General features: G+C 42.1%; 1 long non-coding RNA gene across 1 annotated transcript; it reads left to right on the top strand.

The window, feature by feature from the left end:
- Nucleotides 1-4,380: 4,380 nt before the first annotated feature.
- LOC140578487 (uncharacterized) lies at nucleotides 4,381-38,765 on the top strand. Its single transcript, XR_011982676.1, has 3 exons — nucleotides 4,381-4,506; nucleotides 38,018-38,126; nucleotides 38,677-38,765. It is a non-coding gene; the product is annotated as an uncharacterized lncRNA (long non-coding RNA).
- The last annotated feature ends 26,191 nt before the right edge of the window (nucleotides 38,766-64,956 follow it).

Here is a 64,956-nt window from a genome sequence, read left to right as displayed (position 1 = left end):
CTCAGGGAGCAGTACATACATGATATTTGGACATATGTAGATATGGTTATTTTGCTTCTCCGATAGACTGGTGTCTTGTTCAGGGTGTATCCCGATCCCTGTGCTGCCTATCATGATATATCTCCATCTGTCCTGTCCTGTTTCCGTTTGGCCAGCAGGGGTCTCTGCTGGCCATCCTGTCTCCGCCTCTATTGTTCTGAATTACTCTCACCTGTTCCCCACTACATGGGTTCCCTAGTGTACAGTATAGTCAGTTGTTATGGCCTGCAGCCATCCCTCATATAGCCCTTGTTATTAGTATATATATGTGCTTTATCCCTTAGTTTGGTCATTGCAGATGTGAGTGTGTCTTGTGCTAGTTCGTAGTACTGGTGTACTCGCAGCATTTAGGTTCACTCCAGTTCCTCTTGGTTATTCCTCCCTGCTTCTGATTTGACCCCTTTTGTTTCTGTTAGTGTATTTTGATTCAACAATAAACCCCGTTCAGTCAACCTGAAAGCTGCGTGTGGATTGTCCCTTCTTTCCTTTGTAATACTACCTGGGATGGGCTTCAGGCTCCGCCCTTCCACCCTGACCAGTTAAAAGATAAATGGAAGGATGGCTAGGTTTTTAAGTGTGAAGATATAGGAATGGTACATGCACAGACATATATATATAATGATAGTGGGTTTCGACAAACAGATGAGCAGGAGCACGGAGCAGACAGGAATTGGAATATGCTGGAATTCCTGGATGAGAGTATATGCTGAAGCTGGGGGTCTGTCTGTAGTGCAGTGAGGTAGCTGTCCAATGGCAAGCGTGGAGGTGCTGTAAAAGGCTTATTGTCCTCATAGCAACTGGTCAAGGATCTGTTCACAAAAACTGGGGGTTTTTGTCAGCAGGGATGTGAAGGCGCTGGAGGGAATCAGCTAGTCTTGGTACGTCTGCTGGTGCCTTGGATGCAGATGTATTCCGCATGTAAGATGATGTCTGCAGAGTTTGCTCAACTATAAACATGGAATTTAAAGTGAAATATAAAGGAATTTCTTCCTTTTATAGAAATAGGTCCCATCTCCTTGCCTCTTGGCATTAGAGTCTGAAGAGTGTCACTGTCTCAAGATAAGCGCATTGTACACCTGCTTAGCTGTGTAACGGCACGTTGAGAGGTGGTGTCATGCATCGCTGAGTCGCACTGCGGTGACACCGCGGGGACAGTGTCCTCCCGCACTCCCTCTCGCGGCCCTGACAGCCCGCCTCGTAGCCCCCGTCAGGGATGCAGCACCGCTGCCATCTTTATGTCCAAGGCTCGGGGGCGAGGAGCTGAGGCGGGGGCGTGACGGAGATTAATCACATCAGAAAGGAGGGGGTCCTGCCAGGGCCAGGGATAATGCCACAAAGAATATCACCCCCTTCACCCAAATACATTTTTGATGTTTTCACAGTCTTGCCAAAGAAATGTACGCTTTCAAAAAGCTTGAGCGGAGAAAAAAAAAACAGAATAAGCCCCTTAAGACCTCAGCTCAGTTGATGGGACCTTTCACTCTTTTTTTTATTAGTAGTGCTATTATTATTTTTAACATTATTATTTTTGGTTATGCAGAGCTTTTTGGAATCCTTGCAAAGCGTGAAATGTGTTTTGAAAACAACTCCTCTTTGCATCAGGATAGTGAGCATTACGTGTTATTCTGAGCACGAGTTGCTCTGGAGGGTGTGATGCCCGGGGGGGGGGGGGGGGGAGGTCATTCTGTTATTTACTGGTTTTAGCCCCAGACACACTCAGACAAACGCTCACCTGATCCAAAAAGTGTAGTTTTGGCTGCATCTCTGGTCTAATGATGACCCCTCCTCTTTTTTTGGAGGGGAGGGGGGAGCAAATGCATGACTTCTTAAGCGAGTACATCATGATGGAATGTCCAGGCGTGAGCCGTCCACGTGTCCCTGTCCGCTAACGCCGACTCCCAGCAGTCAGTAAAACCCTGCTGAGAAGACTCCGGAAAGATATTGCTGGAGCCCCAGCTTTGACAGCAATATGAAAGGCTCCTCCCACACAAGCAGGCTCAGTCCACACACTCCCTGCCTGGTAAAAGCTTTCCCTTTGTCAGAGCTGAAAGAGGTCAGCCTCATTGATATGGGCTTCTCCTCTCGGATGGTATAAATCATGTTATCACGCGGGAAACACGCGACTCCCCCATTCACACGCACCCAGGCGAGCGGCCACCTCATTTCAGCGGAAATAAAAGTGCACTTTTTTTTTTTTTTTCCCCCCCCTTACCGCCATACTGGATTCCTGCCTCCAGCGGGGCATTAACATGTCCATGGCATGGCGCTGGATTGAGAGCATTTTCACCCTCTCTTTGTGAAGGAGACCCGCTTTAGTGGCCGATACTCGTGTAAATTCACACTGCAGACAGGCAGCGTGTAAGAGCTGGACGAGTGCTCACTCCGCCTGACTTTCCCAAGCACGTGTGTGTACAGACCGATTACTCGAAATGCATGTGTAAAACGAGTAAGTGGATATTGCTAATATGCATTAGCGACACATTCTCTGTGGTATTCAAACGGTACCATTAGCATAAATATGATATGATTTTATACATTATAAATGGCTTACATAATGCAGAGTGATTCAGCATGGCATAGTTTAGACTACTTAAGGGTAATATAGATCAAAGCAGAGGGTTGCAGGTCTGGCACGGCATGCCAGGCGCCCACACGGACGCCTCCGAATTCCCAGGCACCGGCATGCAGGAATGCGTCACCCCTCTGCGGGGACCCTGTCACATGACCTACAGTGTGTAAAGGAAACAGTGCACATGGCGGACAGCAAGTAGAGCCCAATCATTAGCCTGCCTATAGGGGGGATTTAGGCAAGTAAAGAAGGTGCAAAAAAAACCATACCAGAACAGTAAAACCCTTAGACTAGTTAGTGTTCCTCACTGAATTTTAGACGAGGGCCACGCTTTCCAGTGTAGCGGAGGGTAGGGGGGCACCGTTTACTTTTTAAGGCTGGCTAGCTGAAAGGTATCTTGATGCTGCTTCACTTGATTGTTAGTTTACTACATAGCTGCACATTCCTGGGGAAGTTGTGTTGTGTCTAGATTTAAATAAATCTAAAAATAGAAGAATAATAATTTAAAATAATAATGAATCTGATGGTCGGGGTAATTTGCTTGTTTTTTTATTCAGTCACGAGCAGCCACACTGGCCTCTAGGGGCCGCCAGTGGCAGTGGGCCGCGCAGTGAAGACCACTGTGTTAGAAGTTTGCTTAGTGTTTTGACCCTGTTTACACTTGGTTTTAAAATGCTTCTTGGGTGATCAGATCATTAGTAGCCAGCACTAAATACAGGTGTAAACTTCCACCAAGACGCATCGTGATCCAATCACTCGACCCACATGCAGAGGTGGTCTAGGATGCACCTGACCACATATGCTTTGTTGTGTAAATGCTAATGCATTCTGATGCATCCCCGACAAGGACATTACAATAATTGTGCGCGGGGCAGTAATGAAATCGGAACACAAGTGCTCAGCTGGATCCATTGGGAAGGCATGATAGATGTAGATGTAAATGCCCATGTATCTCTGCTGTCTGCTTATGATCTGATCACCCAGCGTTTTAAAACCAGGTGTAAACAGGGCCTCTCTCATATTTGATTATCGCCCATTTTGTGTGATTATAACAAATGTGTCAAATGTGTGTCATATATTTCTGCTGTGTTCCCATTTATTTTTATCAGTGGTGGACAGGGTTTCGCTAATCCCCTAACCGCTAATTAGCAAAGCTAACTTTTCCGTTAGCGGCTTATCATTTCCGCTAACTTTGAAACCGGCTAGCTTCCACAAATTTTGTTTCCCTAACTATAAAACCTACTAACTTATTTGCAGGTAAAGTGAATAAGGTTTAATGTTCAAAAATTCTAAAATCATACATATTTGTTCCTGTCTGTTGTGAGCATGTCTGCAGCAGTGTATCTGACACACTGTTAGCTGACTACATGTAAACAACGTGATTGGTTGATACCTTGTTGGATTTAAGGTAGTCTGGGCTAAATGTAAGTGAACGAAGATAAAACCTAAAAACTGGGATACCCTGAATTAAGCAGAGGTCCGTATCACAAGGTTGGACTTCTTACTTAGCCAGATTACTTGTTGGATCTAAGGTACCCTATTTTAAATTTACATTATCTTCATTCACTTACATTTTGTCCAGACTACCTTAAATCCAACAAGTTATCCAGCTAAGCAAGAAATTCTGCTTCATGATACTCGGCCCTGCATGGTTGTATTTCCCGGGTTCTGACTGACAGAGCTATAGACTAATAAAGAGCTGAGAACTTCCTTTCTAGTTCCCGGTAAACAACACCATGCTTGTAGTCCCCAAGCGGCTTAGCTGAGGCTTAGCATGGGCCAGTCGTGAAATAGGGCTTCTCCGACAAAAATGCTTACCCAAACAGAATATCACAGAAAGGAAATTTTAATGCATAATTATTCCGGAGCCTGTACAGAATCAGACAGTTCCCAATTGGGTAAGTCCTGTTAATCATTCTAGTCTGACAGATAGGATTTCAGTATTAAACAAGTTAAGCATTTTAGTTCTCTAGGTATGTTTTAAGCATTTCAGAGCCAAAAACCAAACCAAACCTAAATTTATATAATAAAAATTAGTGGTTATTATTAGCTTCTGCTTAATTTTTGAGTGGTTTATTAGTTTAACGTTATCGAATTAAGCTTTGGAGTTAGTGGATTACCGGTTATCGAAGTTAACTTTTCAATTAGCTGTACCCACCACTAATATTTCTATGTTTATAAGTTCATGTCACCGCGCATGGCCTTGTTAGTTGTGTGTAGCCTTTTAACCTTTCCAGTGCTCTAGTACCTAAGCGCAGACTTAAGACTGGCTTACAGTGTCTCAAAGTCCTGGATGAGTTACGATGCAAGGGGGAGGGGCTCAAATTGCTGCTTGTAACCTTGATTTTCATCATTGGGGGCATATTTAAGTACACAGTCTAGCAGTCTTTATAAATATCCGAAAGCCGTATTGTGCCTGTGTCTTACATCTAAAATAAAATGCAGTGTGTCTGAATCAGCGAGTGCTTTGCTGGCCTTTGTGAGTAACAGACCCTCAGATTGCTAATTCCATTGTGGGTTGCCAATGCAAGCATCTGTCCCCTGCTGTCTCTCCTCTCTCCCTGCCTGCTTCCGTCACCCACGTTCTCTCCCACCCCATCCTTGCCATAATTCTGCCGCTTTTTTTTGCAGCCACTGTCTGCACTGTGCATGTAGCTCCTCTATTAGATTATATACCGTGTCTTTTTAGAAAGAGAGATTTATCCATTTCATTATCGGGAGAAAGCATTTAATCAATAGTGGTGGGGGGTGGGGTACTTATTGTGTCACATCCTATTTAAAATCTTTGAGAGGTTTGATTTACAGTGATGGGGCAGCAGGGGTGGTAGTCTGGACAGGGCCTCCTCGATGGTCAGTGACACGCCGTGTTGATTGCCTATTGCAGTACAGTGTTTGGTTGGCCTGTACCTCTATCTCAAGGGTCCGAGGAGGAGCAGCAAACCTCACGCTTCTGCCAGGATATGCAGAATTTTTCCATTCCTCCTTTCCGTTCCATTGTGAGGTATTCAAAAGCCTTTTGGGCGTGCGCGCCTGCGTGGAGGGTGTTGGGTGGCATGCGCGCCTGCGTGGAGGGCGTTGGGTGGCATGCGAGCCTGCGTGGAGGGTCGTTGGGTGGCATGCGCGCCTGCGTGGAGGGCGTTGGGTGGCATGCGTGCCTGCGTGGAGGGTCGTTGGGTGGCATGCGCGCCTGCGTGGAGGGCGTTGGGTGGCATGCGAGCCTGCGTGGAGGGTCGTTGGGTGGCATGCGCGCCTGCGTGGAGGGCGTTGGGTGGTAGGCGAGCCTGCGTGGAGGGCTTTGGGTGGCATGCGCGCCTGCGTGGAGGGCGTTGGGTGGCATGCGAGCCTGCGTGGAGGGCGTTGGGTGGCATGCGCGCCTGCGTGGAGGGTGTTGGGTGGCATGCGCGCCTGCGTAGAGGGCGTTGGGTGGCATGCGAGCCTGCGTGGAGGGCGTTGGGTGGCATGCGCGCCTGCGTGGAGGGCGTTGGGTGGCATGCGCGCCTGCGTGGATGGCGTTGGGTGGCATGCGCCTGCGTGGAGGGCATTGGGTGGCATGCGCGCCTGCGTGGATGGCGTTGGGTGGCATGCGCGCCTGCGTGGAGGGCGTTGGGTGGCATGCGTGCCTGCGTGGAGGGCGTTGGGTGGCGTATACGCCTGCGTGGAGGGCGTTGGGTGGCATGCGTGCCTACGTGGATGGCGTTGGGTGGCATGCGTGCCTACGTGGATGGCGTTGGGTGGCGTGCGTGCCTGCGTGGAGGGCGTTGGGTGGCATGCGTGCCTGCGTGGAGGGCGTTGGGTGGCATGCGTGCCTGCGTGGAGGGCGTTGGGTGGCATGCGTACCTACGTGGATGGCGTTGGGTGGCATGCGTGCCTACGTGGATGGCGTTGGGTGGCGTGCGTGCCTGCGTGGAGGGCGTTGGGTGGCATACGTGCCTACGTGGATGGCGTTGGGTGGCATGCGTGCCTGCGTGGAGGGCGTTGGGTGGCGTGCGTGCCTACGTGGATGGCGTTGGGTGGCGTGCGTGCCTGCGTGGATGGCGTTGGGTGGCGTGCGTGCCTGCGTGGAGGGCGTTGGGTGGCGTACGCGCCTGCGTGGAGGGCGTTGGGTGGCATGCATGCCTGTGTGGATGGTGTTCTTCCAACCATATCGGAACCTATTCCTTTCCCTTTCCACATTCCCTTTGAGTTATTTCCCCCAAGCTCCACCATGTGTGACCTGCTATCTGGACCACGCTTGGCTAAACCCCGCTAACATTTCTCTCCGACACTCTGTCCGGCACCCCACCCCCCCATCCCCGAAATAAATAAATAAAAATATAAGCCTAAGAGGCTTATAGCTCCTGGAAGCTGTCATTTGGCTAAGGCCTGTGTTCTGCTGTGGAATTAAGTCGCTGTGCCCCCCCCCCACCCACCCCCAGCCCCCTGCATGCTTTCAAGCTGCAAATCGCCACCACTTCTTTGCACGGTCGCTTTTGGCCGCAATGCTCCACTGACCAGCCTCATCCTGAACTCGTCCGAAGAGAATGCAGTGTCTTCTAATTAAAAGATGCCTATCTGGATTTATTTTTCCTTGAGTTGTGCACAGTCTTACATTGAGATTCCCAGCTATTTTTTTCCGCTCCCCCCGCCCCCTCCATCGTCATTAAGTTATCCAAGTCAGCTCTGACAGTCTCCCCCTCTCTTCTACGTGGGCTCGGAGGTGAGCTGGGAATTGGTGACAGCAGTGTGACCTCGCACAAGGTGGTACCGTTCCTCAGGCCACCTTCGAGTGGCGCTATGTAGACTGTAGGAATGTGTAAGAAATATCTCAAGTGGGTCTTGCTGGGTGAATTCATATCCATCCCTGAAAACATTTATTATGCTTTAGTGTTAGGATCACCAGTGACTCCTCCCATCCAGTCCATAAACTGTACAGACTTCCAGCCCTCAGGATCACCAGTGACTCCTCCCACCCAGCCCATAAACTGTACAGACTGCTGAGGTCATTGAAGCCTATGTAGCCTCAAAGCCTGGACTGAACGCTTCAGAAGAAGCTTTTATCCACAAGCAGTAAGACTTCTCAACAACAGCACCTAATGGAAAATGTACTGCTGCACGATTACCCCTAATTCTGTCTCTCCTTGTATATCTCCCCTTCCCTCTTTACCCCCAATAGAGAGGACAGATATCTCAGTACTAATTTTGTGCAAAATTTCTTACAAGATTCCTTACAGTATTTCATCATTTAGCTTGATTGGCAACTATAATAGACTGCCCCCCTCAGTGGGCTACATCCTATATCCTCATTGCTCTACCGAGGTGATGGAATTTCTCGCTTCCATTGGGACACAAGCATTTTTCCTACTCCGGGGTTTATTATGAAATGTTCAAGACCTTTGAAATACTACTGCTGCCAGCCCCCCCCAAGTTGGGTGTGGGTGTGGAGATATGTAGTGAAGGGGGTCACATTGCGTCACATTTATGCCGATTCCGTGAGGACTGGATCCAGGACTCGTGGTGTGGGGACAGGGGCAATGCGTGGAGGACAGTGATTATATGGCATCAGTCAGATCTGGCGGGAACTCAGTCCCCAAAGAGCAACAGCTACCTGTTAATAGTGAACTTAAGCAGGGCAGGTCTGTCAGAGAAGCAGACGTGATGGTGAGGACGCCTGGAGCCGGGGGGGGGGGCTTTCCTGGCACTTTGTGGACCTTCCCCAGCTTCTCTTTAAATGTCAACTAGTGACCTTTTCAGGTAATTTCTTTGCAATGGAACCCCAATTCAGCATGGGGTTTAATATATTTCTTTCATTGCTGTAGCATCTCCCGCCAGAGCGATTGTTCGAGCTGCACCATCGCTCCCTGTCATGCACACTTCTACACCAAAAATAACGCCGCGCAAAATAACAGTTTTTCTATATAATTTCATAACTGTATCTTTTGATATCTGAAATGTAGCTACAAATTGCAAAGAAAGTCGTCTACCTTGATTCAAATTGTAGACAAAACTTTCGGAAGCTGAAAGACTATCGTTGATATTTTCCCGTTCCGCCTAATGTGAGACATCCTGGAAGAAGTCCATCATTTTCCAGCACATTTGCTCTCTGCAGGTGTACGGCAGCGGGATCTCCTGATGGAAGGTGAAACGGTGTCACGTTTTGGCAGTGCATATGATTATCATGAAAATTTTATTTGGTTGACTGGCTTTGGGGACGGGGGGGGGGGGGGGGGACGGGGGGGGGTTAGCTGTCTTTCTCAATCCGCTAAATGCAGAGTTTTACTTAGATGGAATGTGATGTGTTGGAATTTATTAATTCCAGACAAAGAAGTTTCATGGACAGCCATGGATGTTCTCCCTGTCCATCACGTTGTGACGCCTGCATCACCCATCGCATCCTTTGCTTACCCAGTGATTATTGCATCGTGATGCATAAGCACCTCCACTATCAAAACATCATTTAAGGATCCTGAAATTGGCCTACCCGTGGCCCTGCTCAGGATAAATTGGTCAAGGATGTATGAAAATTTGGCTTTGATCATCAAAGCATCATACTAAGGTAAAAAGCAGCTTAATCTCAGTCCTCAGGACTGATAATAAACGCAGCATTATTACTGGACACAGAGATAGTAAAATGTGAAAGGATAAAGACGATATATATACAGTCACAGAAAAAAATCAAGAGACCACTGTACATTTTTAAACAAATCTGTTTTTAATTTTAGTTTAATGCTGGTTCTGCTGGCTGAAGGCACAGCAGTACACAAGAATGAGGTAAAGCAGGAGACACTGGGAATGACCAAAACCCAGCCGGGTAAATGGCGGAAGAGACTTTCTTAATGGCAGAGATGACCGTTAACTTATCCGACAGTATCTCATGTATCGGAGGATGACATCAAGTGACCTTGAAAAGGAACGGGAAACATCAAGTTGTGTGAAGTGCACTGCTAGGACAGTGTGTATCAGGCTCCTAGAAGCAGGACTGAAGTCCCATAAAGTAAGGAAGTCCTTCATTAATGAGAAACAGAGAGGAACCAGGCTGCAGTTTGCAAAAATACATATATATTATTCACAGACACACACTCAGAAATTGAGAATTGAATGAAACAAAAAATTGTCCTGTGGTCTCAATTTTTTCCGTGGGTGTTTATATAAAACTGACTGTTCAGTGCAGCAGAGGCTCTCTTGTCCTGTTCTGAATTCTTATTATGCATGGAAATTCCACATTTCTGTCATAATGCCTGAATGGCAAGTTTCAGGGGTCACTTCTCTCTTTCCAACATTAGCCTTTGATTATGATAAAACCGTTAAAAATTTTAATTGCAACAACAACAATATTACTACTAGAACTGATACTACTACTACTACTACTACTACAGTACTACTAATAATAATAATAATAGAGAAACTGGGGGATTTCAGTTGTTCTGCCACATAACAGTAGAGGGCAGTGTGTGCTTTATATTTTTGTATAAAAAGTGGACAGATGAGGTAATGAGAGAATGGCCTTCACTGAATTACGTCCAAATTTGCAGGCTTATACCTCTAATCTTCATATTCCCCCAAATGTAACACTTACTCATCCTGCCCTTTTCTCTTCCTGTTTTTTCCCAGTACTGGCAGAGCAAGTCCGCTGGCCTTTCCAGCGATTACTTCTTTATCCAATGAAAATTCCTTGTTTTTCTTCAGTTACTATTGGTTACCATAAGATGTACACAGCCAGATGATATTCACCATAACAACATGCTTGATGACCTACTGTCAGTGGGTTTTATGTTTTTGGCTTATGGTTCTTATTCTTGAGAAATATGAAGGATCCTGAACTTGGTTGTGGGATAAATAGCAAATATTTTTGAAAGAGGCATTGTAAAAAACACCTGTAGCTTTTTCTAAAATCTTGTACGGTTTTGGTCTTTGATGCAGTCAGCTTTAGTACCTTTCTTCATTTTGCCCACACATGTGCTTCCCCCAGCAGCCGTAAACACCTGACTGGTCGCTCCGCAGTGTGAAGGATATTGTGGCTGATGTTTTGAACAAGCATCTTCACATCTTGGTAATACCTACAGAAGTCCATGACGGCCGGTTTGCGGCAGTGGGAAGCAGAGAGACAAAGACTGGAAATGTCGGTAACACTTTCAATGAATGCCATGTCTATAAGAACCTATGAACACATTCATAACACATTATAATGCATTCATAAAGCATTATAAACATGCCTATGACTATTTAATTAATGGAACAACACATCATAGCCATGTTTATTATGCATTATGAATGTTTTATTAAGCTCTCATCTATAATACACTGTAGATTACTTCATAATGCAGTACAAAGCATCCTTCATTCTTATACCAACTATTGTAATGCATTACAAAGGTATCTATAGTGCATTATAGATGAGAGCTTTGTTGAAGCTTACGAACTATAACAGGCACTATAATGCCTTATGACTGTCAATAGATGATACACTAATGCTTTATTAATTCTTATACCGACCATTACAATGCATTATGAAAGTATCTGTAATGCACCATAGATGACAGCTTCAAGTAAAGTGTTACTGGAATTTCAATAACATTTTCTATGATTGCCATGTCTATAAGAACCTATGAACACATTCATGACACATTATAATGAATTCGTAAAACATTATAAACATGGCTGTAAATATTTATGAAATGGCACACATTTCAATCATGTTTATTATGCATTATGAATGCTTTATGAAGCTTTAATCTATAATGCACTATAGATACCTTCATAATGCAGTACAAAGCATCCTTAATGCTTATACTGACCATTATAATGCATTATGAAGGTATCTGAATACCAACAGACACATTGTAAATTTTACAGTACAGCTGAACGACAGAGATGAACCTGCTAGTGACCTGGGCCCTGTGGGAAGATGCATTTATTTCAGCTAAATTAAACCATACATTTTTAGCACACAAAAATGGGCAAAATAATTTAAGGTTAAATGCCGAGTACAAAACAGAAATGTATTCAGGCTTTTAAATTTGCCCTTAATTTCATCTGTCTGCATCAAGGGTACGCAGACTTGCCATTTGCAAGGCAATGTTGAAAGTTTATTGCAGTTATGTAATTATGAATATCGTCTGCCGTGGCTGGAGAGGACATCTGCGGCGTGTGTCCGTCTCTTATGTAAATGCGAGCCTGCTTCAACACAATCTACTCTGGAAGTGGATTCACAGCCGAAGAAAGAATAGAGGGAAGGGACAGAGGAGGCCAGGCGCCGTTGTTCAGGCCTGTGTTCTTCATATAGCAATATATATGACAAATGCTATTCTCTGCAGGGCGTAATGCAAGAGCAGCATAATGGTGACGCCTTTGCTTGTACTTGACTTCCTCCCGCGGTCTCCTGTCTCAGCACTGTGTGAGATTGAACAAGGAGTAAGTGCTGCACTGAGTTCTTTATTATTATCCAGAACATTCTATTATTTACAATCAATACCCAATTACTTTGCAGGCAGGCTAAATATTTATGTCTTATAATTTTGCTGTAATGGTTTTGCTTTGTCCACCTCAGAGTCATGAAAGGAATGTTGGGGGCGTGATGGAAAGCTCTCGTACCTGCAATGGAGGGGGGGGGGGGGTTCCTGCAATCAAGCATGGACTCACAGGGCTAAATGTTGTGAGAATGGCGAAGGGGGGCACTCACTTGGTGGCCTGCTGGGTGTCACGGTGGCCTTACACCTCTTCTTGTGCTTCTGTTGATCCCTTCATCACTGTCATTTTAATAATAATAAATTCCTCTAGACGGCAATGGCTCCCAAACCTTTTGTCTGGAGACCCCACACTGGTAAAGTTTTGCGACTCTTCCGATGGCAGAGGGAGGGGGCTTCCTCCACAATAAATTTTACAACCAGATGATAAAACTATTGCTACTGATAAAATTTGCTGGGGGGAGGTGATGAAGAAAATAAAAATGCTATCATACTCCGAAAATCATCTCACGGCCCCTCCAAACTATATAACCGCTCCACATATTGAATCCAGTTTATATATCAGGACTGTTATTTTACCATTTTATTTTATGTATCTGAGAGCATGCTACCATAGCAGAGAATGCTAATGTAAGTATTGTTAACATTTAGTGAATCAGCTGAGCCAAGTGTCATCAATGGCAGTATTTTAGCAAATGCCCTGGACTTCTGTGCAGCGTTTTGTGGAGAATCAGTACAGATCGGCACCACTTACGATACGTTGAACTGATGGTCAGATATCAGATATTGCCGAATACATTTTAAAATGCAAACACTGGACCTGCACCTGATCGGATCCATAGTGCTAATAATTAATTTCACTTATAGCCTGCTTGCTCTGAAATAACGCATGAAATTCTCATTTTGCCCATAATTAATTAAGAGTTGTTTAAGGGGGGGGGGGGGGTGTCACATTTTCAGTTAGCAGTGTTCAAACAAAACAACAAAACTGTTTGGCAACAGAGCAATAGGAAATATAATGAAGACGAACACTTTCAGCGCTGGCTGCTTTTGATGCTGCTTCAGTTGTATGGAAGAGGAAGGTGAAGACGTTGGTTTGTTCTGTGTTGTTCAGAGAGTGGTAGGTGGAGCCTGAACCCTCCAAATGTTCCGTCTACATTCTTGCCGGAGCTCAATTAGCACCAACTCCAGACTTCACTGTCTCTGACTCACTCGACAAACATGAGTGAAGTCTTGACTGACACAAGCACACAAGGGTGCCGGTTAAGATAATCTTGTTTCCTGGAAGAGATATATTGGCACTCTGTTAGACCTGCTTTTTTGATGTTGTGGTTAGTTAGTAGTTTGTTCAAAAGTACTTTGTTGAAAGTAGGCAGATACAAGGGCAAGCAAGTCAACTCTGATGCAGAGCTGGACAAATTAAGTCCAGAAAGTAAAAATCCAAACCAGGATTTAGTTTCAACCCACCAGTTGAATACAACAACAACAACAACAAATTTATTTTTGTTTAGCGCATTATCACAACATTACATTGTCCCAAAGCGCTTTACAGCATCCCCACCCAAAGCCCCCAGTGAGTAAGCCATAGGCGACAGTGGCAAGGAAAAACTCCCCAGAAGGAAGAAACCATGGGAGGGACCAGACTCAAAGGGGGAGCCCATCCTCCAGGGGCCGGCAGGGAGAGTCAAATACAGTTAAATCTGAAACACAAACGGGGAGCAGGGGGGAGATGACAAGCCGGTGCCACCACTCCCTCCAATCGCCAGGCAACCAGAAGGCAGGGAGCGGGTCATACAAGGAAGACGACACAGGCAGAACGGCGAGCTGGATGCACGGACGTCATTGGTAGTGCCGACGTCACATGTTGCAGGGTGTGCTGGACATCTTGATAGATTGAGGGCTCCAGGCAGCACCCCCCAGGAGAAGGTGGTGGAAATAAATGCAATTAGTCAAAGTAAGACTATAGGCAGTGCTAAAAGGTAGATGAGTGCAATATGAAGTGCAATGCTCCGGCAGATATGGCTATGGCAGCATAAGTAGGAGGGAGAGGCAGGTGGGAATGCAGGCATGGGGAGTCCCTGAAATGTCAGCACTCCAATCCCACAAGCAATTGTGAAGCTAGAGTGACAGCACTGTCAATTCAGTTTATCCAAAGCCAATGGCACCGATCCCCACTCAGCTCTACACCTCACACTATAGGTCTATCTGGGAGTGAGAAGCTAGCTAGAGCTAGAACTAGTGTCCCTATAAGCTAAACTCTATAAATGTGACTCTTTATGCTCAGCTGGTTGGTTGCAACAAAATCCTGGTTTGGATTTTTACTTTCTGAACCTGAAATGTCCACCGCTGCTCTGATGAGCTCATTCTAATGTCCTTGGAGGATGTTAAGTAATACTTTCATAGATCCACTCTATGAGTTGATTTATTTGTTGTTATCAAGTCACTTGGTAATTTAAGACTTAAGTATATAAACATACTAGATTTTTTTTCTTAAGCTTTTACATAAATTGTAAATAATATAAATATTTACAACAGGGCACATACAAACATTTTAGTAGAACCCACACAATTGCAAGATAGTTATAAGCAGCTCCTGTACGAGGCAGATTTCCATACCTGCGTGTTCTGACATGTGTCATGACCTGCGTACATGTATGTGCATCTAGGATTGCTCGCCCACACAGTTACACCCCCGCTCAGTCCCACCACAGCAAATCATTTTTGTGAATATAATTATGTTGTCAGGAAAGCAGCTCAATTCTGAAGATTATTGACATCAGGGAGGCACAGTTCATGTTTTATATTCATGTATTAAAGTTATGCTTGCTGAGCCTGAGACTCTCCTTTTGATCTTTGTCTGGAAGTAGTTTAGGATCCAGTGTTTCCCGTCAATCATCTCAAAACGTGTTACTGACTTTAGCATTATTTTTTTTACCCTAAAGCCAAGGAGAACTTACACAATCATGTGTTCCACTAATGAGGCAAGAGTTAAACAAGAACATACAAAAACAACTTCAATTACTACAAACACCCTTCTGCTGTTACTGCTGACGTTACATGAAGTACGCGAACGGGATGGCGTAACACAAGTCATGATGCTCTGTTGAAGCTTTCCGTTTAGTTAAAAATTTCCGACCTCAGGATTTTTTTTAAACACGTCAACCGTGCTTTTCACAGTAGCTTCTTGGTGCATTTCCTCTCTTTCAGTGGTGTTTGAACCTTTAAAGTTGAAATCTTAATCACCCTGATTACTGTAATGTGAACTGTAGGGGGAAAAAAACTCACACAAGTTTTACCTGATATTGTCGACTTGATTGTCTCATCTTTGATTTTTGTCACCAACATGATGCAGCCCTGCTGTCTTTGCCTGTGTTCAGCAGGATCAAGCAAAGATTATACTCATTTTAAAAATATTTATTTACAGTGGAGAATTTCTCAAGAGCACGAAAAGTAATAGAAACTCAGTCAAAAGGGTAACACTTAAAAGGGCAAAAATAATGTAGTATTATGCCATTACTTATGTACTAAGGCTAGTTACATACTGATATCATGTTCATTAATGATGCATTTATCTCAAGCTGTTACTATATCTGTAAACCTTTGGAACTACTGAAGGAACAAATAAAGAATAACACAAGTGAAATGCTGATCTCATGTTTGTTCATTATTAATGAATCATTATGCATCTTTTATCATAAGTAGCGACTATATTTGTTCACGATTTGCACTTTGGTAGTAAGTGAGTTGTTACTATGTATTTGTGCCCCATAAAGTAAAGTTTTACCATCAAAAGCTTCAGTCCTCCCAATCTGTGTGAACGAAGATAATACATAAGTAGATCTCATTCAGGGAGTTTGACCGAAGGCGGCTTGGTGAATTCTACATAGTTCTGTTGTTCCTCTACTCTTCATGATTGTCCATTATTTGAATCCCATTATATCAGACTGTGGAACGCAGCAGCTTGAAGCTACCATCAGGCTATTGTGTCAGTAAGATTGCTGATTAAAATATGAACATACATCTTCCATAACTGCAATAGAGGGTCTCAGAAAGAACAGGGCACAAGGCAGGGCACACTGGACGGAATGCCAGTCCATGGCAGGGCACACCTTACGGGCAATTTAGAGGGGCACACTGGACGGAATGCCAGTCCATGGCAGGGCACACCTTACGGGCAATTTAGAGGGGCACACTGGACGGAATGCCAGTCCATGGCAGGGCACACCTTACGGGCAATTTAGAGGGGCACACTGGACGGAATGCCAGTCAATGGCAGGGCACACCTTACGGGCAATTTAGAGGGGCACACTGCACGGAATGCCAGTCCCTGGCAGGGCACACCTTACGTCAGGACGATTCCAAGGGCACTGAGAAATTTGGAAAATAACTGGATTGGTCTAGACTGGGGGGCCCAAAATATTTTGCACTGCCCCTGGTGGTGAGTACAGGAATAAAAATCTCTGAAATGCCATAAAGATTTCTTATGCATTATGAGAATATTTTTTTGATATAGTAGTATTGCATACTGACATACTAATATTTAATAATACTATAATACTTAAATTCATTCATTCTTTTATTTATTTTCAATACCCACTTATCCTGTGCAGGGGTCGGTACAGTGGTGCAGTGCTAGGCACTGTTGCTCCACACCACTGGAACCTGGGTTTCTCTGCAAGGGTTCCATGTGTGCGGTTCTCCTCGTGTTGCCATGGGGTTTCCTCCGGGTACTCCAGTTTCCCCCCATGGTCCAAAAACATGCTGAGGCTAATTGGGGTTGCCAGATTGCCCATAGTGCCCTGCGATGGGTTGGTGCCCCATCCTGGGTTGTTTCATGCCTTGTGCCCACAGCCTCCAGGACCCCCCGTGGGGTCATTGAAACAAGGCAGGAAATACCCCAGGACAGGGTGCCATCCTGTTTCTGCCACCAGTCCCTGATTAGTAAACCAGGTATCTGTGCCTGTTCTGGGCTGCTGCCAGTTACAGCCCATTGCTCTGGGAGCAGAGGGTTCAGTTGGTTCTCTGTCACAGATTTGTTTTATAGGAACTAGAGTAGGTCTATTTTCTCTGTGCCTGTCAGTTGTCAGCAGGTACTGGCTTGGTGCTTTGGGTGACTTGGGGCTAATGGTTCCTGTTGAGTGGCATTTTGCTTTCAGGCTGCTGTTAGCCAGTTTCTGGTTTAGTAGCTGGCCATCCACAGCTGGTCTGCTATTCTGCTGGTGTCCTGTCCAGTGGAGGAAAAAGTACTCAATTTTCATACTTAAGTAAAATTACAAATACTACCCAAAAACTTAAAGTATCAAAAGTAAAAAGTACTATACATTGAGCTCTATCGATCTTACAAAAAGCAACTTATCCTTTTAAATTTAGTCAAGACATATTTGAATAGAGTATTTCAAGTTACAGTGCAAAGACTGATTTGAAGGAGGTTAAGGGGGTATTTTCTTTTTATTTAGAAAAAGTGGCGCAGGTTAGTGAAATTATTTTTCTATTCTGTGGAAAATGAAAGAGCGATCTGTGGGCTAGATTTTATAATGAATTATAAGCATTTCCAGGGCCAGTACTTTTAGACCTCTTGTAAGTGGTAAATGAACCAGCAAAAACCCTCGTCCTCCACTCCGGAAAATGGCTGATCCTACAATCACCACCATTATTTCTGTAGCAGCTCTAGTGGTGATAACTTTGAATGTTGATAAAGATTAAATATCGGACATTTTTTGTATGTTAACCGACATATCGTGCATCTCTACATATTGTTTGTTCCACCTTCACGAAGACAGAATGTAATACAGCATAATAATTATAATGAATTGTGAAAGAAAATCGTGATCTTGATTCTGAGTGATAATTATCGTGATTCATATTTTACCCAGAATCATGCAGTCCTCATCAGATGTGCAGCATTGCAATAGTATGTAACCTATAGCCTAAACGTTTCTTAATTCCAGTAGCGTTGGGACTGTTGGTCACAGACGTCAGAAGACCTGGAATGATGGACGGGCACAAAGAAAAACGTGTCATTAAAATCATTTATATAAATCTTCAATTGCTTTTGCAATAAATGGCTATTTGGCCTAATAAGTGAATAGATGAACACTAATTGTAACATTAATTGTAAGGAGCTAAATATTTAGAAATCTGTATTTGTATTTTGCCGTACAACGGAATGGTCTCCCATTCAGGCTGTTCTCTTACTTTGTGCTTCTTAAAACAAGCTCCAAGCTTGCGATGACCTTGTCCCTGATGAGATGGACAGATGGATGGATGTTTTACGCATATTTTTATCATTACAAATATTCCTAGCACTATTTCAATTTAATATTATTGGAAAAACAGTACATCATCAGGTCTGCGAGGCCTGGAAATGCCCAGCGTACGATGTAAGGCCTAAAAATGATGTTCTGAGCCGGCGTTGACATTTTCCATGGTGTTTTGAGGCTGGCAGCGTGTTAGCGTGGACGCGATGCCTGGTGTGGAAGCTGGCATCCGGGTGATGCAGCGGGGGGGTGCCAGCCAGCTAGTCTGTCACGGCGTGAGTGACTCTTCCTCGGGAGGGCGGCTTGCCTGCTGTAGCTGTAGTGTTGGGTAGCACAGCCTGTGTGGAGGAGGGCTGTGTGTGATCACTGTCAGGAAAGTCACGATGGACCAGAGGAAGCCTCTTTGGAAATGAGACAATGATATCATGGTTTCAGGACCGAGGACGTTACCTAAACGAACAGTGCCGATGCTGTTCTTCGAGGGTTTTAAAATGTCATGATTTTAAAATGAATTATCATATTAATCTGGTACCGTCTTCAGTTGCATTATAGGTATGCAGATCATAGTGTTCCATGTTTACCAGTTTTAATATGTTTCATCTTATAATCATCATCCATCCATCCATTTTCTCTACCCGTTTGTCCTATGCTGGGTTGTGGGGTCCACAGCCTATCCTGGTCCTATGGACGTAAGGTAGGGAAAATCCCAGGATCATTATTTGTATTACACTGTATTCTTAGAGCCTTAGATTTTTACTCCTTTGGATGAAGAAAAACAAAATGAAGTAATTCAGCAGCAGCTAATGACATTCAAAGCCAAGATCCACCCATCCTTCCAGCGGCCGTCTGATCATCTAGCCAGCAAATCTTTATAAGTATCGACTCGCCTTTGCTGTACTTCTAATGGAAATGTTAATGCTGTGTTGCATTAGTGCTGTTTATTTATGGTCTGTGAGGAGGTTTAGGTTTTCCCCGGGTTCAGTCTCTGCTTGCTGGCTTGTGGACACAGTGACTTAACTGTTGCTATGCTGTGATTACAGAAAAAAAAATCACAATCTGTAACCCGGCACCTGGTCTGATTTGTGGGCCCTTAAATCAGTCAGTACAGGCGTTCTTAGTTTTTTATCATAGAGAATAAGGAAGACAGTTTTTGCGTCTCAGGCTTAGGCATTACAACATAAGGCCATATGCTAAGTTGAGTAGAAGAACAAACAAACCTTATAGGGCAATTTCCAGGGTTAAGTCTGTTCCGAGTTCTAGTGGGGGTTCTCTGCTGGAACCCAGAGTAGCTGCATGTAGTAAATAAAGGACAGAAACAGAGAACTTGGCTGGCAGGCATTCAGCTGTAGAGCCGCCGAGCTGTAAGAGAACCGGCTTTTAAGGTCAGCTGACGCTCATTATTATTCTGGAGGCGTTAATAACAATGAGGTGGACTGGCTAATTTTCTGTAATGTCCCATTCTTGCCTGCAGAGGGGGACACTGGTCCATCCCAGAAGCAGTCCATCATCAGTGTTCTGCCTCAGACATTGTTTTTTGAAGCATGATAACTCATTCCATATATTATTCTTAGATATTAATTTTAATCTTCCTTCTATCCCCCTTCAACTTCACGCACCACTATTCCGCTGTACATGCCACGTCGGATTAAACATCAGGCAATAGGCTTCTTTTACCATGTGATGCTACCTCTCACTCCCTTTGATCTCAGATATCCAGTTACTTTTTTCCTGTAGTGTCTGTCAGCACTCATGAGAGAGTCTGTTGTCTGATTATCAAGGGGTTTTGGTTCTGTTCATAAATTGCCGACCGTGATAATTCACACAGCAGATTAAGGCCACCGTCTTTCGAAGATGGACTGTGCTTGACACAGTGAAGTGTTTATTAGTGAGAAAATAGTATGACTCAGTGTGCTGTTCTCTTGGCTTTTGGATTGAGAAATATCTACCAGATTTCATCCATGAGACCCATGCTCTTCTATACAATTTGTTTTAGTCCTAATAAATAGATTGCCCTTGGCTAAACACCCTTTTACAACATTATGATGCAATGGTCTGACACGCATTCACATCAACACTAGACTTATATAAAAAAGCTGAACAGGTCTGTGGTGAAATGGTGTATTATCTCTGCTCTGAAACAACAGTTTTTTGTGTCCCACCCCTAGAACCTGGTTATATTTCACTCTCCATTAAGCTCCTCTATAGGAAAAAGACAAAACATCTTGCCTTGACTTACTTACTCATGCTTAGTAATAATGATGGAGAGAAGAACCTTTTGGCACCACACATAGCTATTAGCCACCAATTATCCCATTCAAATGACTCAAATTTCACATGGCTCATGTTGTTTTAATTGAGTTACTTAAGGATTCCACTATGGTGTACTGCTTGCTCTTGGGAGTTTTACTCACGTAAATTTGTTCTTAGGGCAGAACAAAAAATACTTGGTTCAGAGAGATAACCAATCAGATGGTAGAGGACATATGGTTAGTTGGTCTAGCCTCCTCTACAGTATATGCTTGGACCCACCTCCTCTATAATCTTATTGGTTATTTCTCTGAACCAATCATTTTTCTTGTTCTGCCCTCAGAACAACTTTGGATGAGTAAAACTCCCATGAGCTCACTGCTCTGCCTGGCACTGCCTGGTAATAAATCATGGCTATTCCACAATGGGAAATTGTCTAGCATGGGTTCAAAGAAATAAACCTTTGAACTGTCATCTGTACATTTCTATCATACTTTTACATACAGTACCATTTGACATTAATGAACTTTGATCGAAACAGACACAACTGGAATGGTATATCTATGAAGACTCATAACTGCATGTCTTTTCTGTTATTTAACGACCTCGTTCGGCTTGAGACCCGGATGCATGGGTGCGATTCATCAGCCGCTGCCCACTTTGTCAGATAGACCTTCTTTTCTTAGAGCTGTGATTGTTGGCCCTCATTTCACAGCATTTCATTGTATCACTGCGCTATTTTACATGGCATATTTACACTTTACATTTCTCTTAATAAAACAATAGAATGTCTTATGCTTTATGTCAAAATATCAAAACAGGTTTATCTGGATGAATCGAGTAACACTACTCCTCATTTACATGATGTCAAACATTTTTTGATTGTTGCTTTATTTTATATTATTTTAAATAAGTTGAAGAGCTGCTAGAAGCACGTGATGTAAATCATTTATTATGTGTAAAATTAAGTTTGACAGCAGTAGTGATAGTTTTACTGCCTCTGGTGTGGTTTTATGTGGGTGCAAGTTTGAGCATGAAACCGAAGGTAGCTAATCGGAACCCGTCGACCCTTCATCATCGTCCCAGCTTTGTCTGTCAAAATGTGTTCATTTGTTGACTTGTTGATTTATTTCATGTCAGCTTTTCTGAAGGTAAATATGCAGCAAATTCATTTCCTGTCATCATTTCACTGAAAACATAATTACATGCATTATCAAAGCTCGCCTCCCTGAGATAAACAGTACTATGTATTCTCTGCACATAATCTTTAATTTTCAAAATGTTTTCTCGTTACTCTCTGTTGACAGCAACGTGAAACTTGCAGTCGTTTGGGAAAAATGAGATTTATGGTGCAGTGTGAGTGTCCCCTATCCACGGGACGCCGGGCTGGCTGGGGTAAGAGCTAGAACTCCAGGCCCTCTGAAACCATATACTGGATAAATGGCTAAGGGATGCTTCAGAGCGTGAGTTCAGAAGGTCATTCCCAGATTTTTTATTTTTCTCAATCCCATTTAAGTGCAGGGAGAGCAGAAGTCATAAAAGCACCTGTGCAGCATTTTAATCAGCAACTTTGATCGTGTACCCTCCCCCTGTTAATCGCGGGACCGAGTGCGGATATTATTGAAGCTAATCTTTACGGGGCTAGAGAAGTTATCAGGTCTGGGAAACAATGTCAGCGCTTGGGAAACTTGGAACCTTATGTTGAATACCAAAGAAGGTTCCATTGGTCGAAGTCAAAGCAGGCAGAGAGTAGACTTCACTGACTTTTCAGACGGCAATAGGAACGCACATGTCCACATTTTTATTCTCTAACATTTGTAAAAGTAACAGCAGTTGTAAAAGTCTTTTTTGATGTCACAAGGCTGATGAACTACATCACATGGTACCATGATGACTACAGTGTTAATTGTTTTATTTGTAAGAATAAAACTCATGCAAATGTCTGATCATGAAAGAATAAATGCAAAAGAATAGGAGGATGTCGGGTTGACTTTCTTCTATTGTAATAACCTCAATATCTTTGAAACTTTTCAGTGTTTCTGTGCAATAAAATATTTTGGTTTTTCTGTTGGGGAAGATTTAGCGAATGTCCAAGTGACCTTTATGTTTCATGTAGACGGCTATTGAGTTTTGTAGGATTTTTTCTGGTATAAATTATGGACTTGCTGTCTGTGTTCTGTGCGAGGTTCATTCCCTACCTCAATATCTTGCTATGAATTACAACTGCAGTACTTTTTGCCAAACGGCTTACTCAGTTCTGAAAATAGGCCTCCTGACTTTAAATTTCAAACCTGTGTTGTAGCCTTAAAAACATTACTACACGTGCATCGCAAGTCCTAACAACAGCGGCACTACTTGAAAGCTATCATTTCTTTATAGCTGCACATTTTCAATGCATGTGCCTGCATGTGAGGTTTAGATGTACGTGTTAAAACAAATAACTTGAAATATTCTTGAAAGTAAACAACTTGAAAGTAAATATTTTGAGATATTCTTCATCAGTTGATTCATGCCCAGATTGAGAAGCATTTCATGAAGACAAAAACACTAATAATTACTGTCACAACACAATGTCAGTCTCATTTTAGATCACTAGCCATATGTCTTGCTTTTTAAATCTGTCTTCGTTATTTAATAATTTCATCTGTCTGAATGGCAGGTGGGGAAATGCAAAGTACCTAATTGCCTTTACTTTCTATTGTAAGATAGAAAAATACAATTTTAGCACTTTATTCTATCCTTCGGTTTAAAAATAAGATGCTATGGGCGAGATCTGAAGTGTGAAAGTATTAACTATATGCAGAACAAACCCTGATGAGTGCTAATTATTACCTATTAAGATCACGCTTAATGGGACTTTTCTGAGAAAAATCGAGTCACCTGTTTCTTTAAATCAGTGTTTATTAACCCAGTCCTCAGGGACCTCCAGTCAGTCCTCATTTCCTCCCTCCCAGCTCCCAAAAATACCTGTATCAGGTATTCAGTGTTCTTCATTGTTTAGTTCAGGTACGTTGGATGCTGGGCCGGGATTACATCATAAGCCCAATTCATTGCAGCACAGCATTGTTAGGCCATCAGTTTGTCTGCTCTGACTTCGATCACCGAGGCTCTCCGCAGCCGGTTAGCTATATCGAGAGAGCCGGCTCTGCAGATCGCCACTTGTATACGACAATCAAGCTGTTTTTGAGGTTCTTACAGCAAAATAGTCTCTATTGAAGAGGGGCGTTAACTGCTACTTCTGTGCTGTCCCTAGGCTTATTAAATATGTGCATAATTATAATTCATTTCTTAAGGCAGTGACTGACAATGATTAAAATTGATGTGACTGTATTTAGCCTAAAAAGCTACTTATTAGTTTTCGTTTAGCTAGTTAGATAACAGCTTGAGCATTTCGGTTGTTGACAGCCCATATTTAATGGCCGATTGATTTAGACGGAGATTCAATCAAACTGCCACACCGTTTGTTTTGTGTTTAGTTTTCTAATGATTTCAAACCAACAGGCGTTACCATTTTCAGAACTAAATATACTTCTCTTTCAGCGTGTAAGATTAATCGGGTTGTATATTTTTTTTTCTTAATTGAATCAGGCCCTTAATTTCTTTTTAAGAATTTGTCAAAATGTTGACTTTATGTTTTCCCGTCTAAATTGGGACGACATGAAGCTAGAAAATATAAATTCGTAAAAAATTGAATATTTAGCCTCCATGTGATTTCCATGTCAGGGTACGTTGGCGTTACATGTGATTTGTCTCGTCCCCTGGCTTCTGTGCAGTATTAATCTTATTTTGAGGAGATTTTATTCTAGCATATTTTTTTTTCCACAAACTCATTGGAGCATCGATGCACGTATTTGCACGTATTTGCACGTATTCGCTCGTGAACTGAAGCTGACTGACAGCTTAGTACTGTTTGATCTGGGAATGGCGTGAACTTTAAAGAAAGCCTCATACCTTTTCCGTCTTATTTGATCATCCTTCACTCGTGATCTTCTTTTCTTATTTTCTCACATGCAAGTGAGTGTCTGAAAACACTTGATCGCTAGTAAATGTTAGGGGGACCATTAATTATGAAGGCCTGTCTATGTATTACATTGCGCAGATCTGTAATTCTGCAGGCTATCAAGCAGAAACTACTGGAAGTGGGTAATGTTTAGTTTTTTGCAAATTATTAATCTACCATTTAAGTTAATTGGGCAACACCATCTTTTTAATTTAGAGGAATAACAGGTTTCTCATCTGCCATAACTTTTAGATCTCTATATTTATTAAACAATATAACTTGAAATGAAGAAAACACTTATCTCCTTTGTCTGTATATTAATTCTAACTAGCAATCACACTTAGTACAACATATAATTAAAAATTCTTTAAATTTATTACAGAAATCTGATTATTTGTTTTAATTGCTTTCTTTTTAATTGAAAGTAACTGACTGGGACATTTTTAAAATGATTCTTTAAATTTATACTTTAATTATGCAAATGTAAAATTGTCAAATAATACCCACCCACCTCGTACGTTTGAATGAACTATGAAATCAAAGTACATCAATGGGTATAATTGATACGATTTCTGGGTCACAGCTGATAGCCGCTGGCATTGTGCTGGATATAATGAATCATTCTCTGTTGGTCTAAACGAGACAGAGAAACACAGACTCCAATGTAGGAAGAGAGCTGTAGTGAAAAGACATTTAAATAAACAAGTCTGGAGTGGCCTTTGAGAAAAGAGTGCTTGGAATGATAAGCTATTCAACTCAATTAGGAGATATCGACGTTATTGTCCAAATCATCATCTCCTAGCAACACGGGGAATGTGGGCTTTTAGACAGCATCAATGGATTTTGCGCTTCACTACCCTTAGCAGTACCACAGAAAGGAAGTGTAATGGAAGTTTTTCTGAGTAAATGTTTCTCCAACATGAAATAGTGCCAATAAGCAGATATGAAAGCAATAAGAAACAGACAAGTGGAAGATTATTATAAAAGGATATTTTAATATGAGGCAGCTGCACAAGATTTTGGTGCATATGACACACATTTCATTCTAAGTTTAACAGACCAGTGCTAAAGTAATGCCAAACGGTGACGTTTGGTTTCATGACTATGGCATAAGTACTAAAGTGGTGAAATAGAATGTCTAAAGTCTTTTTTTCTCAACCCCCACCCTATTGAGTGCAAAAATTCATCCATTTATGTCTGCAAGATTCTCTTGGTATCTGATCAAAGCAACTCTTCACATTGATGATTTTTTGCATAGAGTTTCCAGGGACTTATTGTGAACGTTCGTCTTCTGATTTTTTTCCGCTTTCTCCCGTGTTTCCACGCTCCCTTTCCCTTTGGTACAGTAGTGCATAGTAACTACTTCAGCTTGATATAAATACATAATGGAACATATACTGCTCACAAAAAGTGTTGGGAGGCTTTGCTTAATTCAGTAATAATGTTGCAAAATTTACTGGTTTCATAACAAAAGTCCGTTGACAAGCAATGTGTAACTGCACATATCATCCAGTACAGACGTTTTCTTTTTAAGTGTCATAATTTTTTGAGTGACTCATTCAGTTGAGCTCTTGCCGGTTTGCTATTCATTGCAAGTGCAGTCATTGGCTCCCAAAGGGAAAATAAAGGCCAGTGTTGAATGTTTTTATAAAGCATCTAATGATGCTTGTCAATTAACTTAACTTAGAAAAGCCCTTTTAAAACTATAATTTGGGTTTCACTTTATTAGTACTTGAAATGATTGTTGGTTTTACTTTAAAACTTCTGTTTTTTTTTCTAATGTGATATATGTATTTTTGTAAATGAATGAAGTAATGATTGTTGTGATAAAAGCAACAAATCTGCCATATTTTTGCTGAATTAAGCAAGCATCCTGCTCATCATACTTCATCTCTTAACAGAATCAAAGTTATGCTTCTTGACCAAGGGGCAAGGGCAAGTGCGGCACCAAAGTGAAGGACGGACCTAACTGCTTGGATTCAGCAGTAGATGGTCCCAGAGGTTCTGCACTGATGTGATGCCTCAGTTGTTGCTCCCAGCTTTCTTAGAAGGCGAGATCAGTCCTCTTTGCTGTTCACTGATACTGGCCATCAGTCGTCTCCCCGTCTTGCAGACCTTTTCCTGCTATGAGAGAGTGTCTTGCACAGACAGCAAGTGGACATCCAGAGCAAGCTGGTAATATCCACCATGTTCCAAAGCCTTATTAGCCACTGGATCTGAACCCAGTCAAGCATTTATGGCGTATTCAGAACAAACATCTCTCAATGTGCTAAAAGCCATTCCGCTCGACTTGTTTGACTGAATGTTAAATAACTAAAACAAATAGTTAAAAATGTCGGTATGATTACCTCTAATTTTCATTTTAAATTATTTCAGAATTAGTGCTACCCCTACATCACTCAGAGTGTAATTATGCAAATTTCCTGCAATTGTTCACTTTTGTTCTGAGATTATTTGGCACATTTTTGTGTGTGATCAAGTTTTACTGAACGAGTAGCTACTAAAATATTAAAATGTCTCTTCCAGTTCCTATCATGTTGTCTCATTTGGAACAATTTTAACATTGTGCATGATGTACATACCATCTCAATGCAGATATGCACACTAAACAAAGCGCTCCATTCCATTCCACTCCATTCCATTGTCTGTAACAGGACATAAACATGTTCGATAAAAAGTAGCCAGTTACTGATTATTATAAGGATTGCCCTTTGGAAAATAAGCTCCTCTTTGAGACAGCGAGCGAAAGCGCGTGCAAGCATCTTGTGTAACTCTGACTGTAACATCCCTTCGGGGGAAAAGCTTCTCACATGTTTAAATGTGTGTGTGTGTTTGTGAACCTGAGCCAAGGACTGTGAATTCCTCACCGAGTCAGCAGTGTGGGAAGGACCCTCCGCTAGCAGCAAGACCAGCCTTAGAAGCCTTAGGCTGACACAGGCACAGTCAATAGACCTTTACAAGAGATGCAGGCACAATGCTAATCCCTCTCCAATTGATGCATTATATAAATCTAATTTTATTCCTGCCAAGACAAAAACCATTTCCGCAAATGTGCTTTGTGTTTTTTTGTCATTCCCAAATAGAAACACTTTTGTTGCTTTGAAAAACAGAAAATTATAATGTATTTCTTATTCTGAACTTAGAACGTTTACACAGAATATTATTATAACTTTTTTTTTATTGAAAGTGACATATGGATTGTAATGCATTTATAATGAAGAATATTTATTATTTCCAGGGCTCCTTACGGTACAAGAACCTGAGACATGTTTTTCAAAAAGAAAACTAGGAAATTGTTTTTATTCTGCCCTTTAATAGGAACGCTGTAGATGTGAGGGATCTGTGGCTTTACTGGATTACAGGTCACTTCCAAAACGATGGAAAAATAACATAACAACAGAACTGCCAGTGATGCTTTAATGCACCTTGGCACAGACTGTACAGTTGTCTGAAAGTATTTTGGAAGTATGGCACACCAATCACTCGTAAGGGATGGCAGTATTTGTTTTGTTGATGGGGTAGGTGGTGTTAGAGAAGAATATCTTGTGTGCAGTCTCAAAAGTTTCTCCAAGTGCCCCTTCACCACCATAGCTAAAATATGGTGAGAGTACTGGTGCAGATATGACTGCTGTCGCATCATCTGGGTGGGGGGCTACACAGTGGTGATTGAAGTGGCTCCCTGTTGGTTTTGTTAAGTGCTTTGGGTGTCTTGAAAAGGTCCGTATAAATGTAAGATCCATTCATTCATTCATTAATTCATTCATTCAGTACAGTTGACATCCGGGTAACTAGGATGGCCATAGTCATGTGTACAAGGTGTTTATGTGTGCTAAACATTCAGTGATCTCTTAATCTATGGATGGAACACATTTTTCTCTGGAACATAAATGATTATTTATGATATCTGGATATAAATGATTAAATATAAAGTTTACACAATCACTCAGAGTGGCTTAGTATTTAATTGGACTTTGCCTTGTCTTCTAACGCTGTGAGTGCAGTAAATCCCGCCCGGAAAGTGCCCCCATTCCAAAATATAGCTGCCAGAATCCTTCAGCATGGGAAACGGGAACTCAGTTCTTCCTTTGGCACGTGACCCACAAATAAGCTTGTATTTCAGTAGACCAGGGGTCTCCAACTCCGGTCCTGGAGAGCTACCATCCAGTAGGTTTTCTATCCTTGGCTTATGATGAGCCACACCTGTTCCTGGTATTTACCTGAGAACAGGTGTGGCTCATCAGAAGCCGGGTAGGATAGAAAACCTACTGGACGGTAGCTCTCCAGGACCGGAGTTGGAGACCCCTGCAGTATACTAATGGGTGACTCGACACATGGCCCAGGATTCCTGATATGCTGCGCTTGAGAAACTCCCTGCTTGCAACTAAATTAACAAAATAACATAATTGCTGACAGCTAATTCAGAAAAGTTCTGGTTTGCAAATTGAACCAATGCATGTTTCCCCTAGATCAGTGTTTTCCAATCTGTCTTCGGTGAGCCATAGACAGTCCGTCTTCTTGTTCCCTCCCAGCCACCAAAAATGTGGACTGTCTGGCAGGGAGCAAATACCTGGACTGTCTCTGTTTGTCCCTGAGGACCGGGTTGGGAACACTGTCCTAAATGATGTCTTTGTAAATGTCAGCATCACTTTGGAAGACGTTCCTCAAGAAACTAGCAGTGTTCAATACTGAAGCCTTTGTCAAGGATACTCAAACACAAACTCATCTCTGAAATCTTGTCATTTAAATCATGGTATGAAAAATAATGAGTGAACCTACAGAATGAGTTAATTGCTTAACTCCTGGTTTCAGCAGATCCATTTTAATATTTAGTATTGTGGCAGATTTGACCATCTTTCATTTCATTGCAAGTTATAGTCTCACTGTATACCTTGCATGTGACAAATAAAACCCTCAAATCCTTGGTAGGTACCAATATTTGAGAGCTGGGGTATATCCAAGGCAAGTGGAAGTTTAGTTTGTACTTTTAAAACTTGCTTAGCTTGCTTTTGAGAAACATGCTGTTTTATCAGAACTGTTTCAGAGCTTTACTGTTCAACTACGCATTGTCCTGTAGATATAATATATCAACCTAATGCATCAGCATGTACTGAGGAGTATAGGTTGAGTGCAAAAGTACCTTTTGTGGAGATATTGTGTAATGAAAACTCTGTGATTGCTTTTTAGTGGTTCTGAAGACTAAGACTCATTTGCACGAATTTGTAAATATTCTTAATGGTTTTCATAAAATCCTAAGGTGTAATTTAACCAAAACATTGGGGAAATAACTCAGAATTCAATTACTATGTAACCTGATTTGTTCATTTTTAGATTGTGTGCTAAAAGGGCAAATGGGCTTTAAAAATGCTTGATTCTGCAAATTCAGTCACAGTTCAGCTTTGGGAATTTATTTCTTGGATCTTACGATCAATGGGTCGGCTCAGTCGTGGTGATTTAGTTTGTTTTATACTTCCATTGATCTCCCCACCAAGCCTGATAAACGCATGCCTTCATAATCCGTGAATTCCTCGTCCTAGTAGTCAGCTTTAAGCATTTTAAATGACTGAACCATTGTCTTGATACATTAAGAAACCATCATTAATGCATCAACTTTGCTCCACAGACTAGACACATTATTCCTAAATAATAATAATAATAATAATAATAATAATAACAATAATAGGAGGAGGAAGAGGTGCGACAAATGGGAGCCTCTTCTTTTACAGTGTCAATTCGTAAAGCTCAGTGTAAAATCAGGTCCTTCTAAATTGTATATTACCAGATATAATGCTAAATGCTAGCAGGCTCCTTTGGAAGCATGTTCTTATGCCACACTTCTGGGCCTTGAATAGTCTTATTATAGGTTCTGCCGTCGTTGTGTAGCTCCTGCCCCAATCCTGCTGACACTTGGACATTCACTGGCAGCTCAGCCTAGCTGCACTTCTGCCTATTTGACTTCTTGGCAGCAGGTATGTTTGTAATGTGCTATTTGCTTCAGTTGTTCGTTCCCTTGGGAAAAAAAAACATCTGCTAAATGTATAAAATGTAAGTGTGAAATGAAGGCTGAGGCACAATGAATCCCATACACTGTAGTGAAGATGCAGACAGTTGTCTCTTTGTGTCTTTATATCTTTCTGCGTCTGTTTCAAATGAACTGGAGGACTGACTAATCCAGCCAGCAAAAGTACGAGAGTTTCTGTACCTCAAGGCTAATGTCTTTCAAATCTCCTAATCAGTAATACCTTTGTTGTGCAGAGAAACGGACCCGTTCTATTGTAATTGTCATTGTTGTAACCCTGGAATAGTGAAAAGGAGAAACATTCACCTTTTCTCTTTCCATGTTAGTACCTAAAAACAGATGAATATTTCACAGCCACTGCTGGAGGACAGGAATGAATAGCAGCTGTGATGCTGGGACCTTTTATAATAGATGGATATGAAAGGCTGGACCTGCATCATTGAGTGTAAGGAATGGCTTTTTAGGAATCCCTCTCTTCTGCGTTATGGGTCTCCTGGACAGTCGGTATTTATAGCCTTGGTATGATGCCGCCGTTCCAGTGGTTTGCCAGTGACTGATGGCCTTTTTTCGGCCTGAAAACCCATGCAGACCTGAGAACGTTTATAGCTTTCAGGGAGAGCGGCAGTGGCACTTCAAACCTGAAATTCTTGGAAATGTTGATACTGAAGTAATCCACATTAATAATCTAGATTGATAATTGAGATTTATAATCTAGATTGATAATCCAGATTTATAATCCAGATTGATAAACCAGATTTATGATCCAGATTTTGCTACTCATGTACCTACTTGTGCAGGGAGTCGCCTGCAACTTCTCTTGTTCATTTTCTCAGCCTGGGGAGTGTTTCCCAAAATCTCCCGTTAGCATCTTATATAGCTGGACCCCTTCAGTTGCATGGTTCCAACTATGTAAACTGCTAACGTAGTTAGTAGCTATGCTTTTGGGAGACGCACCCCGGAGCACTGATGTCAGTTTAAAATGTTTTCTCCATATTGGTGTGAAAGGATGGCCTTCAGCCTAAAGGTGATGCATTTTAGATGTGTGCTTCACTAGCTGGAGGCCAGGTGCTCTTTGCTGTCATGAAGGACAGAGCAAACTCAGGGATTACAGACAAACTTAATTTTAATTCATTAATCTCCATTAATTAATTACGTGATTAATGGCCATGGAAAGAAGTGGAAAAATTGAAAGTCATTGGATGCTATGTGGTAAGTCTTAATAGAGAAAATATTTTCATTTGGGGGGGAGTGAAAAAAACTCATTTGATGTCCGAGTTGGTTGAGTTAGGAGACATTCCACTTCCAAGGTTCTATTGTTGTATTATTATTATTATTATTATTATTATTAACTATTATTATTAGGAGGAAGAGGAGGTGTGACAAATGGGAGCCTTTAAACATTTATATTTGTAACTGGTCAGGAATGAGGGACAGTGTTTGCTATTTATTGAGCCCTGCTATCTAATCATGAAAAGCCGTGTTATGAATGAATTCCAAGTTTTCACTTCTGTGATATTTTGCAAGGGTCAAAGTTGCTGAGCCTGTGAGAGAAGTGCAATATGAGACAAAGTATTGCTGCAGGCCTTCTATTCCAGAATTATATCTGTACTTATCAAAAGAATCTGGCGGTAAGAAACTGCACCATCTGCTTATGAAAGGAGACACTTAAAAGCATGTTTACACCTGGCCTTTCTGAGTGCTGTCATCACATGACACAAACAGTCTCAATTTGTCCTTACTTTCCTCCCTATTAGTTGTGGTTGCTTCTCATTGGACCAGGTGAAAATAGAAACTGAAGAATGATGCATTCTATCAGAGTAAAAAGGCTTTCCACTTTGCCTGAGGACATTCTGAAACATGAACTGGCTATGAAGTGATTAGTTATCAGGTTGTGTTACAGTGTATTTGCTGCATGCTTACAATATAATTTAAATGTAAACCATTTTAAGGTGTATCTAGTATAATCCACGCAGTACGGGCCACATTTATGTGTGCAGCACCCTTCAAAGTCAAAAGACAATCAGGAGGTCCTGTAATTAGACAATTTAGTGAGGATGTAGCAAAGGAGACTTACTGCAGATAACCAGCGTCTGACTGATATGCCACCGACGGCATTGTCTGAAGTACTGATCACCACCCAGGAGATTGCTTTGATGGCCGGGGCACAGCAAGGGGAGCCAAGTGGATGAAAATCAGCCTTTCTTTTGATTCTGCTTGTAGGTATTGATTTCGTCTGGAAACCTGTTGAGAGAGATGTGTTTGTGTCTGGGCTGTGGAAGGAGGGAGGGCTGGCAGGAAAACTCCCAGTTTGGGATTGATCAGTGCTGGAACATAGATGCGGGATGCTTAACTCCCCCCAAGATGCATGCCACAGGTACGGGGGCAGTCGTATGCTTTGTGGCTATTTCTAATACACTGGATTTGTCATGAACTCAGTGACCTTGTTTATTTAAAAGAAAGATGATGTGGCAAGTCAAATAGTCTTTGATTAGTATAAGGCTTACCCATCTTAATTCTTACTAGTAAATATAACCTTCTCACTAATAAAAATGCAATTTCTACTAGTAAGAATATGAATTCAAGATATCTACAATGGTCATTTTAGTAGTCCTTCATTTAGTCCTTGGTTGCCTTCTTTATAACCCATGCCGATTGGGGTAAGTAACCCTTTAGTAACCCATGATGAAATGGGGTAAGTAACCCTTTAGTAACCCATGCCGAATGGGGTAAGTAACCCTTTAGTAACCCATGCCGATTGGGGTAAGTAACCCTTTGGTAACCCATGCTGATTGGGGTAAGTAATCCTTTAGTAACCCATGCCGAATGTGAGGTAAAACATGGAAACCAAGGGACTGACCAAGCCGACAGGCTGGCTTAGTATCAGCTGGGCTCAGGTGCTACACACCTGAACTTTAATCACATTTTTACCTGTCTGGTATAATGGCCCTGAGGGGCTCGTATGAATTAGATCTTCTTTGTCATGCTTTGCTGTGAACTCACGTGTGCCTTGACAGAATTTTAATGAGAACTAATTTGTTTACTCATAATTGATTTGTGTGTGTGTTTTATTGGGCTGTAAAATTAATTAATTTAGTGCCATTTCATACAATAGCTATAAACAAATTTCTTTGTATTATATCTAGTTTAATAGTTATATTAGTATAGTATATTGTGCGTATTGTATAGTTATAATTGTGTGGTTAGTGTCTATGCCTATTATAATTATAAGGCTAAATAAATCATACATTTGAGTTTTTCTATAGTGCATGGAGTCTTCGTTAGCTAGCATCACAGATAATCAATTATTATTTTTGTCTTCTAAGGGTTTCCATCATGAGTATTATTAATTGATAAAAGATTTAGCAATAAAGGTAAAACCCTCCAAAAAATGTGTATCAGCAACATATTGAGCTGAGTTGATACTGTGTGCTATAATGTAGAGTAAATAAGTCCAACTATGCGAAAAAACTTTTTGGAAATCATCAGGTTTGTTAAACAGATACAGGCTGTAATTACGGAAGTGACACTGGAGAAAAAGGAGATGATGAAATAATGAAATTTGATTGTGGTTTGGTGTGATTAATAAGGCGACAAATTTGGATTTATTTTTGTTTTTGAGATATTTAATTTAGTTGTCACTTGTACACCTGTTTTAATCTGTATATTTCTCATCATTGTTTGACTAGCTCTCAAAACGGTTAGTAAATTACCTACTCTGGTTATTTGTCATGTTGAATGTGAGGAAGTGTTATCCAGCAACATAAGAGATGTTTATGAACATAAAAAGCACATAAAATTAACTAATTTTACACTGTCATGTGACCTTTTAAAGCCATCTGTTGACACATGACAATATTAATCTTTCATGTTTAGTTTCAAATTTAACACTGAAACAATGCAGGTTTTAGCCTGATGATCAACATGAAAAGAGCTGATACTGTAGCATAAATACTGCATGTTCTAAGAAATCCTCCTCAGATAAAAATCCCAGTTTCAGCCATTTATAACTAGGAATAATGCATGTGAAGCTGCTTTATTTGAAGTCTTTCTGCACCCACAACAACTCATCCTCTCTCGAAGGTTCTAGTGGTGAAGTGGCTTTTATCTGGCACTAGCTATGTGCACTTTGTAAAGTGGCCACTGGGGGCGCATAATTTATTACCCTATGATCTTGTTTGAAACAGTACTGTATTCAATAGTGATGATGAGTACAGAATTTGGAATTCGTGTTTACAGTACAGTGGCCTTTCTTTATCAATACAGTACATTTTTTGTCTTTTCCCCCTTTTGTAGTGTAGCTGGCACCTTTGAAAAACAAAAATAAATATATAAATAGTCACTCATGACATGGCAGGAAGAAAGTGTTCGTGCCAATGAGGCCAAATGGGACACTGTGAAAATACTGAAGCTCTGTGGGATGGAATCTTAATTGACGGTCATATTTTGCTGGGGAAGGTTGGTTCTGAGACAAAAACACTCTTGTTTGATTAATGTCTTTTGGCTTCAAGATTTTCTGTAAGGTACGTGAAAATAAAAATCACAAAAAGGGGACAAATATGAATGAAATCTTTGCATCTTTTATTATTCACCTGATATGTCTTCAAGTACATACAGTACTGCACATAAAATAAGGGTGAATATAATGTTTTTAATGGTAAAATATTCAGAAAAAATATTGATAAATGAGTTATATGTAAAAATTCTTAAAAATCTTTTTAAATAAAATCCTGACGGCACACAAAGTAATATTATTAGTGACATGGCGAGATTTATTAGAAATTTGTTTTCTAGTTGAGTGGTGCTTGTTTTAAACATTTATTTTACTCTGTGCTCTTAATTGATATTAATGGTGTTACCTGTGTAACTTAATCATTGAATAATGACCTTTCACAAACAGTTAACAGAAAGGTTTATTAATGGTGATTCTAAGGAACTTCTTATGTCTATTGGATTTTATTTAACACTGACCGTGTAATTACTAGAGGTTAATTAAGTCGGTTTTATCACGGCCGCCCCCACAGATTTCTGTACACTTTTAGTCTCTTGGCATCTGGTTTTATGAAAATAAAAAGAATAAAGTTTCCTCATCTTCTTCGTGAAATTATTTGCAATTTAAATCTGGGAGCTCAGGGTGAAATAATATTTCTGAATAATCTCTCAAGTGATTCTTACTGTCAGCCTGCTGGAAGGACTCGCCGGAAGCGTAACAGCCGTTCTTGCCATTCTGAAAGTTTAATTGGTAAAATGTCCCTTTAAATCGGCGTGTTATTAAACATGGTCCCATTCCCGCCTTTGCTGTTTCTGCAGACTGCAGGGACCGACATGTCTAATTGACTGGAATCGCCTGTGCTGTGTAGAGTAGAATGTTGCTGAGTCAGAGCACGAGCGGCTCACACAGTCAGGAATCGCACCGTTCCACTTCTCCCGTGGCTTAGGTGCGAGTCTGGGGCAGGGTGCCCACAGTGAATAAAAATGACAGGTTTTTGGCACCACGTCCCCACGTCCCACCCAGTGGCCCCCCCATATAAGCTCCCATTTGGCCAGGAAAATTAAAAGCAGACGTGCAATTAAGCAACATCTTAATCAAAAATAGCCGTATCCCATCATGCTCTCCTTTCGAGACATACACACACATATATATACACATTTGAAAGCGACGCTATGGGGTCAGCTGTTAATCTGGAGCCCCCGGGCTTAGCTCAAAGGTCTAATGCACATGATTATTTAAGAAAGTCATTCAAAACATTTACTTACCCCAATCCTGCGAATGAATGTTGTGAGAGGGGACCTGATGTTGACCAGTGACTATGATGGTAATACTCCCTCTAACTGAATTCAGGTTAGACGGTGCCTGGTCCCCCGGCTCATCAAACAAGCACAGTTTTCCTCCTTCCATGTTTTCTCTTTTTGATTGGAAACTGACCTTCAAAATACAATAATATTGATCCCAAACAGATCCTTGACCCCCCCCATAGTAATTTTCTCCAGAGTGCAAGGAGAAGCACATGCCCTGACAATAACGGGAGAATCCAAATGTAATCTGACGTGCTGCTGCCAGAGACACAGACTATGGAAGGCCAGCTCTTCGAACAGCTACTGATGAATGAAAGCAGCACTGAGACACGCGCGACACTGCGCACCGACACCAGCCTAACTCCCGCTGAGTGTTGCTGGTCTAGGGCCCCTAACCTTTCGCAGCCTTTTTGCCACGCTGTGCCCACGGTGTGCCCACGGTGTGCCCGTTTGTCGAGTTTTACTGTGGCAGAAGTGTGACTCCACTCAGATGATAAATACCCAAAGCACGCTGCTCCTCCTTGAAATTAAGTGGCAGAAAATACAGCTCCGTCCTCACGCTAAAAGCCTGTCTTAACCTCAACACAGGCGATAAGTAGGTGGTTGACTTTGGTGTGTATTGTGCTCCTCGGGGAAATTCATGCCACAAAGTGAATTCCTCAGATATGAGGCTCGCTAGTCTTTTGATACAGGCCTGTGTAGGTGAGTTCATTTGTAAGAATGTGTGTCATGGTTTTGTATGTGTGCCATGGTCTTGTGAGTGTGTGTATGAGTATAAATCTTACCTTTTCTTTCCAGGCAGAATCTCAAAGAAAAAGTCAGAGCTGGAAATAAATGAGTTCATCCTCCAAAGGAAATGAAAAAAATGAATAGGACTGGAAAGTAAAATTACATATTAACTGGGCAAAATTATTCTAAACGCAGTTGTTGACAATTGATAATTATAAGATTTGTTAATGTCGTGCATGATTAAAACCACTGTGGGCATTTAATATGAAAATTCAGCATGCAAATTGCTTTCTGCCTCTGCTATTCTTCCAGTTTAAAATACAATTTACTGTTATCATAATATTAAAGAGCTGTCACTTTCTCAGTAATGAAATGCACAATGCAAATGATTTGCATTTTTTACAGACTATCTTGTTTATCCCAGAATTAGCAATTACTGGTTTAGTATTACTTCCTGAGAAAGAAAATAGAATTGCAGTTATGGCAAGAAAGCCTGCATTTGAATGTACGCCTTTGTACCGTATATGTGCACGTGAGCACACACATGTATGTTTATAGATGCGTGTGTTGGGCTTTTTCCCAGCCTGTGGTTAGTCTGATTAAATATTGGGATGCTGCCTCATGCCGCATCCAGTGACTCAGCAATGCACTGCAAAAGCTGTAGCTCTTTGCCTGATGATTCAGCTGTGCTAACACACCTTCTTTCCTGTTTATCTCTTTTCCCCATCCTGTGTCATATTCTACGCATCCTGCATAATATTAGAATCATGTTATCCAGTGACAAACATGCCAAAGCCATGATTTGAGAAAATGAGAATGATGCGATGATCTTTTTCGAGGCGTCTGTCGCACATCGTGTCACGTGACTAAATCTGAGTCTCTTCTGCTGTGTTGCTTTTCCTGATGATGCTATTCACGTGTCTGCAGTGACCGCGATGGCATGGTTGGGCCCGGCTGGTCCTGACTCCACCCAGATGGAACCCGGGCCAAATCGGCTTAGACAGCCAGCGATACAGTATGATACAGTGACTAGCAGGTATGTGTGTGCGTGGCTAGATCAACCATAGGGAACGTGCTTTTGAGAAGCAAATAGATTTGTCTTCGTCTTTGATCAGTTGCTCTTAATGATACCCCATGTCATTTAAAAACTAATATGTGTGTATGCATATATATCATATACATACATCATATATATGTGTGTGTGTGTGTAGTTGAATCTGTAGTGTGATTTTATCGGCAAGCGAATTGCTATGGGATTGGCCCACTTGATTACTGTCAGCCCGCCCACGGCATGATTTCTGGCTCCGCTATTGGTTTGAGGGCTGGTGACGAGGGGTATGAAATAATTCAATGTTAATGCTACAGCAGGGGTATTGAACAGGCAGAAATACAATTTAATCCAGACTGCCTCCGCCGCACTTTTATCGTCTATAAATTTTACTATGGAAATTAGCATCATTCCGGAGATGGTCATAGGAGGTCCAGCACATAGGCCTTCCGTCTGATGCCTTAAAAACTAAAACACAGATTTTTTCAGTCTGTGGGGGCATTTTTTTTTTTTTAACCAGTCAAACATTTTCTCACAGCAGGTGCAAGGTGCCGTGGTGCCTCTGGCCCTTTCTGGCGGCGCCGCATGGGAGAGAACGAAAACGAGGGAGTGTAGGCGAGAGGAAAGGAATGTAAGAGGGTGTCAGCCAAAGGGGGGGGGGGGGGGGGGGGGCAATCGCCAGGAAGAAATGTCCCATATGGTGCTGGATATTTAAAGTAGCAGGATCAGAAGAAAGAAAGGCGAGCGACAGCTTGGCCATTTATCCTTTCTGTCGTCTGTTCAGATACCGGCGGCCGTCGCCGCAGAACCGGGCGTCTCGTCACAGGCTGCCCGTGACGGGGAATCAGGCCGCCTACCTGCAGAACGCGCAGCTGATGAACTTCAAAACTGGAAATGGGTTTTTATTGCGTTTTTCCCTCCTCCCCTTCCGCTGTCTGTGGCAGATGCTGGCCTAATAATAAGTAATAAGTAATAAACCGATAGCAAAAAACTGTGGATGTGAGAATAGGGTCACGGTGGGATCTCCCTCAGTTTGAGTTCGGACGGAAAAATAGTTATTACTTGTATATTATTGTGTCTTTTTCCAGATGCTTCACACAAAATATTGTAAGTGGATTTTTTTTTTGTTACTGCAAGAAGATTCTACAGTTATAGTAAAATAATCATGCATTCCCTATTAAGGGTCCCCTTCCTGCAGATTTCTTTTTGTTTGGACTTAATATTTTCAAAGCATTTCTTTATTTCATCAGTGCTACAGTTGGTGGTGAGATGTTAAAAAAAAAGACCCTTGGCGTTTGCACAGGGACCAGTGATGGCTTTTACCGTAGGACACTTGCTTGAGCTGAGAGCTGTATCTCAGCCTGTATATCAGGAACTGAGGCAGAAATGAAAAAGAGGAGAAAATGTCATATCGGAGCTCAGCTGCCTTGAGAGATGTTCTGGGTTTTGGTTTAGTGTGAACCAGAAAGACCAATAAGGAATCCTTTGCATAGTTCAACAGTGCAAACAACAACAAAAATATCTCAGCATCTGCAGGCATATTTTCTCATCTCTCTGTCACCTGCAGTGGGGCTTCTTTGATTGTATTTTTGTGCCAATCAGCACTTGCACAAGTGCCGTTCAGTGTGGTGGCTTTAGCTGGGTCCAGGTTTCTGTCTACGGCCCTGAATCTAAAAACATCACACATATCTAACAGCTTTTCCAAAAGAAGCGTGATTGGGAGACAGCTGGAAGAAAAGCAGAGCCTTCGGGAACAGATTTTAAAAATTAAACCCTTTAATGGTGAACAGAGTGCCACCTGTCAGTGCATGACCTTGTCCTACTTTCCGGGCTGAAGTCAGGTGGGAGTTTAAATCGTTTCTAAAACAATGGCCTTCCTCAGTCAGGAATACATAGAGAAGTGAAAAAGTCATGCTTCCTTAGAATTTAATGGCAGCCTTAAATAATTTTCTGATCTCAAATTCATGTGGCTGAAAACAATTAAAGTCAGACAGGTTAGTGTGAAGAGTTTCTGCTCTTTGTTGGGGCTAAATTGGCGAGGGCAATATCGCTGATTGGAAGATTAATTGTCTCATTAATTCTTTGGACTGGGAGCGCAGGGGAGAGGCTGGGTGAGGGCCCAGTTCAAAGTGAAAGATTGTAATCACTCAGCTAAATTTGGGGCAGAAGAGGGAGCGATTTGTAGAATAAACTGTGAACACACCTATTTTATCACAGGTAGGGCACAGGTACAGATTCCCAGCTGCTAAACCTTTCAATAATATATCACTGTTGCTGCAATCAATTGCGGCTGAAAAGATGACTTTGTGCGCATTTTTCGAGAATATGGAACGAATGGAAATGTTGGCTTTCGTTCATCATTACCGAAAGGCACCTGACACCGTACCTGGGAGGCCCTTTGCAGGCATGCTGGCTCCTCTAATGCTGCTGTTCGCCATTTGGAACATTCTAGCAAAGAGGAGCAGTGACAAGGTCGCAAGGAGCGACGGAAAAGGCAAACATCAGATCCATGGGCGTGAAGCAGCTACTGTACGCTCACTCGGCTGCTGCTCGGGGATTACACCATCTGTCTTCTCCCGTCCATAATTCCAGTGGCCTGGACGCAACAGTGCAGCTCTTGGCACAGTGCAGTATATATTGGTCAGGTGAGAATTCAGCCAGTCAGACTCCTGTAACTAACTAGGATCGCTGAGCCTCGATAAAAAGTCCTTTTCACTCAGGACTACAGTCTGCCAGGAAAAAGTGTATTCCTATCCATCTGTCATGCAACCATTTGTCCTGGTCACAGTCACCGGGGGGGATATATCCCAAGTGTCAGGCTGCTGGCCACATAGGACTCTGTGACCCTGGATTTCTTTGGGCCTGTGCTACATCTCACCTGGGGGGGAACTGTCACTTCGGTTCCGGAGTTGCTGAGCGAAGGCCATCAGACCAACCTACCAGTGACCTATCAGTGACCTATCAGTAACCTATCAGTGACCTATCAGTGACCTATCAGTGACCTAGCAGTGACCTATCAGTAACCTAGCAGTGACCTATCAGTGACCTCACCTCAGAAAGTGCCCACAGGCAGACACTCTGATCGTAAACCAGGTCCCATATGGTCACACAGAAAGCCAAAATGGGAGGAGCATTGTCTGATGTTAATGTGATACTCATGCTCATACTCATGATGGTCTCATCCGAATGGTCTCAGTGTGATGGATATACTGTAATAGTCTTGAGTCTTGAACCAATGCATCATAATATGAAGATTCAGAGAATTAGCAACATCTTGCCTTGTTGGAAGGTTCCGCCGACTCAACAAAAGGCCCTAATGACCCCACCATTAACATTCTGACTGACCAATGGCTTAAGAACTTACCTGTCCAGTGACTTAACAGTATAACCTGAAGGGGATCACAAAGATATCACAACCCTGCTGTACAAGCAATATCTGGAAGTAAACAATATCTATAACATCTGGGCAGGGATTGGTGGATCACCATCTTCAAAGTAAACCCATTGCTTTGTTTGGTATTTAACGAAGGGTCCACAAGACAGTTGGTGGGGGGGGGGGGGGGGGCATTCTGTAGCCAGAACTCCTACATGGTAGGTGTGATTAGCTTACTCAACATGTGTAGCCCTTACCTAGGACACACTCTGTAATCAGAGCTCCCACATAGTGCTGCCTGAGTTTGCATCTGTAGCCAGATCCTTCCCACAGTGCAGCCACAGCTGAGCTACGTACCTTAATGACTGTATAATGTTTGTGACTCAATAAGACATAATATAGAAGTTTGTGGCTTCAAGATAGATTTAGCTTAGGTGAGTTTGTATGTTTTGTTGAATGTATGTCTTCTTGTATTAAATCTGAATAAATGTTGTTTTGATTAATTCTTGGTTGTCTGACTTTGCTAACTTCAGCATGTTCTCAGTAGATGGGGTGCAGTCCCCCGGCCAGGGTTAGGAGTAAGCCAGACTGCGGAGTAAGGGATAAGCACTCTCCTGAACAAATCTAGGTGTTTGGATTGTCGTTTGGCTTGGATAAGTTGAGATCAGTTCGTTATGGGTAAAACTTATCGTGCAGCCTCTGAGTCAACCACTCTCCTCAACCTCTTGTGAATGCGCAACCTGAGTTACGGTAAAATACTGCCTGGAGCCTCTTAGGCGTGGATCACTGCGCTCGAATGGCCGCCTAAACTAACATTGTGATAGCTGTAAGGATCCCTCAACCTCTGAACTGAGACCAGATGTAGCAGATCTGCGAATTGCCTTACCGGCCAAAGTGAATTCGGTGCGACTCCACCACCCAGAATAAATTAAAGTTAAGCATTAGTAAGGAAAGCCCAGAAGCGCTCTGAATGACAGAAATGTCATGGCTAAAAGGTTCTAAATAAGTCTTTTAAGATTTGGTTAGATTTGACTTACAGGGTAAGTGATTTTCCAGGGGTGTTTGGAAGGACCTATACACATTCAGAGCCTTTGGCTGCCCAATAGGATTCTGTCGTTGGGTCAGTGGGCGGCTCCCTACCCGGGGGACACAGGACACGAAGCAGGGGTACAGCCTGGGCCGGGGGGCCAGGGGCCAGGGGGCCGGGGGCCGGGGGCCGGTCCAGCTCACGGTACACACTTACAATCCAACTCTATGGTCAATTTCGAGACTCCCTTTAACCTAACGACTATGGTAGAAATCCATGGACTCAGAGGAATCCAGGCTTTCGCGGTGTAATATCTGACCTACACACATGCTGAGCTCAACACTCAACCCAGCCATAGATAATAGTTTTATTTCATATGTCATTTATTATACATTATTCAGCAATTTCATATTATTCAATATTTCATTGACATTATAGAAATGTCTGTTTCTGTTAGCAATAACGTGTCAGTGGAGACCCCTATGCTGGGAGTCTTGGTGTGAACCTCTCTGTGCACAAAGACCCATAGTCACATGTGGTTTTGGTTGGAAGAAGTGAGTTAGATGGAGGTTTTTGACTGAACTAGTGGAGATTGTGAACTCTCTCTTTTTTTATTTTAAGATTCTGTAAAGTGTATTTTACTTACATTTATAGGTAATGATTTGTTTGTTGCGTTTTACTGCTTTGCAGGTGTCCTCCTTCCCTCGAGCGCTTTTTGGAACGGCACACATACTGGATCTGTCGCCGTAACACCAGCATCTGTGGTACTTGTTACTTTTGATGCCCCATTGTTCCCATTCTATGTTATATCTGTGTCCATTTCAGCCCATAAATTTTATAGGAAATTTCAATAACTCTCATCCAGCGCGGAGTGTTTCTTAATTATTTACAATGGAACATCTGTGGCGTTGTGTGCGACCTGGTTACTTATACATATTTCTTTCTCCATTCTCTGGTTTTCCCTTTTCTCTGGACGTATTTAAACTCCCACATGGACACCGGAATGACTCATCTAGCAATTACCTCCTCTTATCCAGAGCAGACTCAACCCAAAGCTTTGGACAACTGTAATTGGTGGCACATTCTGTTTGCCCTCTTATTTCAGCAGTTGTGATGTGATTTCCACCCTTCTTCTTTTTTGAGTGTCAGGCCAGATTGTTTTTTTTTTTCCTGCAGAGAAATAAAAATTCCAAACAATTCTGAAAATGATTGTGGTGTGCAAGAGGCAGGGGTCTGCCTCATAAGGTTCTAATTTTAGGGTATTGCTCTTTTAAAAAAAAAAAATCAGGAAAGAAAGGAATATGCTGATAAAAACTTGTCAGGGAGTCTGTCGTGCACAATGAGAGTCTCCAAGGAGTTTGCCGTAACAACCTGGCATGGACTGAGATCAGGAATCCATCACATGGACCCATCTGTGAAAGAGGAGAAAGCTTAAATCAAAGCCTTTGACTGTAAGAACATGGATCACGCTATTGTGAGAATCTTTTTATCACATATATACAACGGCCCCCTACTGTCGGGCATCCTGCAGACAGACACAAGCACCCTCATTGTTTCAGAAATACTGCATCATGTTGTTTTTTTCGTTTCTTCTATGAGACAGTATCCTCAGCATGGGCTGATGTTCTCATTTGGAGCCCATTATTCCCTCTTCTGTGGCTCATGGCCTGTTAGCATGATCCTCAGCTCATCCTAGGGGCCATCTGTAACATGCCCATCACATCCATCCATCCAGGCACAGTGCTGCGAGTGCTAGTGTCAGTCATGTGGTCTGGTGTCTCCTATCACAGCTCGTTCATTCCAGTTCTTGATCTATCACCATAGTTATGAAGCCATTGGTTATGTAGTAGGGTGACATGGTGGCTCAGTGGGGGGCATCGTTGCCTCACACCCCCAGAGAAGGGGGCTGGGGGTTTGGGCTTCTGCTCAGTGTGTGTGGAGTTTGCTCGTGGGAGTTTTACTTACAAAAAAGTTTTCTGAGGGCAGAAGGAAAAATGATTAGTTCAGAGAGACAACCAATCAGATTGTACAGGAGTGGTCCATGTACCTACAAGAGGCGGGACCAAGACATCTGATTGACTGGTAATGTAGAGGAGGTGGGTCCAAGCAACTAGAGGAAACGGGCCTCCTCTAGGTACTTGGACCCACCTCCTCTGCAATTTGATTGGTTATCTCTCTGAACCAATCATTTTTCATTCTGCCCTCAAAATATTTTTGTGGAAATAAAACTCCCATGAACGTGGAGTTTGCTTGTTATCCCTGTATTGTGTTCAAAGACATTCAGATTCATGATTCAAAGTATGATCCTTGTGCTCTTGATATTGAGAAATATTCATGGTGCCTCATAATGTTGAGGCTAACTATTTCTGCCCACATTAGCGCTTCTTCTGTACTGCTTCAGCTAACGCTACTAGCAATCTAGCAAAATTCAACCAGGATACCAGAAAGTAACTTTTTTGCCAGTCTGGCATTTTATTATATGCACTGGAGTTATTGAGGTGGATGCTGAACTATGTTTTTTTATATGTTGTATTTCATATTTTAATATTAACATTACCTCTTTTTTTCCTTTCTTTCTGTCTCTCTTCTGTGAGGGATGGTGATGATATTCACCTGCACGGAGCCAAGGGTGTGATTTTCCTGGATAATGGGAAGTAAAGTTGGCATAGCTAGTCAATTTCATTTGCCTGGTAATTGTACATTTTTCTTAAAAATGGAAGAAAGATTGTCTGGAGGGCTGGCTTGCCGGAGGACCTTTCTGACTGTGAGGAGAACATTAGTCACAGAATACTAGAACTGAGGTCTGGTAGCAGGAGACACAAAGATCCTCAACGTTTTTCTTTAATCTGGGTTGAATAAGCGCCTATGGCGGATTGAAATTTTGCCATACTTTCATAGTGATAATGCGCTTACAGGGATTGATATTATTAAGGGAGCCTTTTCCATGTGGTTAGATTTATTGTGATATTATGAATAGCTTTATGGCTCTTTTTATTTACTATCTGAATTACTTAAATGTTGAATTAATTGTGGTTGAACGTTCTGTACTGTACTGGATGTTACTGAACGTTTTGCGCCTGATGCGCCGGTATGAGTGAAAAAACCATCGACGGTCTCTGGTTACTTACCGATGGATTTCTGAGCACTTTAGCATGATAACTGGCCTCTCACTTTCATGAGGATGGTATAGTCCTATTAGCTAATAGGATTCTTCAGAGGCAAGGGATGAAATAACAAAAAGACAGAATGTAAAGATCATTCCTTTATTCCCTGCTTGAACTAATACTAGATAAGAGATATAAAGCGGTGTTTCTCTGCCAAGCCCCATTTGAACAGTGGGTACTTTAATCAGCTCACGTGTACGTAAACAACAGTTGTCGGGGGGCTAATTTGCATGCACTCGGCCTGAGGTCTTTTATAAAGATTGAGGGAATCATAAACTCCATCAAGTAAAAATGCATTTTAGCCAAAAACTTTGTTCCCTTTGCCAGTGAGCTGGAGCTTAGCCACAAAGGAACCTTCCAGAAAGACGATGATCCCAAAGGTGTATCTGTATATACATTTCTATGAAGTGCTTCTGCTCAATAAATCTACAGCCAGACTTTGAGTAATAATCCTCAAAGCCATCCATCCCTGAATTAATCTCAGGCATATTTTTAAGGAAGTGGTTTATTAAAAATGAATAGTTGCAAAATAGACTCATACATTTTGCTATGGGACAGCATGCCGGCTCAGTGGGTATCTCTGTCGCTTCATCTCCTAAGGGATTGGGAGCCTCTGGGTACCCCGGTTTGCTCCCATGACTCAACGATGTACAGTTATGCTAAGTTGTGTCTCTGAATTGTGTATATGCCCTGTACTGCGTGGTGTAGGCTTCAACCAACCCCCCCCCCCCACCCCCCCCACCACTCTGACCAGGATAAGTGGTTAGAAAATGGATAGATGTTCCACTGAAAATAAAATGACAAAATCGGGTATCTATGTTTCAGCTTGACAAGAAAATGTGCTTAACTTACTGAGAATCAAGAAGAACTCCTGCAAAAGACGTCAGTGTCAAGAATAGCTAATGTCCTACTGACTCTGCACTGGATTTATCAGGCAGGTACCAGGGACAGTCAGCACTGGAATTTGCAAAGAACGGCTCCAGAGCCGCACTGCATTTCCTGGAAGATGAGGAATGTAAATGTTACATTAAAACCCCATCGTGAAATAGTAAGTAACTGTGGGTTGCTTATCTTTCAAATTTGCCTTTTCATTTTCTCAGCCCAGCTGATTTCATGGCGGGTCATGGAGCTACTCCCAGAATGCACTGCACACAAGGCAGTATAAACTCTGGATGGAGGGCTAGTTTATCTCAGGGCAGAAAACACAAATACCGGTGGGCGTTTTTGACACAGGATAACATTTGGTGAGACCTGAGCCTTGGGAGACTCATCGCCACATGGAGGGCACACAACCCGGCAAGACAGGGCCCAACGATACCCAGCAGGCAGTCAGTTATTACAGCCAGCTGAAGACAACCGGCCTGCCTTTCCCTGGATCTGTATAGAGGCCTCCCACACTAAGGTAGCAGGAATTACCTGCTATAACCAACTGTGTGGACAATCTCTCCAAAGCCTGACTCAGACTAACAGCTTCTGGACCCAACTGTTGCCCTCCTGCCTGGCATCCCCCAGGAGACCCTCCCTGGGGACGGCACAGCCCCCCATGACTGCCGCTGAGGGCGCAAATCGGCGCAACAGGCTGCACCTTTTCACCCAGCACCCTCACTTCACCGCCCCCCCTGTGAATAAACACAGCCCTCTGGGGGCTAAGTGGCAGCTCCGGCCTCCGGGTGCGTTCTGCATGTGGCGCATATGTTTAACACCATGAGGGATTCATACAAGGGATAGAAAAGCAGGGATATTTGGAAAAAGAGCAGGTAAGTAGCAGAGATATTATCTGCTCTGCTGTCTGAACCCAATGGGTTATTTTTTTAGAAACATCCTTTCTAGAAGTTCATTTCTATCTCCAGAGGCAGTTATTACCAAACTAGTCTGAATGAAAGGACTTGCGTGTCCGGGGTTTACTGCGGGGTTTACTGTCGTCGCCTGGGACATTCTCAAATCCCTGCTCCATATACAGAAAGTCTTGTTGGTCCTAGAGCTCAAGGAATCAGTGGTCCCATCTCGGATGTCAGTGTTTGTAGTTTCTGTTTGTTTTATTTTTTATCTCACCATCTTTCGTACCACTGTGTCCTGCTGGATTTGCTTTCTGCCAGCCGTCCACTCTTGAGTCTTCCTCGCTTCGCGAATACCCGCCCATTCAGTGGTCCCAACGCCGCTCGGTACCTGTTTCCTGCGGGTTTCTCACAAGGATTTAGAGGTTCCTTTTTCTCAGGGGATTATTTAAATACTTTCTATCTTTGAAACCAATGCTGACCTTGAATCCACATGGTCTGTCACAATTAAACGGATTTCTTAAATGCATGTACAAATATTTTGTAACCTTGCCTAAGAATACACATTCTTTGCGCTTGTAATTCATAAAGTTCTCACGGCTGATATTCTATTCAGGTGACATGTCATTTCTTTAATGTGAAAGTGACCATTCGCGTGTCATACCTCTTAGGATATGTAGCGTTACCGTTCAGCCTGAAATGCGTGACGTGAGAATCCATACAAACAAAGAAGCAGAATTAAACGCACAACCAGAGCACAAGCTGGCAGAGTTAATATTACAGTAACTGCTAGACAAATATGCCTCTCTGCCAAAGGGTTAGTATTAACAATTTATTTTATTTTTGCTTATGATGAAAGAAAAATATAACTATAGGGCAAAGCATATAATTACAAATAATTGTGAAAAAAGTCTCGGCGGAATCCTCTAGTCATGTGTCCAAAGACTTCGGATCCATGGGGGCTATAAGCGAGTCCACACGCCCCCCCCCCAGCTGCTGTTACATATCTCAGTGCTACCAATTATTTTAATAAGATTCCAGGTGAGAGGCTGAAGGGGGCTTGCCCAGTGTAATTACTGGTAGGCCGCTAAAGATAAAAGGCACCATTACCCTCAGCAAAGTAAATGTGATTCATGCGATTAAAAGCCTAAGCTGATTTATGTTCATCGGTACAATGTGTACCAGCGTTATAAGAAAATATCTAAATACTCAGAGCTGCAGCACACACTGTACAACCCAGGCTATGTTTAATGCCAGTCCATGCAGCACATTCAGCTGGTGTCCGTGAAAGACAGCAATCCACACTTTGTCTGTTCCTGAGAGGCTGTTATTGAGTCTATCAGACTTTGACATTATTATAAAAGCAAACAGCGTTTCCAAATTACAAATGCTAACACAGATCCTTGTTTTGTCCATGATAATTAATCAGAAAATGTATCATTTCTTATAGTGAGTTACAAAGTATTTGACCTTTAATTTAGTGCAGGTAAATTATGGCACTGTTTTATAAATTTAGGACCTATTACATGCATGTTAACAATACAACATGTATAAGTATGTGTAAGAAAGGGCACATTAAGGACAAAGGCTTATGACTTTCTGTTGTGCCTTTAATCTGAATTGCTCCAAGAAGATATCAACTGACAACTTCATTCATTTTCCATTTGACTTTTGCCAGTTGATGTTTGTGGTGATCAACTGCTTATCTCAGGGATAAAGGAACATAAAGTTGGGTACATTTTGGATTGTAATTGGAGGGCACACACCCATCTAATGCAAAGTACACACAAAGAAACCCAACAAAGACAATGACGACATAGAATGATCTCATAGAAAAAGCGCAATGCTAACAAGTACTGCCTTGCTTATTATATTTTAATTTTTCATGTGTCTTGGGACGACCTCATTTCATTGTGCCTGTGAACAACGACGGTAAAGTTGACTTTAACTACAACTGATTGATTTTGTTTGCTATTCCCTTTAAACCAAAGGATGTGTTTTTTGAAACTTCACGTCCTTATCCATTTTGAAAGAACTGTGTCTTTCAAGAAGTACAACTTCTTGAAATTGTTTTTTTTATTTAGATTTGGTACTTATCCCAATGTTTTTCAACCTGCAGGGCAGGGAAGAGTTTAGGATGGGGTACGAACCCAACACGGAACGCACTGATTCACTCACACAGGCACATCTACGGGAGATTCATTAGCTCCAATTAGCCGCAGCATGTTTTTGGACTGTGGGCGTGGGAAACTGGGGCACCGGGAGGAAGCCCCACGACGACACGGAGAGAACATGCAAACTCCACACACGTGGAGCCACGGTGGAGACTCACCCCCAGGTCCCGTAGGTGTGAGGCAACAGTGGTATCACCCACTGCTTTATAAACTGTAAAAAATACAGTATTAACTTGACCTAGTTTAAGGTTGAATTGATGCGTTAGGAGTGCTCAGTTCATTCACCGATTCCTGGTTTCATTTTAATCATCGATTCATGACATCCTCATGTCACAGGGTTGTGACTTCGATATACAGTAGAGCTTCACTCTCTGCAGCTTTGTCATTTCCACACTAGGGTGCCAGCTTTGTGTCTTCATGTACCAAAAATATGAGCACTGGAAAGTAAAGAGGATGCATTGTTTTTTTGACATGATTGTCAGCCACATGCCCTGCGGTTTCTTGTGCATTTCAACTTGTCGAGAGCTTTGTTGACAATATGAAGGCCCAGCAGGACCACATTAATATTTTGTTGGAAAAGAAGAAAACAAATTTGCAAAGTGTACATATAAAAGATCTGTACGGACTAAATACTAAGGGTGTGCTGTAGGAGTAATTATGATTAATCTAAGGTGGGTGTGCGGGGGGAGAGATTTAGGAATATGGAAACAGATTATTTTTCGTTTAATTCGACTGCTAACTTATCCTCCTTCATCTATTCTATTTGCAGGTAATTACAGATAGAAAATTAAGTATTTTTAAGGTTGTAAGAAAACTTATGGTTACCACATGAGTAAAATGTGACTTCTAATTCTGAAACAGAGGGAGGTGTATATGTTTGTAACTGTATCCTTATTGCAAGGCTTCATAGTCCTAAATCATCTAGATTCATAAATCCTTTTTTATTTGGTTCTTCACTCAGAATCAAAGCCATAAAAAGAAGAGAAGAGCAGGAGATGTTTTGGAAGCAGACCCTCAGCAGGACGGGGAAGCAGCTTCTGCTCTTCTGTAATACAGACTGGGCTGTAGCATGTTCGTTTGGATTTACATTCACCTAATGAACTGTGTATGTATGATTTTATTGAGGTTCATATTCTTGTTTGTTTGTTTTTTTGTTTGTTTGTTTTTCTGGAAGATCGTAGAAAGTCAGTTGAATCCAGGAAGATATTTACTGACATATTGTACAAGAACTCTTGGGGCCTGTATTATGAAGCTGCATATCTTCCGGGATTTAAGGTATCCCAGTTTAAATGGACTTTATCTTCGCATGTTTACATTTAGCCCAGACTACCTTAAATCCGACAAGTTATCCTGCTAAACAAGAATCCTGCTTTGTGACACAGGCCCTAGTCAAAGACCAAAATTATGTTACAATTATGTTCTACACTAATATTAGTGTTTCTCTGAATTAATTCAAATGATAAAAGGCTACTAATTCCAATAAAACATCATGCAGGGTGATTGTCGACGCGAAAGGTTCGTGTTTGTCGAGATTCGTTTTGTCTCCTTAAACAGCCTGTCATCAGATATAAACCGGTCTGCTGGTTTGACCAAGCACTGAACGAAAAGACGAAATGGTTCAGCTCATAACCAATGCCAGGCTCTTGGACCCAACGCATCAACCCACCACACCAGATGCCACACAACTCCAGCCATCTGCTCACTCTGCTACTGCACTCCTCCACTGTCACTCACGCTTATCACAGCGAACAAACGACAGGCAGAGTCCAGGCCGACACGTATACGGGTCCTGTTAAGTTATGAAGTCCACGTTCAACAGACAGCAGCACAATGCAATGCAGAGCTGCCAACTCTCATGCATCTGGTGCGACACTCACACTTTCAGATTCTCACGCTCACACATGAAATCTTACGGCAAATCTATATTTTTCCATTATGAACCCAAAATTAGCGACAGCAAAAGCACTGAGGAAACCCTACAGACCATTTGCAAGGTAATGAAACCGTTACATACGTGTAAATGTGTGTGCATGTGTGTGCAGACTTGTCTCGAATTGAAAATCTCACTCCAGCCAGCTGACCATATTTGGCAACCCTGGCAATGATTTCTGGGAAGGCAGACAATCTTCCCTCTGATTGTGGCTGTGCCACTTTCTCTACCATGTGCAGAACTTTACATAAGAAAGTGGAGAGAAGAGCCAGTATTTACTGGCCAGATTCCCATCTTGGAATGTGAAGCAGGCATATTTACATCTGACAATTAACTACTCAAACCTCACATTAACCTACACAGATACCATGGTACAGTTCTTGATAATATTCTCTGCATACCAGTTTAATCCACGTTAAGCAGGAACCTCTCACACTTCAAGTCTTCAATTTACTGCTGTTAGCTTGAACAATGATCCAGAGAGCTGCTGTTAATTCTCTGGGTTGTTATTTTTTATTTTTTCTCCCCCAGTGGCATGAACAGCAGGCGTGGGATGGGGGGGGGGGGGGGATTTATTGGGCAAACGCGGCTTCCCAGCGTGTCGTCGCCTTCTCACACGAAGAAGTGAGCCCCCCCCCCCACCAACAACACATACAGCTAAATTACTGCATCGGGATGAAGGCGTGCTTGTCAATTAGAAGTGATGACAATTATATACCGATTATTATTATACACTTAGAACATATTCTCTATGCTTCTTTCTTCTTTTTAGTTCCCACTTTTATTTGGACATTCATAACACAGAATATCTGCATAAATGCAGTCTAATATACAAATAGACAAATGCATAGTTCTCTCATACTTATCTTGCTGAGACCTTTCTTGCCAAATGATGGGTTGATTATACCAACAGCACAAGTCATAAATCACGCAGGTAGCCTGAGCTGCCTTTGGTAACCCGTCCAAAAGTCTTCTGAATTGTGCGGCATGCATTTCCACCTGGAGACGTGCAGAGTGCGTGTGTCCCGGTGCCCTGCCTGCAGCGCTCACAGACCAGCACGAGCTCGGAGGAGCTGCAACTCCTCGGCTGGGGTTAGGGTTAGTGTTGCTTGCTGTCTCACTTTCCAGCCTTCGCTTATTGATGGTGTGCTTCAGCTTTCTGCTATTAAAGTGCTAGAGCATGATTCTGACCACCCCAATTCCCAGAAGATGCCTTACCCTATAAAGAAAATGTTTTACTGTTTGTTAAATGACTTATCCTTGTTTTTGTTGTCTATAAAACGACTTTGCTCACAGCTGAAACAAAGGAAAAGCAATTAAACTCTCCATTAACCTCTCCTCAGTCGCACTGAAAATGGACATTTCGGCTGGCTATAATCATGCTTTGCTCCCAACCTGTGATTACCGCTAGATGTGTAAAGGTCACATTACTGCCCAACGCTGTCACATTCTTTGAGAACAAAAATGCATTTGATTTATGTGCAACAGTCCACATTATCTTTGTCGCAAAACACTCTTAATGTGTTCCGCTTCAGCCATTACCAAGATGGAAGGACCGTGCAGTGTGGCAGTCTTTGGGTATTGAACTCACCTCGTACAAGATACATCAATGTGATAGCTTTAGCCGCTGAGCACACAGAAGGAGAGGTAACCAGGACACCATTCCACCTTTGTGACTAGGCAGTCTGTACAATGGAGAAAGGGGGTCGTCTAATACTCATACATTATCTAGAGCTGTGAGAGTCCTTGGTTGGATCAGGACAGTGTCTATGTTCTCCCAAAGCTGTTACTACTATAGTAAGGGCTCCCCAGTTCTGGTCCCGGGGAGCCAGTTTGCAACATAGTTTGCCGATTTCCCAGCAACAGCCAGAAAGGTCCTGTGTTCTTTGTGGTTCTTGGGTTATGAGTTATGCCTGTTCCACCACTGACCTTCCACGCAGGTCCAGCATGCAATCCTGTCCGAAACAGATCAGCACCAGCAGATCTGCCAACAAGTTGTCAGTAGTAGCATGGAGTGTCACATAGGTGCGGAAAACTGCTCAATGTGCAAAGACTGAGCACTACGCCATAGTGTCTATTTATACTTTACACACTGCAGTGTCCAAGCTGCTCACTTTTCAGATAACTCCAAATTTGCCGAGTGTACAGCATACTTCATTTCTGATATACTCTTTCTGGCATTTTCAGCTTTAAAATATATGTGTTTAACATCTGAGGATGTAGCCATTCTCCTGCTCTCCTTTGGGCAGCCACCTACCACTAGCCAATGAATGTGATGTGTGCCCAACTACACCTGCATTATGTCACCTTTACACCCTGAAGGGTTTCTGAAGTTTTGAACACACAGTATAACCCCAAAGAACCTCTTCAAACCTCCTCAGCCAGCCACCGGATTTTAAAAGACGTTTAAATAATCACCAGCTATCCCACATTTTTGCGGCCTAGTCCGTGCGGGAGAAGAGCAAAGGGGAACCTGCAGCCGCACAGTCCCTCACATGGAGGTACGATAAGCACCGATGATCCGCACACCCTGGATGCTGAGGAGTTCGTGCCAGAGCCAGTCTGACAGGATGCCTTTCACACTCATAATTAGCACTGTCAGCAAGAAGACTAATTACCTCCTGTGACCATTCCACTCACAAAAATCCACACATCGCCTTTTTTAGCTCTTCGCCTATTGGTAATTATAATTTCTATATTATTTCACATCTGCTGCTGCTAAAACATATGATGACTTAAATTCTGTACGTGCTATGAAAATGGCTTTTGCTCAAGATGGACAGTTTTACCTGTTACCTCTTTCAGAAGAAATACCACCAGCAGACTATAAGAGATGCTGTGTAGTTTCTCAGCAATGTATTCCACTGTAATCCTAATGACAACATACCCATTGGCAGCCTTATCAGACATGTCAGACGTATTGGCATGCAGAGCAGACTATATCTAGCAGAGCTTGTTGTGCATACTTCGGCTCACTACCACAGTACCACCTGTTACATTGGTGCAGTCAGTTGGCATGTCAGTTGGCTGAGGTTGCTGTGGATCTAGGGGAAGAGAGAGTGTAGTGCCTAATATGAGTTCGTGTCAGTGGTGATGTCAATCCTGGGAGAAGAGGCAAGAGATTCATTGGTTCCCTAATCTGAAAACGTGAGTTAGTATAATGACGGCCAGATTATTTACACTTGGCCTGGTTGCCTTGTACATCTGCATTCACCACTGCGCTTAATGTTCCATGCCCGAGCAAACTTTTGTCATCACCATGCGACTTTTAGAGTTGAAGAAAATATAGGAAGAAAAATGCTATCACACAGCACAATGGAGTTCATGATTAATGTCCTTATTTTGCAGCTTATTTGGAGTTGTTTGGGGTGCGATGACACATAGCCCTCTTTTAGATTTATCAAGTATACAATGCAGCGATTTTCCTTTAATTGTGCTGCACATATCAGAAGATACTCCCAAATGTTACCAAATATCTTAGACTTATTATGTGTTGCAATCAGTTATTCCTAGATACTCTCATCAGACCAAATTTCCAGCAAACACTCTTTTGACTTCTCTAATACACAAGCTTTCTGAATGATGCCCCCAGTTGACCACTCTAATTCACAGGCTGTCTGAATGATGCTCCTGGTGACCTATCTAATTCACATACCTTTGAATGATGGCCTACCTTGACCTATCTAATTCACCAGGCCTTTGAATGATGCCCCGTAGACCTATGTAATTCACGGGGCTGTCTGAATGATGGCCTCCCTTGACCTATCTAATTCACATACCTTTGAATGATGGCCTACCTTGACCTATCTAATTCACCAGGCCTTTGAATGATGCCCCGTAGACCTATGTAATTCACGGGGCTGTCTGAATGATGGCCTCCCTTGACGTATCTAATTCACCGGGCCTTTTAATGATGCCCCCTGTTGACCTATGTAATTCACAGGCTGTCTGAATGATGGCCTTCCGTGACCTATCTAATTCACCAGGCCTTTGAATGATGGCCTCCCTTGACCTATCTAATTCACCAGGCCTTTGAATGATGGCCTCCCTTGACCTATCTAATTCACCGGGTCTTTTAATGATGCCCCCTGTTGACCTATGTAATTCACAGGCTGTCTGAATGATGGCCTTCCGTGACCTATCTAATTCACCAGGCCTTTGAATGATGGCCTCCCTTGACCTATCTAATTCACCAGGCCTTTGAATGATGGCCTCCCTTGACCTATCTAATTCACCAGGCCTTTGAATGATGGCCTCCCTTGACCTATCTAATTCACCAGGCTGTCTGAATGATGGCCTCCCTTGACCTATCTAATTCACCAGGTCTTTGAATGATGCCCCCGTAGACCTATGTAATTTACGGGGCTGTCTGAATGATGGCCTCCCTTGACGTATCTAATTCACCGGGCCTTTTAATGATGCCCCCTGTTGACCTATGTAATTCACAGGCTGTCTGAATGATGGCCTTCCGTGACCTATCTAATTCACCAGGCCTTTGAATGATGCCCCCTGTTGACCTATGTAATTCACAGGCCTTTGAATGATGGCCTCCCTTGACCTATCTAATTCACCAGGCTGTCTGAATGATGGCCTCCCTTGACCTATCTAATTCACCAGGCTGTCTGAATGATGGCCTCCCTTGACCTATCTAATTCACAAGGCCTTTGAATGATGGCCTCCTTTGACCTATCTAATTCGCCAGGCCATTGAATGATGGCCTCCCTTGACCTATCTAATTCACCAGGCCTTTGAATGATGGCCTCCCTTGACCTATCTAATTCACCAGGCCATTGAATGATGGCCTCCCTTGACCTATCTAATTCACCAGGCTGTCTGAATGATGCCCCATGTTAACCTCTCTAATTCAGCAGTCTTTCCCCCTTCATTCACTTCTTTTTCAGTTCTGTCCTTCAGTCCCACTGTGACTGCCCCACTTATTTGAATCTATAGGTTCAAATTCAGCCCCATCACAAATGTCAGCTTGTCTTTGTCATGGTCATGTATTGGCAGAGGTATGTGTGTCTGTACAGAGACGACGGCTGTAGGTAGTTCTCATCGTGATATAGCACTACTGTCTCTTCTTAACCTGCAGTGTCACCTTCTACACACCCTGACCCGAGCCAAATTTCCTTTGCATAGCACCATTGATGATTATGTCATTCAGCAAAAATTCTCGTAGTGAGATGCCATTTGTCTATTGATTTATAAAAGATGTAGAATTACTTATAATATACATTGGCACACATCTTCTATTTAATTTTTTGTAGAATATTCCTATAATCATCTTAAAGCCAAGAAATCTGTTTCTCAGTTATAAATGAATGCTTAATAATTTTATCTATTACTGAATCAACGTTTAATCAAGTTGTATTAATCTAGCCCATTTCACAAATTCAATTGTTTTAGCAGATGATCTCGTAAAGATCACTTGTAAGTGTTCTTTTTCTGTTGAAAATTATTCACTGGTTGTATTATTTATATATATATATATATATATATATATATATATACACAAACACAGACACACACATACACACACAGTCATGTAATCATATCTTTTTGGGGACAGCTCATTCATTTCTATGGGAAAAATGCTAACGCTAACTATGACACCCTTTATCCCTACCCAGCCCTAACCATAACCATAAGTAACCAAACAAAATACAAGAGTTTTTGCATTTTTAGTGTTTTCATTGCAGTCACAGTAAAAAAACAAACAAACAAAAAAAGCATTTGGTCCCCACAAGGCAAGGTAAGTTATACCTGAACCATACACACAGTACTTACTGATAGCTCCATCCTAAGACTATATTTTCAGTAAGTGTTTTTATATTGACAGTTAAATTTAATGTAAAGGGTATTGAACAGTGTTTAGTTGAATTACAGGTATAATAAACTGTTGTCATATACAATTTAGCTGTTGTAGGACAAAGAAGATACTGGGACTGCCTACCAGTATCTCACTGAATTACCCTGTTCTGGCCATACGTCATAGTGACTCTTGTTTTATTCTTCTGTTTTCTGTTTTTCTTGAAATTAGTAGTCATTCAGGAATCAGTGTGCAAGATAAAATGCGAAGAAATGGAAATTCATTGGCACCACAGCATGGGAACAAAAGAAAGTCTTCGCAGTTCTGGAAAATTGAAGCTGTCAAAAAGATTTACATTTTCCAAAAATGATCACACAAGTAAACTAACAAGAACTACAAAAAGACCTTTTTTTGGATCGAAACGCCATTAAATAAACCATTGCTGCAAACAATGAACTAGGATTAATCACCATTACTTACCAGAAATACAAAACTGGGCACACATGTTAATGAGCGGGTGCCAGAAAGGAGGACGGAGATCTATAACAATAAATGTGATCTAGCTGGTGGGATTGCTGGGTGCCATGGCAGGAAAATATCCTCATTTTCCTTTTCTATTGTATCTCCCTAATGTGATTGGACTGGTCTAGGCAGGGGGTAGAGCGGAGAGGCTTCTCTCCTGACAGGAGGCCTAATTTCTTCTCCCCTTCTCAGTGGGAGCGTGGTGGGTGCTTCCTGCCATCAGATTACACTCTCCACCCTGCAGGAGATGATTTGAAAGATTCTGCAATTTTCCCTTTATAGAACATAAAGTTATAAGAACAACTTTTATGAAGAGGGAGACAAATTACTAAAAGAAAATTAAATAAAAGGATTTAAATGATGATGAAAAAGAGGCATACACCTGCAGATGTCTTTTGGAATCAGTGTGTAGCTCACTGAGAGTGCAAGCCTGATTTTTGATTTGTCATTTGCATAGAGGATAGGCCTGCTTTTTGATTTGACATTTGCTGAGCGTATAAGCCTGTTTTTTGATTTGTCATTTGCTGAGAGTGTAGGCCTGCTTTTTGATTTGTCATTTGCATAGAGGATAGTCCTGCTTTTTGATTCGTCATTTGGACTTGACAGATGGTACCTTTCTAGGGTGTGGCATAAAATTCTTGCAGAGATCACATGGAAAAAGTACTTTATTCATGTAATTCATATGCACATATTATGCATAATTTAGTAGTGGAAGACTAAGCAACTTGGCTTGTTGTACCAGGTGGGAAGAACCATGGCCACTGTTTCCACAATCAGTAAGCCTGGGTGCATGGTAATAAGGAATCATTTTGTTTCTGTTTCAAGCCAATATATTTGTCTTTGCATTTGAATGAAATTGGTATTTGCTCACAAATCCAAAGCTTATTTTCCACAGGTTGTGCTCAGGCTAACTGGAAAGAGCTATAAGCCATATGTGTTCTGTTTGCCTCGTGGGAGAAAAATTGATACTATGCTCTATATTATGCTCTATACTTCTGCTCTATGCTTTTAAACATTAATCAATATTATGTAAATCATGTACCAATGCAATAAGCAATTAATAATGAATTCTATGTTACCATTTATGTTATAACTTTTAACTGTAATTATATACAATTGTATAATTACCTTTATGATTCTGATACATGGTGCAATCATTCTATAGAAGGCTGCAATGCTTAAAAGGCGGAATTAATATATTTGCAAGAGGACCAATCTAAGGTACAGACCTGGTTTGGAGAGTAAGCTATTGCAACATAAGTAAAGCATACGACTGCTGAAGAGGAGGGGTTGCTAGGATATGTGTGAGGAAAGAGTAAAATAGAAAGATGTCACACCAATAACAACACAAGGGAGATAATGGAAAGACCCATCCGAGCTAAACCTGTTGTTACCAGAAAAAGGTAATAATCAGATGACCATAGAAAAATTCCACTGTCCAGCTGACTCCTCAGCTGAATGAAAGATGTCGCAATGCTACTAAAAATGTATTGAAATGTCGCAATAATATGCCTATAAAAAATGTATCCACCTGTTGTTGGGGGAGCAAATCACAAGACGCATGAAAGATTGCTGAGTGTCTGTTCCCCAAAGCTTTGGTAAAGGTAATAAAGTTTGTCAGACTCTTAAACTCATCGACTTCTGCCAAATTCCGTTCATAGCCTGATTCTCCCCACTGCTGTTGTATGAGCTCTGAGAGTGAGAACTTCATTTTAACAAAACCAGGTGATCAGGGGGCAAAGGGCTGTTTGAAATCGTACCCATAGTGATAACTTAGTCTTTACTCATTAGTCTCTCTTCCTGTGCAAATCAAAACCACTGCTTTCACAGCTGCCGCCAATTTCTGATCAAGCGTTATTTTAGTTAAAAGACAGAGAGGAAAGGATTGTGATGGGAGTGGTTTTAATTACTTTTTTGATGTTTGGCTCTGAAAAAAGATAAATTAAAAGAATTGTATAAAGAATTAGCTTACGTTTATCTTAAATGCAAAATATTCTAGTTCCTGGTAACAGTACTGGTTGTAGTTTGAGAAAGTTTAGAGGTAATCCTCTCTTTTTGTAACAGAATTAGGTAAGATTAATTATTTGCTTTAATTTCTTATGGACTTACGGATTTGTTAAGTGGGAGAAAAATCTCTTTCTATTAATGAGAGAACCACACTTTCATTTATTCCTAATAAAAGATTAATTTGGCCACAGGATTCAGCACAAAAGTAAACAACTTTTAGGGGAAAAAAAATGAACAAAAAAATGAATTAAGCAATGTGATCTACATTCTACTTCCACAAGTGGTGTATACTGCAATATGTCATTATTTAATTCAATAACATTAAAGACACACACCAAGGAAGTAAACAGAATGTGCTGGCCATTTCATTATGCTAAGGCTACAATGCAATTTTGACCATTTAGTCTAGTCCAGCAATATCAATGGATTTATTGCACAATCAACATATGGCTTCGACATTTGCTTTAAAGCCCTGGGTGATTGAGTATTATATTTCAGACATTATGCCCTCCAGTTAGAGAAACAGCACCAACCCATGCAGGCTGCACTTCTCCAAAGTGCAGATTTAGGTCATACAAATAAGCTGTTAATCAGGTGGCATGGCTAGTAATTTAGAAACTTACCACAAGGTGGCGATCTTCATGTCACAACTAAAAAATGTAAGCAGCACTTACAGAGCAGTCTATTGTTTATCGTGTAAACACATGAGCAAGAATAATTACATTTGCTAATTTTATCACTGTATGTTGGGAGCATAAACAGAAAATAGCACATAAATGCCGCAGAGACGCTGTTGTCTTCTGCATAGAAAGATAAACTTTTAACATTTAACATTTTCAATCCTTCTACACACAATGTTCAAACTGCTTTGGCGAATTTAGATAACAAGTGCTCATTCACATAAAAATTCTCTTCAGACGAAGTAATCAACTATCACCTTGGATCTAAGCGATGTTAGCTCACACTTATGTGCAAAAGATGAGATAATCTCCACATTTCAAGCTGATACTTACAAGGCCTGTCCACTAGCAAGCCGGTCTGAGTTTATTAATAACCAGCATGAAGGTTAATTTTTCAAACAGCCTGGCCAGCCGGCTCGCAATCTGGATTGTGTTATATTGCGAAACTTTTGAAACTTTATGCAGGGAAATGTGCTGGGTAATGTACTGATAACATGACGGCCTGTGTATTTGACATAAAAATGGATTCTGTGCATTTGAAATTTTATTTATGATTTTGCTTGCAGACAATGGGTGGGAATTAGCAATTTATGAATAATACACAATCTGTAGCATAAAATAGCACTTGAACATGTATGAAAGACATCAGGGAATCTAAAATTTTGCTTGGATCTTCTTTTTTCGAAAGAACTCTTTTTAGCTGAATATTAAAGCAGCCTTACCTATTAGCATATGAATAAATTCCACACAAAATTGGGACGATCATTCATCAAGGGTGGCAACTGCAATATTGTGTAGGAATGACAGCAACACGGTGCGAATGTTAAAGAGACAGAATGTAACCAGGATCCCTGAAACGCCGGAGTTATAGAAGCTGGGTAGGCAGTCTTGTAAGAGATCCTCCAGATGAATACAATATTCTACAGGCTCAGTCATGGATGCTAAGGTGGTAAGTGAAGGTGACGTCAAGGTTGAGATGAGTGTGAATGATACCAGCATCAATCCCTGAGGGACTCCAGTCAATAAGGTCAATGACACGAGGAGAGAGCAGAGGACACGGGGTCGGGTACGAACCGGCCAATGACACGAGGAGAGAGCAGAGGACACGGGGTCGGGTACGAACCGGCCAATGACACGAGGAGAGAGCAGAGGACACGGGGTCGGGTACGAACCGGCCAATGACACGAGGAGAGAGCAGAGGACACGGGGTCGGGTACGAACCGGCCAATGACACGAGGAGAGAGCAGAGGACACGGGGTCGGGTACGAACCGGCCAATGACACGAGGAGAGAGCAGAGGACACGGGGTCGGGTACGAACCGGCCAATGACACGAGGAGAGAGCAGAGGACACGGGATCGGGTACGAACCGGCCAATGCCACGAGGAGAGAGCAGAGGACACGGGGTTCGGTACGAACCGGAGTTACGCGTCCCTACCAATATTGTGGGAGTACCGTTTATCTTTAGGAGGGCAGGGGGTTCTGGCCAGATTTGGTCCCCACCGATGTTGAAACCTAAGCTACGCCCTTGAAACGAGCTTTACCATGTTTCCGGGTGGGTCCTACTAGACAGGACTGATTGTAAACAGCTCAGAAGGCCAGTAGGCAGGTGCCGGATTTACAGAATCAAATACTACAGATGAGTCCAAGACAATAAGGACAGAGAATGAGTACAGATACACATAATAAACACAGAGCAGCCTGTCAGTTACTATTTGCGTGTGCACTAATCCAATAATGCATGAAACAGCATGGAGCAGCACAGAATGTGACGAGCGTCTGCTCGCCTGAACTTAATCTGTGGCCTGTATGAATCTGGCGCCAGGCTGTCATGCAGAACCGCTTCCTGCAAGTGCCCGGCGTGACCCTCCGAGGGCTCGCCAGCCCGCTTACACGCCGGCACGGCGCGGGCGTCTCCCAGCGGCTGCCACCGGGGGGTGTCCTGTTTCGGCCTAAGTGGGAGGAGGCTCGATATGGGGACCAACAGCGTATCGATCAGGAAGGAAAGTGACAGCTGCACACACAAGGAGAAAGGAATCTGTTTTGGGGGAGTCTTACATCCCCCTCCCCCCCCCCGTCTGTGAAAAGTGAGATGAACCGTACAGATAAAAAAAACATTGCCCTCGCTGAGCCGGAGTCCCGCCTTGCACAAGCTATTTTTAACTCCTGCTGCGCTCACGGTGCAGAGGTCCCAGAGTAAAACACTTCAGGTGGTTTACAGACCGGAGCAGATCTGATGGAAGACATGGAAAATGTTAACTCTGCAAACATGCGCGTGTGCATGCATATGTGTGTGTGTGTGTGTAGTCCAGATATACCTTACCTCATGGGGACCAAATGTCTCCACAACGTGATGAATACCCATTTTTTTTTACCTTTTTTTTTTTTTTATAAAAATCTGTGACTGCAATCAAAAAACTAAAAATGTAGAAACTCTTGTATTTTGTTTGGTTACCTAAGGTTATGGTTTGGGCTGGGTTGGGGTTAAGGTTGTCATAGTTAACAGTAGCATTTTTCCCATAGAAATGAATGAGCAGTCCCCACAAAGATATGACTACAAGTCTATTCGTGTGTGTGTGTGTGTGAGATCTGATCCCACTCTGTGCCCCCCCCCCCCCCCGCCTGTGCTTTGTACCGCTTAAGCACAGGTGACACAGACGCTCCTGCGCGACACATCTCAGCCCAGCTCCGGCCGGCGGGCAGCGCGTGCTCTGTGGACGTGACAGATGGGAGCCTCGTCGGCAGACGTGCCGTGTGGCTGGGGCTCGGTGCAGGCTCCATTTACATGTTGCCGGGGGGCACGTGTCAGTTACCCCGAGCAACATCTGCGGGCTGTTGTGGGGGGGGGCACAGTCCAGCCTTCTGAATGTCCAGAAAATCACTGAGACTGAACAGATATTTTAAACGGCCGCAGCTGGGCGTAGCCAACAGAGCAGGAGCCTGAAGCTGCGGGTGACAGTGACGGCAGCCCCACCCCTCTGCTCCACTGGCAGACACACCATGACACACCAAGGTTATGCATAAAACAAATATTAGACAATTCCATAATGCATTACATTAACTGTACCTTCATAGTGCATTCTTTATGCATTCAAGAACATTCAGTGCACCTGCATAATGCATTCTTTATGCATTCATAGAACATTCAGTGCACATTCATAGTGCATTCTTTATGCATTCATAGAACATTCAGTGCACATTCATAGTGCATTCTTTATGCATTCATAGAACATTCAGTGTACCTGCATAATGCATTCTTTATGCATTCATAGAACATTCAGTGTACCTGCATAATGCATTCTTTATGCATTCATAGAACATTCAGTGCACATTCATAGTGCATTCTTTATGCATTCATAGAACATTCAGTGCACCTGCATAATGCATTCTTTATGCATTCATAGAACATTGTGCACATTCATAGTGCATTCTTTATGCATTCATAGAACATTCAGTGCACCTGCATAATGCATTCTTTATGCATTCATAGAACATTCAGTGCACATTCATAGTGCATTCTTTATGCATTCATAGAACATTCAGTGTACCTGCATAATGCATTCTTTATGCATTCATAGAACATTCAGTGTACCTGCATAATGCATTCTTTATGCATTCATAGAACATTCAGTGCACATTCATAGTGCATTCTTTATGCATTCATAGAACATTCAGTGCACCTGCATAATGCATTCTTTATGCATTCATAGAACATTGTGCACATTCATAGTGCATTCTTTATGCATTCATAGAACATTCAGTGCACCTGCATAATGCATTCTTTATGCATTCATAGAACATTGTGCACATTCATAGTGCATTCTTTATGCATTCATAGAACATTCAGTGTACCTTCATAATGCATTTTTTATGCATTCATAGAAGTCAGTGCACCTTCATAATGCATCCGTAAAACATTCATAAGCAGCAAATAAGTATACCTTAACATTGTAACATACCCTGATAGCTTTAATATACATTTTTACATGATAATAGCAAACATTATAATCATATAATGTTTGTTATTAATGTATATTATAGCTGTTATGGTGTGATAGCATTACCAAAAATTATTTTATCTCCAAAGGCATAGGTATTCCTGATTGAAATGTTTTTGGACAAGAAATCTGGACCTGACATTGGATCGAATTAAATAAAATTCAATTAAGAACAAGAGCAAGTCGGACCAATTACCTAAATGGCTCATCAGTATAACTACTACTCATAAACAGTGACTTCCTTGCCAGAAAGTCAACTTGGAAGTCAATAAATCTTAACTCTCATCTCATTAAATCCTGAGGATCCACCCTCCAATATGTATATACTATATGCATGCATAAATTCATAAACCTTGTTTTC

This window comes from Paramormyrops kingsleyae, chromosome 15, assembly GCF_048594095.1.
Source record: "Paramormyrops kingsleyae isolate MSU_618 chromosome 15, PKINGS_0.4, whole genome shotgun sequence".
NCBI lineage: Eukaryota > Metazoa > Chordata > Actinopteri > Osteoglossiformes > Mormyridae > Paramormyrops > Paramormyrops kingsleyae.
Note: the sequence above shows the minus strand (reverse complement) of the source record. Positions and strands in the feature narration are given on the sequence as shown.